General features: G+C 38.4%; 1 protein-coding gene across 1 annotated transcript; it reads right to left on the minus strand.

Annotated features, from left to right (window-relative positions):
- Positions 1–18,069: 18,069 nt before the first annotated feature.
- SLC35B3 (solute carrier family 35 member B3) lies at positions 18,070–44,218 on the minus strand. Its single transcript, XM_063298878.1, has 10 exons — positions 44,066–44,218; positions 38,391–38,647; positions 35,175–35,296; positions 33,091–33,245; positions 31,254–31,361; positions 25,271–25,368; positions 24,057–24,149; positions 23,456–23,567; positions 21,316–21,385; positions 18,070–19,573 (listed from the first exon to the last, which is right to left on the minus strand). The coding sequence occupies exons 2-10, from the start codon at positions 38,589–38,591 to the stop codon at positions 19,423–19,425; spliced, it is 1,110 nt and encodes a 369-aa protein (XP_063154948.1). The 5' UTR covers positions 38,592–38,647; positions 44,066–44,218; the 3' UTR covers positions 18,070–19,422.
- Positions 44,219–72,089: the final 27,871 nt, after the last annotated feature.

Here is a 72,089-nt window from a genome sequence, read left to right on the forward strand (position 1 = left end):
TGTGATAGGGGAAAATATTAGAGGACTTTTCTGAGAATTAATAATATCCAAATGGAATTTTCATCCAGAGTTATTAGATTTTAGTGCCCATACTTCCAAGTAAGTACAGCTTCTACTCTGGTGGTTACTGATCTCACTTCATGAACTACCTTACTTTATGAAAATAAGGAGAACTTTATCATTTTTTGTCAGTTTCCTTCTGGACAGATTCTGAAAACTCCCAAAATTTCTAGCCAGCATGGCCGTTTGATTACAGACTGAGAATTGGGGGAATTGAAGTTTGACAACATCTGGGTGAAGGAAGTTTATGTAGTTGATACAAGAAGCTAAAGAAATACTGTAGAAGAAAAAAAAGATTTGGACTAAGCAGACTAAGTGGTAGGGAGATGTAATCCATTCCTAAGGTTGTCAGAAATAAGTTCCACCAAGTTCCAAACACATAAATAAAATCCACCAAAGGAAAGTGAGCAAAACTTCAGATGAGATATGTGCTTTGTTTCACCATTATACTTTGTTCCAGGAAAAAATCTGAACCCTCAGCAGATTCCTTTTATGTTAAGCTTTCCATCAGTTCAGTGTGAATGACAGACGGGAATGAGAGTACACAACTCAGCACCCCAAATTGTGTTTAATTGCCTGTTTTTTTATCCTGAATCATCATAACCATTTAAGAGCCTCCAGGCAACCTAATTATTATGTCACAGGGGATTGCCTATATTAATGTTGCTGAATTTCTTCACTGCCCTGGAAACCAAATGGTGAGTTTTGTTGCTATTTTCATGAAGGTGGGGGCTAGAAAGCGTGCAGATGTTCAAGGGGTTGGAAGCTCAGATTTAATTCTGGCTGCCTGATACAGATCTTTGTTGGTTGAATGTTTAATCACTTCTGCCTTTTTCCTCCAGCTCCAATAAAAGCACCAATAAAATATGTGATGTCACACTTATTTGGCATCAACAGAGTCACAACCAAATGATTTGGGATGGTGCGTAAGGGGAGGCCTGTAGCTTCCCGAAACAGGAGACCTGTTTTGTTTGAAGAAGATTCTAGTTGATACCAGAAATCTCCAGGCAGAGCTGAAAAAAAATCCATCAAAGAAAGCAGTTACAATAAAATCAGTAAAACAAAAAAATAAAGAATTGACCATAATATAAGCCTGGTAAATGAATGTTAGTGAGCACACATACTAAGGATTCATAAGCTTATCCATCTTTTTTATTTTTTATTTTGGCAAGGATACTTTTACCATGTATCCATAACAGATCATGAATTTCAGAATACCAGAATTTTCCTCATTTCACTGACAGACTTTAAAGTAGACTGTTTATACAGTTGCACAGCCATTGCCAAATGTTGTCCCACAATAACTTACTTCCCACATTTGCCCAGTTTCAGAAGTCTGTGTCTCCCAGTTACGTTTTACATATGACAAGAGTTTTACCACTTCCTTGTTTCCCTATTCCTGATTTAAATCACACTGGATGGTTTTCTGTTGCAAATCACAATCAATAAAAATCTACTCCTGAAAGGCAGTGACGGCGAAGATAAAAATTCCACAATATGTATTTATGAAGTTGATTGAGCATGGCAATCTCAGTTTAATAACCATATATGAATTGGTTTTGAGCTGTAGGGGATTATGTCAGTAGTTAAGTGTAAAGTATCCAAGGCTATGTTCTGGTTAGGGAGATCAAAATGGCCCGTGATACTGATCACAAAATGATACTGGCACTAATTAAGGGGGAAGAAAAAAACCAATAAAAAATCCCGTGATTGGATATGCTCTCCACCCCACCCAGTGAACCTTGTCACATTATGAATAGAATCTCTGTCGTCTGATTTACTATTAAAAATTTATTTGCTGAAGGATCACGGCCTTTACCACAGAATAATGACTGTGACCCACTTTCTCAATATATATTTAAAATGGTTGAAATGGTTCTACAGGGCCTGGGGAAAACTTGCAACAGGGTGAAGTGATAGCATTCTGAGGTGGTGAAATGGACTGAATCACTTCAAGTTTATTAATAAAATACAGTTCAGTACAGCTAGTAAAGTGGGGAGAAAGATTTTAACTTGGACTCTTTTGTAATGTTAGCCCCACCCCCACCCCCACAAGCAAGGATCGGTTTAGTCACCAAACACTTTTTTAAGGCAACTTCTATATAAAGTCTGAAGTGGTAAATTCCATTATATTACTGTGGAATATTTTGTTTTTTAAAGTGCTATATTAAGTTCTTTTATTATTATTTAACCAAGTGAGAGGGCCCAAATTTAAATCTTTTCTCTATATTCCAATTTTATCCACATGACTTTCAAGACTGTTGAGTTTGATTCATGTAGGGCATTTTTCACTGAGGAAAGAAAAGAAAGAGATTAACCTTCCTAAGTATTTATCTAGAACAGGCAAGTGCATAAAGGTGTCCTTTTAGTGGAATAGGCGGGAAAGAATATTCACAGTTACTGACCTATATTAGTACTTCTATATTGTACGTACTATTTTAAAGAACTTCCTCCTCCTGTCTCAATTAATCAGAGAACACATATCTAACACAGTACAAAATATACTGTTGCCACATCAATATTTTGAAAACAATGGACTATATTTTCCTCTACACATCATTCCAAATAATGGATAATGTCTGTTGCATTCAAAATAGGCTGGGATGATTCACATAATTTATGTCATTTGCATCAATTTATATCATGTGAGTAATGACATAAATGTATGCAAAATCATATACATTTACAAGAAAGTTATTTATGGATTTAATGGATATATGGATTTAACATATACTCCTTTCCCTGAAATCGTCCGTTAAATTGAGTTGCCCTTTAATGTTGAATAAAACCAGTTGCTAGTTGCCATCACATTGATCTCAACCTAGCAGTTTCTGGATCTGCTTTCAAGCTAACCAGGAAAATGCTTCTCTGCCTCCTCAAGCCTGGGGTTCTCTCGTTATGAGTCTTTTGCAAACATTGTGTTTCCTTTTTGAAAGTATTCTTGAAAAAGCAACCTATTTTAGATCATGCTAAAAACACTCACTAGTTTTAGCCCAATCAAAAGTATGATGCAAAACATCTTCCCATTTTGGACTTCTCCCTGAAAGGAAAGTATATAGCTCAACAGTGTAACAAAGAGGAAAACTGAGCGTAAAAAATTGCCTTCAACACGGTGTTCCCCAGATCATTTAGCAATTAATTCTGAATCAAAAAAGTCTCTTTTCATTATTTTTAATCTTGAAACTAGAAGCAATCAGTTGCCAGGTGCAATTCAAGGTGCTGGTTACCTGTGGGACTGCCTTAGTTTCTGCCTGTCCTGTAACACCAAGCAGAGCTGGTGTGTTCCAGGTCCCTTCCATCAAACAATGCCACCTACTGGGACTTAGGAAGGGGACCTTCTCTTTTGTGGTAGATGCCCTCTGGAACAGTGTCCACCCAGACAGCCACATGGCTCCCACCCTGATGATGTTCAGAAAGGTATTGAAAAGTTGGCTGTTCCACCAGGGCTGGGGATACAATGGTGTATCTGTAGAATTTTATCTGATTAAATGTCTTCCAGATGCACATGATCATTGTGTTTCCATTGGTTTTGTGCTTTTAATATTTTAAGTGGTCTGCAGTCTTGTGGAGCTGGGCAGCCTCTTAACTGAATAAAGTAAGTAAGTAAGTAAGTAAGTAAGTAAGTAAGTAAGTAAGTAAGTAAGTAAAGTCTCATTTGAGTTGTGCTTTGCTTCTAGTGATTGCATGAGCATGTTCATATGCTTTCCTTGGCAACAACAGAAGCTGTTTGCCATTTCCCTCTTCTAGGAAGTTTTTTCACCTTCTCTGCCTACACCCCTAGGATTTCCTAGTGAATGTCCATCTTAAGTATTTGCCAGGTTTAGCCATGCTTGCTTTTCTGAGTTTAGCCAAGGTCTTAAAACTTTCAGGTCCACTTAAAAATCTACAGGGGATGATTCCTTGATTGCACAACCTCCTAACCTGGTAGATTCAACTAGGTGTGTTTGATTACAGCTCCATTCTCTCCAACCATCACTGCAGACTTCTAGTTCTGTACAACTAAAAGTCACCAGGTTAAGAAAATCTACTTTATATTTTTTTTATCGTATGGCATAGCACTTATAACGTACTTTATAAGATGCATGCACTAACAATTCTCACTGCTCAAAAGATCTGAACATCATTGTACAGTTACATGTGGTTTCTTATGATTGTTTGCCAGAAGGTTGACAGAACAATAGAATGATATAACAGGGGATGTCCATTAATCTTTTAACTAATGAGAGCAGACTAGTTAAGATGTGAAGATTCACAGGCAAAGCACCACCAGAAATCTCTCCAGGTGATTTATCAGAGCACTGCAAGGTACTATAATCAGTTAGAAATTCTGATGAACAAAAATCAGGATTTGCATCTTAAAAGTGTCACGAAAGAACATTACATGGCATGACATTTTGCCAGTAGCCACTTCAGCATTACTCACGTTGACACCACTCTGTATTATACAAAGGAACAAACCAAATCACAGCTGCACTTACTGCTTGGAATTGGGCTGGGGGGAGGAAAGAATCAAATACTTGTCATTATTTATTGGCTGCCTACTTGAAAACAGCCACTGCAATTTCAGCCAATTGTGACTAGAATCAGAATATTGGAATCTCAGGCTGTAATACTGCAAACTATCTCTCTATCATATATTATATGTATACAGTTAGGTACATTGAATTGAATACTATATAGTGGCAATAGCAGACCTGAGAACCTACAGAAATTAAATAATTCATAAAACATCATGCTAATCAGAAATATAGAATGCAATAGATTTCAGCAATGTTCAACAATTTTCTTGGCATGGTGTGTCCAGTATACAGTAAGTATACTGCTTGCATCTTGATTCATTTTATAGGTATGGAGCAGCTTCAAACATCATCCAAAGCCAAAAGGTGATTTGTTTGTATTTGCATTATTACAGTCCTGTGTAAATCTTGCTGCTGTTATGGTTATCCAACAAGCCATTGTTAAAACAAAGGATAGCTTAGAGTGGATGTCAGCCATAGAGGATACTCCGCTGTTTTAATCCTTTTCAAATGAGCAATAGATAAAAATATGGAGCCCAATTATGTGCTAAACCGTAAGCCACCATTCTTACAACACTAACCATATTCAAAGTCCATGTTGAGGCCATATGTTTATTAGGCCTTTTGAAGATGTACAGAATACAAGTCTCGAAGCAGACAACATTTGAAGAAGAGGAAGGGGAAGGAAAGTGTGGAGAAGAGAAAAAGAAACGGGTGTAGTTACTGGCTACTTTCCCCCCTTTTTCTTTTGGATTATTAACCATCTGGTCTGATAAGGTATTATGGAAACTCAAAGCTTTGCACACTGTAAACCAGAAAAATGGGCTGCATTCTTCAAATTTACACAGGGCATGCACAAAATAACTTGAATATAAAGTCATCTGGACTGTCTAAAAACTATTTAAATGGCAATTTAAAAAATCTATCCAATTAGCTTAAAATGTTTCCAGGAGGGTGACCCATTGGATACAATTTGCCTATAGCACTGTGCCTCTGCCTCCCTGCCAGCTTTAAAAGGGGTGGTTCCCAGGGCCGCAACTAGGGTCTGTGTCACCCAGGGCAAACATGGATTCTGCTCCCATTTTGGCGCCCCACCATGCTCATTTTGGCGCCCCACCAACACGGTGCCTGTGGCACATGCCCTGGTTGCCCCCCACCCCTAGTTGTGGCCCTGGTGGTTCCTTGCTGGTGGGGCAAAAATAATTGTGTGGCTGCCATAAACAGAGAGAGCTCTGAATATGTCAGACACAATAGCTCCTCATTGGCAGCGGCGGGCTCTCCAAATGGGATTGTTGTGGTTATGGTGCTACATTTATGGCAGCTCTAGAGTGCCGAGTGTATTTTCTTTCCAACTGGGGGCACTGGAAAGGATCTAATGGCCATTCTTCCCCAATTTTATCTTCGTGGGCATGATCCCAGCAGGACTTAGCCAGCTTGTTTAATATATTATGAATTTAAAGAAATTAGCCCATTAGGAATTAACTCTAATCATGTTGGAATTGTACTAAGTGGGATTAGAGTTATTAGAGCTATATCATTGTGAAAGAGTACTAGATTTTTGCTCTTTCACAATGACTTAAAATGCTTGCCAGGGAACTTTAAGGCCCTCCCCCTCCAAAAAAAGCATAGACTAAGCTCTCTGAGTCCCTTTGCCTTCACCACTATTTGTCTTGCTACTCTGTATATTTTGAATTGAAAGTAGTATGTGCCCAAGTGGGAGCCGTATGTATATTGCTCAGCAGCTAGAAGTTGGCCTACTTGCTCCCTGGTGGTGGTAAAATATATTCCACTGTTTCTTAGAATAGGCGCACAGACTAGATACGGATCCTACCAGTGAATAGGTTAAATGTGCCATAACTCTTTAGGTGCAAAAAGCAAAACAAAATAAATGGGTCAGTGCTTATGCATGTTTTAATTAGGGTTGATCTCCTTGTTGGGATGTCTGGCCCTGTTGGAAATTCCAGGGTTCCATGAACAGAAGAGATCTCACCACAGAGCCATCTTCTAATGCAGAAAGGATAGAAGTGTGCTCTATCGTCATGCATGTTTGGCAAGTGGTAAGCAGTGTCCCAGTCTAAATATTGCCAAGGGATTTGGCATTCTGGAGCCTGGTCTATAGGACTCTGCAGGCTGAACATCAAGTTTCATCCACTGACTAGGGGATCCTGAGACAGAAGATTTACTATTCAGATCTCTGTGAAGTGCAATGTCTCATGGCCCTGTGATATAGACATAAAGGGTCCTTAGACAACTACGGATTACAGGCCATCTAGTTGGTTTCAACTTTTATAATCACATAGAAATTCTTTCTCCTTGACGATCTGTCCCCAACATGGTCTTTCAGGTCTTCCAACAGTGTGCCCATTACCATTGTAACTGAGTCCATCTACTTTGCTGCTGGTTGTCCTGTTCTCTTTTCTTCTACTTTTCCCAGCATTAGAGCTTTCTCCAGAGAGCTAGGTCTTCACATAAGTAGGATCTTTTGAGCCTACAAGCTCTTATCATTTATGTTGTGCCTTAGGATGTGCCCATGTGGGTTTTTATTGTTGAAATGGTTTTATTAATTAGATTGCTACAATTTACCTCTTCCATATTAATGTTTACACTTTATGAAAGAGGCCTTGCAATTAGAAAAGGACTGTATGAATGTTGCTGGTTCGGTTTGCAGGCAGTACATGATAGTACCATCTTTTTGCCTTTAAATCCACCCTCCTAGACTCTTGTTTTGTTTTCTTTGAGTAATAGGCAACTGCTGCTGGTGCGTTAAATTGCTTTTTGGGTGACAAGGGGAAGATAACTGTGTGTAGTCCTTTCTCCTGTTGAAAACCTCCATTTGTTCAGGCAGAGAGCATGATCCAAAACATATATGCTTTTAGTGTGTGTTTTCAATTAAAGTAAGACTCAGTCCATAAAGGAGGGATTACAGAATTTTATTTCAGGAAGCCAGGGTTGCCTAAGGCTGAAACAATAGTGATAGATTCTTGTTTTAAATTGTATTTGTATTGTATTTTTATTCAATTGTATTTATATTCAATACAGTTTGTATGTCTTGGTATGTGCATGTACAATTTTAAGGGTCAAACACATGCACATACACACACAGACGGGGGAGTATTCAAGTTCCCTTCTCCTAGTAGTGTATCTTTTTTTGATCTACCTGGTGACATCTCTGAAAGATCTCAAAGTGGTTTCCAGATAGTAAAAATAAATATATTGATTTGGAAATACAGGACATTTCAGTAACATAGTTTCCTGTCCGAGTAGGACTAAGATTCACCTCCAGACCTATCTTCATATAAAGGAACAGATTCTTTCCCCAGATTCTGGCTGTTCCCTGGAAAGCTACTGTTCTCAAGCAGCTCCCCTTTTCCTACTCCGAGAAGCCCAAATTTGGGGCTGGATTTTGGATTTCACAATATTATGAGAATAAAGTTGCCAGATTTATGGTGCAAAATTTCAGGGAACCACTAGGGGGCAGCTAAGAATTAGATTTCTCTGTCTCTCTTTGCTACCATCTAGTGTTTTTCCAAATGTTTGCAGCCCAGAACTGGTAATCCCAATGAGGACTTCTTATCTGCAAAATTTTGACACAGAAAGGAGTAGTACATTCTTAAAGTAAAAAAAAGTAACCAACTGAGCATTTATAGTTTTTTTCTACATGCTCAGCTAGATGTCCTCAAAAAAAGATACTGTGGCTAACACTGTCAGCTCTGGCAGTTTGTGGATCGACTCCAGGATCATTTGCCATTGCTACCATCACCTGCCACTTTCTGATTAGTTATTTGATGCTATGGAAGGTCTAGATTTTAATTATTACCACCCACTGCCTTGACAGGCATGGGTTTTTAACTCATTTGCATTTTGTTCATACCTCATTCTTCATGTTATACATAACAGCTGAAACAGACCTGGCTAGGGGTTGCAGACATGGCTGATTGCAGATAGTTCTTTGTAAACCTTTATATTAAAGGTCTTTAGATGTACAGTAACACATAAATATTCTCCTGCCTAGGGCAGATGTCAACTCACATTGTCATCTGTACTGTACAAATGTGAACACCTTATTATAACCATATGCTATTAAAGATCAATGAATTATTGGCAACTTAATTGAAACCTTACAGCATTTCCATATGCACACTCCTAAATTTTACTTGATGACTTCAGAGAAGGAGAGAATAAAATAATAGATTCCCTTCTTCCTGCTTTGCTTGGTTTAGCTGGGACAACAACCCATTCCTGAACAATCTTCACTGGCGGCATTACATGTAGCTACATTAAGATAGTATTCATATGATTACAGAAAAGATCTCTCTCTTGGCAGGGCATTCTGTTGGGGATGCTCCTCTTTCCTTACCAAGCTGTTTATAAATATTGCTCCATGGTGGGGGTGGTAGTGGAGACTGAAGTGAAAAAGTAAGGATCAGGTTCCAAGAAATATCATATAATAATCATACAAATCATTAACCTTCATTAACTGGCAACAGTGATAAGATGAATTCATGTACATTTTCTTTTGACTCTATCCCTTGTGCCAGTATTGCTCTTGTATTTCAATCTATGACTTTTTCATTGGCACTTTCCTTCTCATTACATGCTATCCAAATTCTGTATTACTTCTGAGAACAAAAGGAGCCACTGGTGTGAATTTGTCATTAACATGCAAAAGAGTTCTGCTCTAATAACAATGTGATCTGCTTCTCTGTATGTTAATACAACTCACCCTAAGAATCTTGAATGCTGCCCAAACATAGGGGACAAGAAGTGTGGATGTGTCTAGGTGAGTAGAATTTTTGTGAATTAACTATGAGTGACTTGGTAACATATTTTCTCTAAAACCTTCTGCTTACTACTCTTGCAAATCAATTCTACATTCCATAAAAGAGATGGGGGGATTTTGCTTGCTGAAAATGGCAACTCGAAATGAGGTTCACTGCTCCTTGAGTAATATAGCTTTCTTTGTACTAATAGCATCTTAAAAGGGTCAGTGCTTTGGCTATAACAGTGCATCATGGAATTGCCTTGTCTCCATACCCCCATGCTATTTAGATGGTTCAGGGATCCACTTCAAGTATAATAAATGGGGAAAAAACAGGCAAATGATCTTCCAAATGCTTAAGTGGGGACAAATGGATTTTGGTGAACCTATGGCATTAGAAATGTGTGTTTTTTGTGATGCAATGATAATCACAAACAATATTCTTTTTGCCAAGAATGGAAAGGAGTACCTTGTGAATTCCAACAGGAGGGGTCTAACTGACTCTTACAACTGTGATGCTCTCAGTGATGGAGAACACATATAAGAACATATATTTATCTCTGCATAGTCCACATTGACTGGCAGTGTCCACAGCTATCTAGGAACAAGCTTTTCCAGTTCTGCCTGGAGAGGTCAGGGATGAAAAGTGGGGCCGTTTTCATGCAAAGCAGAGGCTACACAACTAGTGTTTATTTCCTTCCTAGAAACATCATAAAGTAATGCTAAATATTACTTTAACAACTTTTGCCACCATAAAGTAATGCTAAAGATTACTTTGATAACTCTTTCCTTTCTCTCTATTGCTTCTTACAGGGTAGGGTAGCATCTTACAATTGCAGCTGACAGTCCATAAATGCAAAAATAATTTGGCATATTCCACTGAATTCTAGATACATAAAGAACTAAACAGATGCAAAAAAATTCAGGTATTTTCTACTAGGGAACTGAAGGCCAGCTAGCTTTGATAGATGGAACCTAAATCGAGCCAGATTCTTAAAACTGCAAGCAGGACAAACAGCGAAGAGTATTACGACACCTTAAAAAAAAGTTATTATCAGATAGGTTTTTGTAGATCCTGATCTATTTCACTGAATGCATGAACTGTAGTTCTGAGGAAAAAGGCACCATCTACACACACACAGTGAAATAGTGAATGGAGAAGTGTGAATCAGAGAAAGACCATTAATAAAACGGTAAGTGTGACCTACATGGTCTTGCATTGATGCATTGCAGATTGGAGCTTGCAAGGGAGACTTCCCAACCTTTCTTCTTCCTATCTGCTGCCACCAGGAACCTTTCCAGGACCATCAGAGTCCATTGGAGTTGGGTGGGCATAACAAGTTTAAATCAATCAATCAATCAGTATTGTTATAACCTGTGGGCAGACCTCTGGCTGCTTCTCTGATCTCCTTCAGGAATGGACACAAAGTCATAAATACTCCTGAAAACAAATAAGCACAATTTTGTATACTTGTTTTATGGAAGACACACTGGTGAAGTGGAGGGATGAGAAGCACACCTGCGTATAATAGCTAGTAGATATGAGAATAATGCAAAACTAAGATTAGGAACAGGTATCAAATCAGCCAGAGTAGATAATTGTGAGAACAAACCGGGAGTTTCTGACATCAATGGTAAGGGAAAGGAAAATTCACCCACCCCTCCTTTTCTCCAGTTACCAATGGAAATATAAAAGAATTTTTCCCCTCTCCATTGGAAGGTAAGAGTCTATGATTAAAAAAAAAAAAAGGCTACCTGCAGCCAAGTTCAGAAAAGGTAAATCTTGTTTCTGGACTTTCAAATTGTTACTGTACGTATTCATTTTTGCAGAAATACAAATGCCCTTTTACATTATTTAAATGGCATGTAATTAAGTAGCGAGGTTCTTGGTTGCTACAGAGGGAAATCCAGCTTGCGCTATGATTCCAAGCCCAGAGGGCTACAAAGAAGCACAAGAAGACTAAGGGGGAGAGGGAAAAAAAAGGGGGGGGGGAAGGAGCGAGGAGAGAGAACAGAAGTGTTTAACATTCAGAATTTGTCCACAGCCGATAATTTATTGGAACTCATCTGTAACAAGGCCTGGCACTGATTTATAAGTTGATTTGAAAAATAAATAAAAGTGATAGAAACCTGCATTCGGTTTTAATGATAGACTGTTGCAGCGTGAAAAGTAAGGATATGAGACATTGCAAGGAAATTAGATATTATGCCCTCAAGACAACTACAGCTACCAGCCCATTAATTGTTAGATATTTATTATTAAAAATTTCTTTTCATGACTGACTGCAGAATATTTGTGCTGTTAAAGTTGTTGAGTACTGATATGAATGGAGTGCATGGAAGTCATTCTCTCTTCCTCCCCTCCTCCTCCTTTTGTCTGCGTGCCTGTGGTGTGTGCCTGACAAGGAGAATGACCTGAGAGAGATGGCGAATCTCTACTGTGCAAGCATGAAAAACACCCCGTGTGGCTTCCAGACCACTTGCTAATCCATGAAATCTAAGGGCACAAGCCACCTAGAAATTATTTTGCGTAGTTTCAAATTATTCTCAGTGGGGTGGGTGATTAATGTCTACAGTGTGTGTATACTGCTTGTACACTTGGAAGCATGTTTTAGCAAACACCCACATTTAAAATACAGTCCCTTTTGTAGTTGGCAGGAAAATGTAACACTAGCTGTTCTGTCAAAATGTCTTGATGATTCCATCAGATGTTAAACAAAAGGAAGAACAATTGAGCTGTGCAGACATGCACACCTGTATATCTACCAAAGCAGGAAGAGGAGATGGAGAATTTTACAACTGTATTTCTAAAAATTGCCTGGGTCTGTGGTTGAAATACATAAAATTCACATTCTGTTTTATTTGCTTGAGACATTGTAGGACAGCCATGTTAGTCTATGGTGGCCAAAAATCAATGCACTCTATGCATCTGATGAAGTGAGCTGCAGCTCACAAAAGCTTACTGTATGCCTTTTAATAAAATGTGTTAGTTCAGAAAAGATGCTACCAGACTTCTGATTTAGTTGCCTGAGTAATTTTACTGTGCATTTTGCATTTCCTTGTTTTAGAATCTGTTAAGTGCAAGAGCTGCTGTAATGCTGTGGCATGCAGCAGAGCCTCAGGTTGGCAGAAGCCACCTGGAGCTCATGTTTCATTACCAAGTTTATCGCCAGTCAGTCAGTTCTGATTTCTGTTAGAAGGTAAATGATACCAGTGTTCTAATCTGTTTCATGTCTAAGATCCCCAATTAAAAAAAGGGAAATTATTCCAGAAATAGTTCATATATTTGGAATGTCTATTTTGTGATTATTTGTAATGTAGTGCAAATTATTTGTAAGCTGCCCAGTCACTTTTATAGAGAGATGGGCAGTGTATAAATTTAATAATAAATAAAAATAAATAGACATTCATTATATGGAACTATATGATACAAGACCTTCAGCAAAGGATCGTTACCTTGTCGTGGTGCTGGAGCTTGAGCACCTCAATGATGCCATGAGCTAAACCGTGAAGGGCCACCCAAGACGGGAAGGTCATGACAGAGAGGTCAGACTAAATGCGATCCCTGGGGAAGGTAATGGCAACCCACCCCAGTATTCTTGCCGTGAAAACTAAATGGATCAGTACAACCAGAGATATGTCGGTATACCATCGGAAGATGAGACCCCCAGGTCGGAAGGTGGTCAAAATGCTACTGGGGAGGAACAGAGGATGAGTTCAACTAGCCCCAGATGTGATGACGCAGCTAGCTCAAAGCCGAAAGGATGGCTAGTGGCCGATGGTGCTGGTGGTGAACGGCGAATCCGATGTTCTAAGGATCAACACACCATTGGAACCTGGAATGTAAGATCTATGAGCCAGGGCAAATTGGATGTGGTTATTGGTGAGATGTCAAGATTAAAGATAGACATTTTGGGCATCAGTGAACTGAAATGGACTGGAATGGGCCACTTCACATCAAATGACCACCAGATCTACTACTGTGGACAAGAGGACCACAGAAGAAATGGAGTAGCCTTCATAATTAATAGTAAAGTGGCTAAAGCAGTGCTTGGATACAATCCAAAAAACAATAGAATGATCTCAATTCAAATTCAGGGCAAGCCATCTAACATCACAGTGATCCAAATATATGGCCCAACCACAGATGCTGAAGATGCTGAAGTAGAGCAGTTCTATGAGAATCTGCAGCACCTACTGGACAACATGCCTAAAAGAGATGTTATTTTCATCATGGGAGACTGGAATGCTAAGGTGGGCAGTCAAATGACACCTGGAATTACAGGTAAGCATGGCCTGGGAGAACAAAATGAAGCAGGACATAGGCTGATAGAATTTTGCCAAGACAACTCACTCTGCATAACAAACACTCTCTTCCAACAACCTAAGAGACGGCTTTATACATGGACTTCACCAGATGGACAACACCGAAATCAGATTGACTACATCTTTTGCAGCCAAAGGTGGCAGACATCTATACAGTCAGTAAAAACAAGACCTGGAGCTGACTGTAGTTCAGATCACGAACTTCTTATTGCACAATTTAGGATCAGACTAAAGAGATTAGGGAAGACCCACAGATCAGCTAGATATGAGCTCACTAATATTCCTAAGGAATATGCAGTGGAGGTGAAGAATAGATTTAAGGGACTGGACTTAGTAGATAGAGTCCCGGAAGAACTATGGACAGAAGTTCGCAACATTGTTCAGGAGGCGGCAACAAAATACATCCCAAAGAAAGAGAAAACCAAGAAGGCAAAATGGCTGTCTGCTGAGACACTAGAAGTAGTCCAAGAAAGAAGGAAAGCAAAAGGCAACAGTGATAGGGGGAGATATGCCCAATTAAATGCAAAATTCCAGAGGTTAGCCAGAAGAGATAAGGAATTATTTTTAAACAAGCAATGCACGGAAGTGGAAGACGACAATAGAATAGGAAGGACAAGAGACCTCTTCCAGAAAAGATGATGCTGTCAAGGTAATGCATACTATATGCCAGCAAATTTGGAAAACACAAGAATGGCCATCAGACTGGAAAAAATCAACTTATATCCCCATACCAAAAAAGGGAAACACTAAAGAATGTTCAAACTATCGAACAGTAGCACTCATTTCACATGCCAGTAAGGTAATGCTCAAGATCCTGCAAGGTAGACTTCAGCAATTCATGGAGCGAGAATTGCCATATGTACAAGCTGGGTTTAAAAAAGGCAGAGGAACTAGGCACAAAATTGCCAATATCTGCTGGATAATGGAAAAAGCCAGGGAGTTTCAGAAAAACTTCCATTTCTGTTTGACTATTCTAAAGCCTTTGTCTGTGTGGACCATAACAAATTGTGGCAAGTTCTTAGTGGTATGGGGATACCAAGTCATGTTGTATGCCTCCTGAAGACTCTGTATAACGACCAAGTAGCAACAGTAAGAACAGACCATGGAACAACGGACTGGTTTACGATTGGGAAAGGAGTACGGCAGGGCTGTATACTCTCACCCTACCTATTCAACTTGTACACAGAATGCATCATGCAACATGCTGGGCTTGAGGAATCCAAGGCTGGAGTTAAAATTACTGGAAGAAACATTAACAATCTCAGTTATGCAGATGATACCACTTTGATGGCTGAAAGCGAAGAGGAACTGAGGAGCCTTACGATGAAGGTGAAAGAAGAAAGTGCAAAAGCTGGCTTGCAGCTAAACCTCAAAAAAACCAAGATTATTGTCCTAACTACCAGGAAACACACTGAGACAATGAACTGGTCTCTAATATTTATTACTAGTACTTAACAAGAATCCTAACAAACTGAAGAAGCGTGGGAAAAACCCAGACATATAACCCCCAAGGGTTAAGGCGGTCCCGATCTGTGTCTCTTTGAATGGCTGAACAGTTCCTCAGTGCTACGCATGCGCTTGACAGTCTGGGTGGGAGCCCCCTGCTCGCCATCCTTACTCATGACAATTATGGCAACCAGCCTGATTGATAACTGGCAAATAGAGGGAGAAAATGTAGAAGCAGTGAAAGACTTTGTATTTCTAGGTGTGAAGATTACTGCAGATGCTGACTGCAGTCAGGAAATCAGAAGACGCTTAATCCTTGGGAGAAGAGCAATGGCAAATCTCGATAAAATAGTGAAGAGCAGAGACATCACACTGACAACAAAGGCCCGCATAGTTAAAGCAATGGTGTTCCCTGTAGTAACATATGGCTGCGAGAGCTGGACCATAAGGAAGGCTGAGAGAAGGAAGATCGATGCTTTTGAACTGTGGTGTTGGAGGAGAATTCTGAGAGTGCCTTGGACTGCAAGAAGATCAAACCAGTCCATCCTCCAGGAAATAAAGCCAGAGTGCTCACTTGAGGGAATGATATTAAAGGCAAAACTGAAATACTTTGGCCACATAATGAGAAGACAGGATACCCTGGAGAAGATGCTGATGCTAGGGAGAGTGGAAGGCAAAAGGAAGAGGGGCCGACCAAGGGCAAGGTGGATGGATGATATTCTAGAGGTGAGGGACTCGTCCCTGGGGGAGCTGGGGGTGTTGACGACCGACAGGAAGCTCTGGCGTGGGCTGGTCCATGAAGTCACGAAGAGTCGGAAGCGACTAAACGAATAAATAAGAACATGATACAAGATTGCAGATTAGGATGATATGCGCTTTCCCAAATTTTGAATTTGCTCTGGGTTTAAAAAATGTGGCCAGATTTTCAATTTTGGGGCTCTGTTCTATTCAAGTACATGTTGTTCAACTGCGTACACATGCCTTCTTTAGACTGACATTGGTCTACAACTCGGTTGTGACTGACAGAACAAATAGTCTAACAAATATCAGGGGGCACTATGTTGGGGAAAGCTGGCCTTGATGAGGATGCTTAGGCTTTTTGTCATGACAGAGCAATTAAGCCAGTAGCAACTTGGGTAGGATCCTGACGTTTGGGGGAATTACAGAAAATTTTCATAAACTGCTAGTAATTCACCAGTGAAAATAGCAACACAGTAATAATATTTGTGTTGTTACACATGTCCAGGAAGCATATTCTTCTATTTCACATTGCTGAATTATAACAGTTTATGTATTATTTATGATTTTAAGAATGATTTAAAAGCATTTTAGCTGTAATAGAAATTGTAACATTTGCTATTTGGGCTCAGCAATTACAAGAGTGATGGATATAAAGGAAGCAGTGCACCTAGTTATAGGAGAAGCATTAGAACATGGACCTGTGTGATAGATATCCACTATCTATGCACAGATAAAATACCTTGAGGTCAATGGAGACGAAGGGATGAAAGCTGAAAAATTTTATTTTACAAGATACCCTAAACGTAGAGTCTACAGAAGAACAAATCAAGACAAATATTTAGAGAGAACAGTTGGAACATATTTCAAAAGGAGAACAGAAACACTAGTCCTGTCCTTGGTTTTGCTCTGAAGGGAATTCACACACAGGCATTTGGAAAGTGAAACAGCAAGGAAATCATGGGCAGACCTCTTTGCCTCTAACCCGTTCCCTTCTACAGGACTTCTCATTATATAGGACTTAAACCTGTGGTCATGGCTGCCGTTCTCTAATTGGCCTTTTGTGAAAATATAACAAAGCAACGCCTGCATTTCTGACTGGTATATTCCAGACTTGGGAGTACGAATGGGGAAGGCAGACATCTGGGAATGGCTGCAGTCCCTGGCACAAGCATATATAGTGGCAAATTATGGTCTATGCATTGCATATAAAAGACTGTTTTGCTCTTTGGGGGGGAAAACCCTATAAAATACAAGTAAGACTAAGGCTTTGTCAAGCATCTCTGCCTTACGATGGCCAAGGACAAATAGGGAAGGCTTGTGTTGGAGTAATGGACATAATGGATGAGCTGCCAACTATTCCTGCTGTGGCAATTTTGAGAGGATGATGGTTCTACACCACCCTATTTGCGGTTGTGATGAGCTTTAGACATCTCCCATTATTTATTGCACAAGGCTCAGGAAATAGCAGAGGCCAGCCAAATCAGATGGGCTGGGCAAAGGGAGTGAGAGGCACAGAAAACCTTTTCCTTAAAAATAGATTAAAGAGAAGAGAAAAAAAAGAAAATGTTTTTTAATTGATACTTTTTGACTCAGTGTTTTTTCTAATCTCTTCTTGAGCTCTGAGGGTAGGACAGCTGAGAAGTTTAAATAAACCAATGTCACGCTATAGATTTAATTTTCCCAAAGAAGCTCTTTTGTCATGATTTCAGCCAAGAAACTGGGAAATTAAGTTTGATGCCAATATTGGTTATTTTTTTCTTTAATGAAAGAGTAGAAAATTTAAGTTGCCTTCATTCCACTTTTGAAATGTAAAACAGATACAGAGCAGGTTGCCAACCAAACATTGGTAAACATTTGCTATATATGAAATGCGTAAGAACTAGTTGGCTAAATCAAGAAAAAGATTTCAACTTATCTATTTTGCGTCTGTGTAAAATAAAACAACTCTTTGACAAATTATGATGAAATACTACAAGCCACTTGTCTCCTGCAAAACCAAAGAACAACTGATAGGAAGTACAATATTATGATTTTCAGAATGTATGCTTCATTCCTTAAATGGAATGTTTAGTCACTAAAGACAGAAAATTCTGCTTGAGATGCTTGCTGGTCTCTCCGAAGGGACCGATTCCATTGGCAACAGGGTGGATTTTACTACCCTGCACTATCCTGCACAAATGTCTTACATCCTCATGATTTATAAAAGCAAAATAATGTATGTAAGGTATGCAAATATACACTCATGTGCATTATTTATTTAGCTATAAAATTATTGTGGCACAGAATTTTAGCATTTGCTTTTTAAAAAACACACTACAGAAAACTCCACAGAATGATCAAATTTATAACTTAATTACGGTATCAAAAAATATACAAAATAATTCATCTGCTATTCCCTAGCTATTTTCTCTGTTTTCTCTTCTTTCATTTCAATATGCAAAAGTTGCAAGAAACTCTATTTTGAGGAATGAAGTTGGCTGGCTAATCAAGCCTTTCTGAATACTTATTTATAAGTGGGTATGTGCACAAAATGAGAAATGTATTTTTTCAAGCTCAGAACCAAATGATTCTCCTTAAAACATTTCATCAGAATGCTCGATCAGAACAAAACAGAAACATCTACATTTTGCTTTGAGCTCAGAACATTTGAAATCGTCTATTTTGAAGTCAGAACGATTTGTTTTAAGTTTGCAATGGTTTGTTCATGGTTGTATTTTATGATTAAAATACTATCATATGACAATTCAAAATAGCCGAGTTTTTGTTTTGAGGCTGAACCAATTTTGTTTTGCCTGATCTTGAAACAGAATTCTCAGCATGCTTGAGTTTTATTTCGAGCTTGGAACACTCAGATGGTCGTTTTGAGCTCAAAACATTTGCACAGCCCTACTTACAACGTTAGTTGAAAGACAATTTCTTAAAAGAATCAGTTATGTGATAGGAAATGCATAGACAGAAGACAGCTCTCTTCTCTAAAAGCCCTTAAGTTTTAGGAGATCTAGTTTTTCTCAGAGGAAAATTGCAGTGCTAAAACAATGAGAACAAAAGTAAAAAAAAAACTGGGAGAGATTTTATTATTTAAAAAGAAAGAAATGGCATAATGATCTCAACCTTGGAGGTTTAAACTTTCTCTTTTATCAATCAAGTTCTGATTTGTTTCAAGTTTCAATACAACATTACATTTAAATAAACATATTCCAACAATAAAACAAGATCCACTGATTTCAGCCACTGCACGTTTTATACAATTAAAATGCCCTAATTAATCACATTACCCACTCTCCCAATCGTTCCATTTATAGAGACAATCTCAATAGCAGCTTTCCCAAGAATTACTATCCTTCCAAGTCCCTTGTCCAATGGCATCATTCAACCAATCCCCTCTGAGAAGGGGACCCAAGTACTCAAGCAAGAAAGTTTTGCAGAGAAGCTGACATCAACCATCTGCTAGTAGACAAAATGCCTTCAATTCCTTTGGTTTTAACGTCATTCCCTTTGGAAAATGATTCAGCTGGAGACTATTGCAATGAAAGAACAGAAACAGTTTAGTGTAACACATGGCACGAGCCAGTTCTATACTGTTTGGGACAACGTCCTTGTCTTTCTATCTTCCAGAGATTTATTCCAGAGGTGGCGCAGTGAAGGCAATCTGATTTTATCCATATTCTTGCTGTAAACATTGAGAAATATGCCAAGGACAACTAATAAACCCGACCACACATACCTAAAAAGGGGTGGGCGGAGAGAAAAAAAAATCGAATTAGTAACTGCAAGGGTGCCACTAAGATTCATACAGAAGACAAAACAACTGCCTTAGAAGTGAAGCAAGTTATAGAGCTAAAAAAAAAGGTTATACGCACTCGTATCTTTTTCCCCCATTTCTGTATAACAAACTGAATTTGTACTGTTTCAACTTACCATATAAGGTAATCTTTATTATGAAACCAAGGCTTCTCAAACTTACTTTTCTTCCCAAATTACAAGTGAGATCACATTTGATTCTGATGTTTATTTTTAAAGTGAATGGGAAAACTCTGTTATCACAATAGCTTGAATGCTATGCTTATGCATGAGTTCCAACAGAAGGAGGGCATCACAGAGAGGTCTCAGCCCCAACCTGGTACTCACCAATTTTTGCATCTCCTATCTGTTCATATGGCCACTTGTCAGATATAATTGCAGCTGTGGCCCAAAACGTCTGGATAAATCCAGGTTAGCAAAGCCCATACTCTCACAAAACATAACTTTTTAAGGCAGGTTGTTCTACATCTCTATATTGAGAGTGCAGACTGAATCCCGAACTTCACCAGTTGAAGATGCAGGACAAATTTACTTCCTGCTCATTGAGACTGATTAGGAGCTAAAGAAGCAGGTAGGTTCCCCCTGGGCTTTTGACAGCCTTTGTCACATTATTTCGATGATGATGATGATGATGATACAGTATTAGACATTTGTTGTTAGTCACAGTCTGAGAATAACTACCAGAAGATCTAACCAAGTTTAACTGTACTGTTCTGTTAAATAATTCTAACATCACCATGGTAAAGGACTCCAGTCTAACAATGGCTATGTACCCATGGATGAACTCACAAGTGCATCTGCAAGTGAAGAAAAGGAAGACACATGGCATTCACCTCAAGGAAGACAACCCTGAATTGGCTGTAGCCATCCAACCATGAGGTAAAATCAGACAGGGGAAAAAAAATAGACCAACACAAAACACCTGTGCAATGACCACCTTCCCCACCTGATCTATCAAGGCTTGCCAATTCTAGCCAAAACCAATCCTGGAGATTCCTTTCACCTAACCAATGCATGACTCTACATAGAGTCCAAAAAAGGAAAAGGCCAAGACAAGAAAATAAATTAGCATTAAATGAATCAATAAATACTGATTTAATTAAACATGTCTCATTTGGAAAGTTAATTAATCCTTAATCAAATATTTGTTCTCTCTCTCACACGCACCCATCTCACATGCATAAACTAAGGTACATGCATACCTTCCCCTCCTTTGTTTCACCAGAAACAGCAATAAAGAAGGAAAAACAAGCCTGGAATGTTGGTGGGATAAGAGGAATGGGAGAGGAACAGAACTAAATGGAGAAAGAGAAAGAAAAGAAAGAGAAGCCTTGTTTAGGTGTTCTAAAAGGGGTTAACATTCATCAGACAAGGAGCCCCTTCCAGGCTAATCTTTGATTAAACTAATCTTCAAGTCTGTGCTTTTCAGCAGCAATGTCTACAGCCATTTGTGCAGTTACCTCTCTGTTTTCCACAGTGTTTTCTATTCTGCTTAGCAAACATCTGAAGATAGGTAAAAGTGCACGCACAAATGTGTGCAGGAGGGTCTAGTGCAGATTTCTCAGTTACGTTATTTAACTGTATGGTTTTTGTGAATATGTTTTAATAAAACATATTAGACTATAATACATCTTCACAAAAATGTGATATAAGAGTAATACTTACTGGAATGTGAATGGCTTTGCAAAAAACAAAAAAGAAAGGACAATTGTCATTGCTTTTCTTCCTGTTGTAACTGAAGGAAAGAAAAACACAGGACATTATAGATTCATTCCAACCCAACTAAAATACAACTTCTTAAAGAGCACTGTAGAAAATACAAATATGAAGCTTCTTCAATCTTGTATCGCTAGATTTCAATTGCCATATGCCCTAGCCAGTCTGTCCAACAAGCATTCCTACTGAAAATTGCTGTAGTGTTCAAGTCTGATACAGTTAGAAGGCACTAGATCAAGGAAGGGTGAATGTGAAGTAATTAAAAATATTGAAAGGTAGCGTGCTTAAGAGTAAGTTGTAATAACTGGTTATTAAAGTGAAAGCTTTCATCTCAGAATGAAACTTATCTACTGGTGACAAACAATTTCATTAATTGGCAGAAGATAGGTGATTAAGGCTATCTAACACATATTGCGATATGCTAGTTGGCTATTAGCTTGTAGCAACCTCCTTTTCTCGATTCTTTAGGCATCAGAAGAGTCAAATATCACAGGGCATTTATGGTGGAATTCCCCTGCAGACACAATATCAGCAAGTTAAGTTGCTAAGATACCTTGTCAGTTGTCTGATTCAGCACAAGATTTTTGTAGTTGTGGGATCTCTTATCAGCCTTTTACCACACTGTGGTCTTATTCTGCCATAATCCCTTGCTACGAAATAATAACGCAGCAGTAACAGAAATTCCCTGTCCCCCACCCCACCCCCACGGATAGCCAAAGGACTTCTTTATGATCATGGCAAATATTTAATCCCATTTTAAGAGAGAAAAATGGAGGTACAAGAAGGCAAAAGGATTTGTCCAAGGCCTTTGGTTTTTGGTCCCAGAATAAAAACTGGAATATAGACTATAAATATGAATGATAAAGTTGCTTATTATTCAGTGTTTTTAATGGTCTGGAGAGGCAACAGTTTAATTACATTTGCCTAATGGAAAATCTGGTTGACAACTGGTCAGCCTTATCTTGGGGTGCCATTTCAGTGGCTGTTACCAGTCAGACTGAGACTTGTAGTTGAGACACCCTATTGAGACACCCTATGCTAACCAAATGAAGCAGTAACATGTGGCATTGCCTTGTTTGTTACTTAGATCCTAATACTGGAGCATTAGGGTTGAAATTAGTCAAAGCCTTTGGACAAGACTTCACAATAAATCAAGCACATGTCTTTCCTTCTTGACCATGTTGACATCTTTCTGTCTAAGGCTCAGAAATAAAGCCCAGTGCATGCGGATGTTCTTTCCATCCTACAACTGTAGAAAAATGGCAATTTTAGAAAAAATATATTTAGTATGTTTTTACTGGGCTATATGGCAGAAAGCTGAATGACTATCTCTAAACTAATGCAATGCTACTCAACATATCCTTATTCCTTTATGTGTTATAAGGAAGACTGTTAAAAACCAACTAATCCACTTTTCCTGAAAAAACACTTATGGGCTGATCAAACATCAGATGTAATTTCAATATGTAAAAAGTAGTCCAGAACATCTGTCTCACAGATGTACCCAAGATCCTTCTAGAGCTTTCTGTTCTCTTATGAATTTTAATGACTGTTTGGTTTTTAATCTGAATTATTTTACAACTGATTCTGAGAATATTGTTGTGGTGAATACCATCTGTTTTAATTCTATCAGAAGATTTCTAGATCAACTATCATTGTAATTCTGTTAAAGATATAAATAAATAAATGCCAAATAAAAAGGGATTTCTAAAGAACTAAATGTACAATTAAGGAGCTTGGAATTTGTTTATATATATGAATGATATTCTTTTCCACAGCTCATTATGGAATGTCATAAATCTCTTACATGAATTTGAATTTACATGGATTTCTTTCCAATAATATCTGTATTAAAATAAAAAAACATTACATGCTTCTAATGTGCATTATCTCTCCCCACCTGAATCCAAAAAAACATTTCCAGAACAAAGGAACAGGCATCAGAGCAAAAGTAGAGAGCTTTGGTATCTTTAGGGGAAGAGCTTTATCAACCTACTTTAAGCCAATAAACAAATTACATAGTTTACAAGTTTTATCTAAACATGAAATCTGATTGAATTTTTCTGTTAATGTATAAATGCACTAATACCTGTTACAGCTAAAAGAGCCCCAAAGATTTTAATCAAAGCCAGGACAAAAGAGATTCCAAAATAGCCAGTCAAGGAAAATAAGAATGCATAGCCGTATGTTTGAACTGGGCGCTGCAAGTACAATGACAACATTATTAGTAAAATGCTAAACAAACCCTGAGGTATTGCAAAATGAAATAAATGACTTTAATACGCAGCTTGAACTAAAGTAAAATTGCTTAAAGCTTTCAAAGTTTGTATTTAATTTTTGATGAATAATGGATAAAGTAATAATTAAATTATAAACATCATTCCTTGACATTTCAAAGAATAAAAAGTAATTCTGATGAGGATGATTACATATAAGTTTTCAGGCTTAGTTGTATTACTGTACAGTGCTAAACATATCTACTGAGAAATAATTCCCAGTGAGTTGAAGAGGATTATCTTTCAGCCTTAATAAATAATACAATTTATTTATTTTATATATATATATGCAATGTTCAAACAGTGCAAGTAGAAAATTATTAAACAGGTCAGCCAACAAGTACTCAAACAGCACAAGAATGCAAAGTTTACATTTAAAAATAACGAAAATTGTAATAGAATCAACACATTTACCTTTGAACAAAATGTTACTGCAGGAGTTAAGCCAGCAGTGCATGTCAGCCCCAATAAAATGTACAGGAAACCTATTGAATAGGAATACAAAACCTGGAATAATTACAAAAACAAATTATTTAAACTTCTGTTGTTTTAAAAATGCCACAAATTTGCTCTGTGGATCTGCAAACATCCCCTTTTGGTAACATAGTATTTTATACACATTTTTCAAACCAAACGAAAGCAAATTCTGACATAACTAGGCTGGATTTTCTGAATAATTCTAACCAGACTCACAATTCGCACACACGGTGGTTTTTAGCATAAGTGACCTGTTTCACATAACTAAGCTATATTTTGGCAGTTAGCTAATGAGATAAACAACTAAGAAAATCGGTGCTGGGAAAATTATCCAATGGATGACATGCATTGCATTAATTCTCAAAAATGAAAATGTTTTGATACTGGGGCAAATTGTCCTGTTTGGTTCTGAAAAATACTGAACCATTGCTTTGAACTGACTTACATTTTATCCCAAGATTTTCGTAACAACAGAAGACATGCTGCATCACAATATGCTATTTTGATGCAAAAAGTAGCATTGAGGCACTTCATCCTCCGTTATTATATTATCCTCCTGTGCATAGGCTGCCATTTTTCTCATGAGACAGCTAAGCTGTGAACGTGTGCTACTTTAATCAGACAAAAAGTTCAGGAGCAAAAGCTTAAACTATAGATCTTCTATGGATAATACAATTTGGCCCCCACTACAGTATGTTGGTGAAGAACTCTGATCTGTAAACCTTGCTATATACAGTATATTATGGGAAATCAATCAAAGTTGGATATGTTTAAGATCCACCGATTTCAGTGAAAGAGAGAAACACATTCTTAAATATCCATCAAAATCAATGGGTCATTATATCTCTACAATTGCCTTAATCAATGCCTACTGTTTTCAGTATTACATTGATAAGATAAAACACTTCTCTCCTTCTATTCAAAATTAGCTGAATTTTTGAAAACGTTGCTTGATGTATATATTTTAAAAAAGATTTATTTTCTTTTATCATTCTCTTAGATCAGAGCAACAAATTATAAACCATATAACCAGTAAGATTTCTCCTAATATTTTTCACCTGAATTTTCAAAGCATGATTTCAAACAGAAGACACAGAATTCAATCCTGTAACTCTCAATTAATTGACATTTAAAAAAAAATGAGGATTTACCATTTCAGAATTTGAGCCACTGTGCAACTTCATTGCTTTTTCCTGCACATTTCCTATAACTGCATCTGCACAGAGGGCAAGGGATATAAGGACCACTCCTTCAAATAATCAGAAAAATAAAAAGACATATTTCAAAAAATGGAATATATTTAAAAAGTATACATATATACCCAACAATTGCAATTTTAATAGATATACATACTTATGAAAATGTCTAGAATATACCAACTGTGTAATAGTAAGCAAGTCTGGCAATCCAATCACAGAGATTAACATTCACTTGTCAGAAAAAATACAGCACTACTCTCTGTGCTCAGTTGTGGGGGAAGAAGGAAATCCTAGATCAAAGCTAAAACTTAAAGATTTCTTTGTACAGAACAAAAAACAAAACAAGGAACAGTTAGTAGGGAAACAGATAAATGCTAGAGTTTAAATAGCATTTTTGCGATGCCAACAGGATTTCTGATATTTTACCCATGAATAGCACCCCTTTCTTGATGCCATATCACAAACTACTATGGATTCCTCCCCCTTTACCAGAAGATCTTGTTGCACATTGTATGAGAGAGAGCTGTTGGGCTGGGGGGAGAAGAAAGCTGCAATAGACATGCAGAAAAAAAATAATCTAATCCTTTTGATTTGGAACTACTGGTAATTTAAAAAATTACCCAGTCATTCTTTCCTTGTAAACTGTTAATCATATAATAAATGAATTAACTTCACCAGCAGAAACAAAGATTTACTTTAGATACAGTAATCACATCATTTGATGATCTATTTTCATATACTACTTTTCTACTGTTGATGAGAGGGATAGAATGGAAGGCCCAAATGTTAGAATATGTTAACCATATATAACCACATTAATGAAATTTGTATCAGTATATTAATACCAGTATATTGTCATGAGCATATCATGCTAATCACTGTACTGCATAACATGATGGTATGGTTCCACTCAGTTTTAAGCCATGTAGTTGTGCAAATGGACATGTTAAAAGATTAATGGAGACCCAAAGGTGCCAAAAAGGTTCAGGAAGATTTCAGCTTAAGCAGCTTGTCAAAAAATATCAGAATGAAGAGTTTCAAGAAGACACCCAAAAAGAGCATCCAGAACAACAGATAATTACTATGTGAGCTGGATAAAGCAATAGTATTCTGGTGAAAAAGTACCAGGAACTGTGAGAAAAGTGCCAAGGTATGACTAACCAAGCTTTGATGGACTGGTCCAGTCTTCCTGAAAGATATAAAGATATCTGGAACTGTCCTCTGGAGCCATCACACAAAACAAGGTGCCATGCATGGTAGGCATCCTGCCTCAGTTCCTCTGGAACTCACATCTAGCCTAGCCAGCTGGAATTTGAATGGGGAAGGTATGCATGGATGTATAAGTAAGTAGCACTTTTAATTCAGAATGTGAACAGTAAAAGTTGTAAACCTGCATTACTTTTTATGTATCAGAGTCTTTGGATAAAAAGAACAAGGAACAAAAATAACGAAGAATGATTTCTGGCCTTCAAAGGGAAATATGCTCTTTATTTTGAAAATATACAAACACATACTTTTAAGTCCAAATAGTTGTCAGGGCTTTTGCTGGCATTTTTAATCCATTCACAAAATTCTTATTGCTATATATTTGTTTAGGTTTACCCCCCCCCCTTTGGCAAAACACTGCATCTCATGTTACTGAATACTATTAAAAGAGCCTTAAATCTAATTTTCCAAAGCTCAATGGACAAAATATTGGCAACAAGATGCATTGACTCGATTGCAACAGCAATTAAAGGACCACTGAGAGACTAAAAGGCCAGGCCGCCGACAGATCATCTTGGAAAAAGTTTGTTTATGTGATTGCTAAAAGGTGACACCAACTTTATAGCACTTAATCTATCAATCAATTAATTACAGAACTCTGCTGTTTCTGCTGTTCAGTGACACATATTTCTTCAGAGATGAAAGTGCTGATGCTCTCAGTAGAAAAGAGCATGGGACTCAGTGTCACTGCTATCACACTGCTTGATAACAGAAAAAGCTTGTAAAGCTATCTTTTAAAAATAAATAATAGCATTTAAAATCCTTAATTTTGCTTTTAAAAATCTCAGTTTGAATTTTTGACTTTGTTATATAAGGGAATGTTAGCTGCAGAAATATGCATACTGTTTATATCATATCTCAGTAAACTCTTATCAGTAAAATAAAAAGGTGGTTATAACACTCCTTATATAGAAGAGAAATAACATTATTCACCAGATAAATCTATGAATTAATACAATTTATCACCAAATGGACTTTCCACAGATCTGAAGTGGGAGTATGGAGTTGGCTCTGCTACTCACTGCCCCCAAACTGTGTGATCTCCTGCTTCATTAAGTGTGCATTTTGCAAAGGTCATGGAGTTCTACTGCTGTTCAGCAAACAGTTCTACTATGTACTTTTTTTTTTAGTTGCTAAACAGAAAACTAGACGCAAAAATATATTCCAGGACTCATCCTAGATTCATTACATAGCTATGGCAAATGTATATAAGCTTAAATATTTAAATTCAAATACCAAGTTAATGAAACAGGGTGTAATATAATATTATCCAATATTTGCTATCTGAATTGTGTGTAGTTCAGGCTTTTTAACCAAGCTCTCAACTTTAGGGTTTGATCTTTAGGAAAATAGGCATACAGACAGACAAGGAGTTGCAAATACATATGCACAATCTGTAGGATTTATTTGCACATTAATGTGCAGTTAACTGAAATACAAAGGGGAATCCAGACTATTCATAATTTTACTCTGGCAGAGACCTACCTTTAGACTGTTACCACAGCACTGTTCTACATGCTTTATGGATGACCATGCATGATCAAAACTTAAGTTTCACAGTGGATTTTGGCTAAGCTTTCTATGTTTCTTCCTAAATGTACAATGGATCAGAGAATGCTGGGTCACAGAAGATGTCTATTTATACAGAGCGTAATTTATAAACACTAAAATGAAACGTTTGGATGTTTATCATAATGTACGCTTCATTTCTGAAAACAAATTTTCCCCTAATAACCAGTTTTGTTAGTTAGATTCTAATTTGCTACAATCCTATTTGTTTCAGTTATATTAACCTGTGATATTTAAACAAAACAGGTAGTCCTCACTTACTGACCACAATTGGACTGGCAACTCTACTGCTAAGTGACATGGTCATAAACTGAAAAATCACATGACTGCCCCTGGCTTGCAACGGCAATTTGTCGGTTCCAGCTGCAATCATTAAGCGAATCACCGTATGATATCATGACTGCGATTTGTGACTTCCTGCTAGCTTCTCCAATGACTTTGCTTGTTGGAAGATGGCTGTGAAGGTCACAAATGGAGATCACACGACTGTGGGATGCTGTGACTGTCGTAAATGTGTGCCGGTTGCAAAGTGCCTGGATTGCTATCACATGACTGCAGGGATGCTGCGACGTCTGCAACTTCCTAAGTCTCCTTGTTCAGTGCTGTCGTAACTTTGAACAGCAGCTGAACAAATGGTTGGTAAGCAAGGACTACCTGTACTGTACAGCAATGGTCTAATGATTCTGGTCCACATAATAGTAGATTGTTTAGAGAAAATATTCTTGAAAGTTCTGCACAAAGTACTTGGAAACCCTCTAAATGGGTTAATGGACAATACTCAGCTCCTTTCAGTCTTTTTTTTAAATAAGATTTTTATTAAGTTTCAAGCAAAGATAAAAGCTACAGAAAAACAAAACACTACAAAGAAAAAACAAAAAAAGTGTGGAAACACAAGATAATTTTTTTTTAAATTACAAAAAGAGGTGACTTCTGACTTTTAACAGCAAGGATATACAACAATTTTCCATAATCAATCCCTTACTCTATATTAAACCAAAATCACATTATTTCTATAAATCATTCCATTGGCACATTATAAAAATCACTAAATACGGGTTGCTCCCTCCCTTTATATTAAAAGAAAAAAATATATAAACCACCTAATCAACTCCCCCCGCCAAGATAATATTTGTTTAATTATTTCCTTCCCACTACTATTCTATACATTCCTGTCTACTATAATAAAGATCAAACTAAAAACATAAAAATTGTCTGCTGATAATACAATTTTAATAATCTTAATCTTATTAAACCCAAAACCAGACATTTATTATTATTTTTATTATATCTTAATAATCTTAATCCAAATCGTTAAAGATAAATGAAGTCAGCCAAACCCTAAAAGCAATCCAGATAAACATTCTTTAACCCTTATCCCACTTCAAAATAAACCAGAGCATTTACATAACCCCACAATGCGCACAGTTTTCTTTAAAAAATTGAACAGCCCAACTGCCCCCCTCAAAAACTCAGACTTTTTTTCAGAAGACCTCCCATACATAATAACCTCTACTTTCCATGGCGTTCCATTTCACTTATGGCTTGCAACTCGATCTCTCCTTTTAATTTCTTGAACTCAACTATCTGATCTTCATCCAGCATTTCAACAGAAGTCGAAGAGACATTTCTGTCACTGTTAAATTCCTCAGTTTCATCCCCAACATCCCCAACCAGATGACACATTTTAAACCTCATAATTTCCACGATGTCCTGAATGCCTTGCATAAAAACTTGGTCAGAATCAGAAAGAATCTGTTTAAAATCTCGTTGGAAGTCAGAGAAAGTCTGTTTAAAATCCTCCATGTCTCACGCAGTAGATTATGGTGCCCTCTAGGAGCTTAACCAGCGAAAGTCAAAGATATGAAACAATTGCAGAATGTGTTTACATAAGCGAAAATGAAATATGCAGTTTCCCAGGGAAAATAGAAGCAGAAAATTAAAAGTTCAAAACAGCAATTCAACATGTAGGAAAATGCTAGTATCTTCAAATTTAGTACAAAAATAGTAACAGGGAGACAGTTATTTACTCTCAATCGTGATTAATATTTGGATGGAAAACAAAATCCAAAACTTAAAAAGATTTTTTTAAAAAAAAATTGGTCCCAAAAATAACAATAAGCACCAAGAGAACCCACTTCTCCTTGCTGTAGAAAGTCTCTCTTAGAGTACGTGTACTTAAAAGAAATATAAATTGGGTGATTTAGAAATGGGGTGGCTGGTCTTTAAGGCTACAGTGCAGCTTGGAAAATGGTGACATTCCAGCCTCCTGGCTGCTCTTACCAGTTGAGCGCGAACACTGTTTGCAATCTTCTGGTTGAAAGCAGACATCTGGAGAACAGATGGGGTCATTCAAGGCGTTTTCGTTTTTCCGGGAAAACACTCCTGGGCTTCAGGAAAAACCTGCCTGAGCCCCCAAAAACTGCTGCATTGTCAGCTCTGCCCGCTGAGCCCACGAGCACAGCTGTTCAGTCTGCCATGTCCCCCCTGGAAGTCCCGGCTCCTTTTATACTTAACGCAGCCTTCTCCAGTCAAGTGTCTTCCAGATGAGTTGGGGCTGTAGGTCTCAGAATTCCTGGTCAAGGATTTGTGCCCTACTCTGCTAAGTTATACAGGCTGAGAGGAACTTATGTTACATTAATAAATGCTTACGAGGTGCTTCGTGGTTTGTTAAAACAGTCTAGTTTTGGCAAAGAACAAATTATCTTGGCTATTTTATTTTACCTCTTTACTTTGTTAAGTTCAGTGTTGTTTTGATGAGTTTTGTTTTTGTCATTTCATGCTAATAAAGAAAACACAATCTTATCCATATAAAGAAGTACACATCCCCTCATCCCAATTCAACTGGATTTGCATAAGAAGTGATAGAGAACTTGCAGCTTTCCATGTGTTGCAGAAATATATATTAGTATTTCTTGGACCAGGAACAAATAACTAAGAGTCCCTGTGTTATGTAACTTTTCATGTCCCTGTAGGGATACAAGCAGAGGAGTTGGAATTCTACCAGTTAATAGTTTCACTTTATCTATATGCTCACTTATATAAACAAATTTCCAACATTCAAAACAAACAAATAAATAAAATTCTAAAACATAAAAATTACCTGTCAAGTTGAAATTTGGTGCAACTGTGCTATCAGCTAGAGTAAACCATATTAAGCCCAAGCTCATACATACTGCAGCAGAAACATCTGCGATATTGTAGCGTTTTCCTGTATTGTTAAAAAAAGAGGGGGGAAGGGGGAAGAAGCAGCAATGCTGATATCATTCACATGATGCTACATAATCAATGTTCTTGTTTTTATGTGGGCTATTTCTACACTGCAACTATATATGTATGTATGTATGTACTGTATAGTTATCAGTAAGATAGCCTTATCTATCTATCTATCTATCTATCTATCTATCTATCTATCTATCTATCTATCTATCTATCTATCTAGTCATTCATTCATACATACATACATACGTACATACTTTTACAGTAAAAGGAACAATGAATTTTGTGGCATTTTAAAACTCATTTGTTATCATATACATTTTCAAAATCTTTTGCAGTAACGTGGTACTACAAGACTGTTATTTATATATATTGACAAGAACAGATGAAACACTTCTTTGCACACTGGTGCCCTTTTCTGGGAGTTCATTATCTTTTCTTTCTACACTGTTTTGTTATTATATACGTTTACTATACTGATGTGAGAAGGAACAAATCTGAAGCCCTCACTATGCCATTAAAGGATCACATCAACCTGTCCTTTCGTGTCAACATCCTGACATAGTATCACCACAGAGGGATTATGTGCATTCTCTGCATGGTTTATACTGCCATTTGCACACCCTCTAAATCCTTCTATCATAAGCATGTTTAAATGGTACACTTCATCATGTTTTGAGCTGTTTTAGGTATTTGAAAAAGAAATTAAGTCTGAAATTTGCAATTTAAATGGTAAAGAGGATTTCAGCCTTGAAATCATTTTAACCTTTGACTTCAAATTTAACTGTTATCACTTAATCCACCTATTACTGTGATTCTTTGGTTAATCCTGCTAAATAACTTCATTGCAGTCAAATTTCAGAAGCAGAACTAGCGGCTTAAAAAAATACTAAGGATTCAGTTCAAAAGGCTGTTTCTGTAGTTTTCCACAGAGTAAAATTAAGTAATACACCAGTATTCTCTCTATGGGTTATTCTGGTGAAGCAAAAAGAAGAAACATTGCGCCTGGTGAATTTTATTAATAGGGGATATTGTACATCTGCGTTTGTCTCCCCTGTGCAAGCTTTTTCAAATGACTCACAACAAGCATGCTATTTTGTCCTCCCCATAGTTATGATGAGTCAATTAACTATGCACTGTCACTGAAATGGCTCATAAGTAGCATGGTCGACAAGTACACAGAAAGTGCTAGGAACATACTGATGTGCCCTGAGATTTCTGAGGAAGAGAACGAACAGGCTTTCTTTCCCTATATTTCGCAACATACTTTGAATGTTCATATGACTACTGAGTGATTGAGCTGAAATATATCCAACACACTTAACAAGTAACTTGTACTTTATAGCCTCTCTACATTTTAGGCAGGCTAAACCAAAAGCCGGCAAAATGTTCTTACAATAAGGCAGCTTTAAATGTTTTGCCAGTCATATCTTAAACTTACCTCAACAGCCTAAGATAGCAGAAACGATCTATCTTAGTTTGCAATTCTTGCTAGCAACATTTTACAAGATATATAAAAGTTCCTTGGAGAGCATCGGTGGATTTGAGGCCTTGTTTTTTATTTTGTTTTTATGCACATTTTATGCACATTTGCTATTGACTGACATTAAATCTCTAGAGGTTTTCTAGAGGTTGGGAAGGGGGGAGGAGAAACCAATGCTGGTTCTTGACAAGGTTATTTTCTGAAACGAATAGCAATCAATAGCAAGAATAAGCCATACCTTGTATAAAGACTCCTCCTATCATAACTGGGATCAGTTTGCAGCACTTGAAGATTACTTGTGTAGGATAATTCAGATATCCTAAGGAGGTATTTGACAAACCCATAGTCCCCACTGTTAGAAAAGCTATCATCATGTAGGTTTTTCCTGGGATCCTGGAAAATATAAATGAAGCTCTAGTATTGGGAGCAAATGGCAACAACTATAGAGAGGTTTAATTATTTTGGTATGTAAGATTATTAATAAAGTTGGTGACTTTTCCTGCAAAACATGGTATATATAAATGCTGAATTTTATTAAACGTAAGTCAGAATATTTTTAGCTACTCCAGGTAAAGCCTCAGTAATAGCCTGTTTTACTATTACAATTTGGGTCACTTTTTCTTTTGGTAAAAGAACTTGTGCAGCCTTCATGCATTGTTCCACATTAACATAGTGAAAGAAAAGAATGTAGTCTCAATAGCAATTATTGTCTCATTCCTACATTAATCAATAGGATAATTCTAAAATAGCTGTGTTGAGAATTTCACCCTTGACCTCACATAAAGATGCCTGATATAAAATCTGTCCCACGAATTCCATAGCAGCTTTGAGTGCATTTCTTTGACAGAAAGTTGGGATAAAAGTCCAAGGCAGAACTGAAATGTTCCTCTTGCAGTCCCTTCACATTTAGGACAGGCAGAATGAATAAGCTACCATATAGAAAGAGGTTGCTCTAATAGTCTACTTTATGCATGGAAGCCACACAGTCCATTGGATTCCAGATTTTAAGAAATGTTTTCACTGTATGCTAAACCAACTAAAATACTTTCAAAAGTTTTAAATATTTATTTCACGTATTTTGTGGGTAGAAGTGCTCTGTAAAAGCCAACAAAATATAGGTTTCATTTTAATTACAAGTAGTCCTTGATTAACGACCACAATTGGGACCAGAATCTCAGTTGTTGAGCGAATTTGTTGTTAAGTGAGACGCCATGACTATTTCGCTCAATGATTGCAATCCCACCACTCCCAGTTGTGGTCATTAAGTGATCTCTTGGGTTGTCAAGCAGGCAGAGTGAAAGAGCTGCCTGCCCAAGGATATCCCCTCCCCTCGGTGCATGGAAGGGGGCTGGAGGAACGAAGCAGAAATCTTCAAGATTTGAGCTTCATTCTTGAGGCTCCACGAAGGGTTTCCCCTCCCCTCTGTTTGCAACCTTCCCTGTCATGAGTAAGGATGGCGAGCAGGGGGCTCCCACCCAGACTGTCAAGCGCATGCGTAGCACTGAGGAACTGTTCAGCCATTCAGAGACACAGATCGGGACCGCCTTAACCTTTGGGGTTTATATGGCTGGGTTTTCCCACGCTTCCTCAGTTTGTTAGGATTCTTGTTAAGTACTACTAATAAATATTAGAGACCAAGTCATTGTCTCAGTGTGTTTCCTGGTAATCAGGACATTCCCTGCCAGCTTCCCCATTGACTTTCTGGGGAAGCCGGCAGACAAGATTGCAAACGGCAATCACTTGATCGCAGGGTGCTTGGCAACCAGTCGTAAATGTGAGCCAGTTGCCAAGTGCCCAAAATGTAGTCACGTGACTGTGGGGGTGGCACAACATTTCACAATGGCTGGAAGTGCTTTACAAGCCATGAAGCAGCCTTTCCAAGGCTGTTGTTACTTTGAATGGTCATTAAGCCACTGGTCGTTAAGCGAGAACTACCTGTATAGGCTAAATGGGAAAGTTATGTACCTGCTGCTGAAAAATATTTTATGAATTGTAGCTTTTGTATGACCTGATATGGGGATCCAAAAATTACATTTATATATAACTACTTCCCATTTTTAAAATGGTGTGGGGGAAGGAGGAAAAGTTATATTTAAAAGTCACGCATGTTCTGAAAACCCATCAGTTGGAGACATTTTCATAAGTTAACAACATGTGGGTTTTCTGAAGAATATTTGTCCTGACTGGTCTATTTTTCTTTCTTATTTTACAAACCAGAACTAGATTTTTGTTTAAATAATAGCCATTTAATAAAACTATATATAAGAATCAAGCTTTGAACAATACTTCAAAATTTTAAGACTATAAAAATAAATATCATACCGTCTCCTCTTGTCCTGAATAAGCTGTAGTTCTATAAGTCCAAAAATGGAATAAAACCCAAATTGTACTAATGTAAGATACCAGCCAAAGGATTTAAAACCTTCTACTGAAAATATCAGTTCCTAGAAAGGGAGTAGACAGAAACCTATTACAAAATGTGTTATGTAGTCATATCATATGATTTGTAATATTAATTTTCAGTTTAATTTTGGATGATTTTTTTAATATTGTTTGTTGACTTTATCAGATACAGTATAATCAATGGCATTAGCAATAGCTATATAGATCTGATTAACATTCAAGTTACTTTGGGATTAATTAATGTAGTTAATAATTGAACATCACCAATATATATAATGCAAGCACCAATGTTAGTATTAGACAGAACTAGGAGACAGTATGGAAAAACATTTTCTGCCTCCTGCCCCTAACACTGAATATGTCCCATTTAGTATTATATATCAACCAATTCCCTTTTGAAGCCGTCTAAGTCAGTACCTGGCTTTACACATTATAGTAAAGTGGTTTGTTTATCTCTGATTGAGGATGTTGTACAAATGGAATTAGTGAACGGTTAATTAGTGAATGGTTAATTTTAGGGAAATGAACCTATGCTTTGTCAGTCAATACTGATTGCATATCATGCTTAGTCACAACTGTAAACTGCATAGTTCATAGTTGCTTGACTTGCTCTCCATACAAGCCCTGAGCCAGCTACTGGTACAAGGCACAAACAGTTCCAGAAGTAAGCAAACCATGGAAATGTTGCTTATATGAAAGGTTGATTGTAGCTGGGTTTGTACACTATGCAAAGCTATTTTGTTCAGTGTGATATACAAACCCAATCATTATGGTTTAGCACAGTGTGTAAAGCAAGCCATTGGGGTGCATCCAACAAAAAGTAGTCTAAAAATCCTGCTTTAGTATTATTTGGAACAGCTGCATTTTATTGCTATTTTATTTTCAAACTTTTGCGTAATATTTGCTAATTTTACTGCAGCTGCATATTCATTTCTTGTTTTTACTGAGCTGCTCACATCTAGTTCAAGCTCCATCAATGACTATATGAAACTGGTACAAAATGCTCCAATGTGTACTATATAACTTTCATAAAATGCTCAACTTGCATTTTGTTGCTGGTTCATCCAGTTCCAAAAGATATTTCTACTGAAATTTAAATTCCAATTGATGCTATTGTTTTAGTGCAGAAGATGGAAATTAATCTACTGAATGAAGATTTAAGGCCTTCGCTTACATTGATACTGCTGCTGGCAAATATGGAACTTACTCATTATCGTGTTCATCAGGACTGAAGCCTTAAAATTATCTGTCTTCTTTGAGTAATATGCTTCTGAGTAGGAAAAATCAAATGCCTAGGTACAGTATTGGGAAGACCTGGCTTGGCAGCAGTGCATGTGGGAAGGATCTAGGGACCTTACTGGACTGTCACCTAACTAACTTACTAATTGGTGTTAGTTACCACTCCAGTTCAGGGGGACTCTATGGTTACTCTGAATGAGCAAGCAGGGTTCTGCAGCAGCTAAATAGACCAATGGAGTCTTGGATTATATTACCAAAATACTACATTCAGATCACAGGAGACAAACTTCCATTGCACTCTGCAATAGTTAGACTGCACTTGGAAAACTGCCTCCGGTTCTAGAGAGGGACATGGAAAAGCTAGGTTGCATTCAAAGGAAAACTACCAGAACAAGGAGTCTGGAAACCAAGCCTTAAAAAGAATGATTAAAGATTCTGGGCATACTTAGTTTATAAAAGTTAAGGCTGATGGTAGATATCACAGTGAGCTACAAAACTCGAAAATGATGTCTTGGGCATGAGGTGGCAGACCTGTTCTCTGTTGAGGGCAGGATGAAGATTAATGGCTTGAAATTAAAAGAAAAGCTATTTGGGATGAAGCTTAGAAGGAATTTCCTGACAGGAAGATGTGTTAACCAACAGAACAACCTTCTCAGAATAGCGGTGGACCCCTTGGAGGTTTTCAAATGGGAGCTGAATGGTTACCAGTCGGGGATCATTTAGTCACTCAGTAGAGTTCTTGAATTGTATCTTCTTTCATTGATCTCTTTATAGGGAATCCCAGACTACTTTTATCCATTCATCCTAAAGAATTTCCATGGCAGAAAGCACAACTTATATTTGTTGCTTCTCCTATCTGTCCATTATTCAGATATATTTTTCTGGGTTGCCCTATTCTGCACCTGTGCATGCACTGTTTTTCCTCATATCTGAAAAACTGTAACAATGGGACTACTGACCAAAAGATCCCATTCAACACATACATTATGATTCTATAAAAAGATTGCATGATCACTTCATGCTGAATTGATAGATACTCATCTGGACTTACCACTTCAGAGTCCAGATGACAATTCACTTGAATACAATTCCATAAAAAAAAAATCCCAGCAAGACAGGGAGAAAACTTAGAGCCCTTTTCCTTGACATCTAGATTTCTATTTGTAGGAAATTTCTCCCACTGCATGTTTATAGGATCCATAACTGCATAGCCCAAAGTTTCAACTCAGAGCAAATTATGCCTAAAATTGCTTTCACTAAATCTTAATATTAGCTTTATTTATTTATCAATTTTTTTATCACCGCCCATCTCCCCACACAAGGAGGGACTCTGGGTGGTTATGATAACTATTGATGATAACTATTAGTTATTTTATTTATATTCCATTCTTCTCAACAATTTTCAAAGAGCTAGATGGATAATATAATAAATTATATATCAGAAAATAATAAAAGCTAATGAGAAATTATTATACATATTTGCGAAACATGTATTTTTCAGGTTCATACTATACATATTCAAGTATATTATTAAGGATGTAAACTATTCTTTAGATCACCACAAAAATTTACTAAAAATTCATTGCTAATTCCCTAAGGTAGTAATTTAATTAGCTTGATACTTGGCTGGGTAAAACTTTCTAATATTAATGTCTATTTGAAATCTTTCAATGGGATCTGAACCCTGCAAAACTTTAAAGAAATCTCATTAATGAGTGGGCACTCCTACTTTCTTCAAAGGTGTAAGTCAGCTAAATGCCAGTTTATCTTGATGAGAATAGAACTTCCTCTTATTTTAAAAATCTTGCAGCTGCATCAAAATTACTATAAGCCATGAGAATTTTTGTGACAATTTTTCTACAGAAGAAATCATACACAAAGAATGATAGTGCTTACCTGCAAATATCCATAAATAAGATAAAACAGAAATACTCCTAAAACACAAATAAAAAACTGTGTAGGTTTGTTAAATTTGCTGAGATTAATTCCAAGGACGATCACATCATCTACTGATTTGATGTGTGGTGACATAGCTTGGGATTTTGATGGTATGGTGATAGAAACGTATTTCCGAGAGGAACTGAATTTCATATCCATGATTCCTAGTCTTCTGCATTCGGTAATTAAAAGTCCTTTGTCTGTTTGGTTGCCAGCTGAAACAAATAAGATTATTTAATCATAGCAACAGTTAGGCGAATACCTTATCTATTATGTCATTTAGTTGTAAATTGATTCACTCAGAGGCTGCAAGGGGATTTTAAAAATTTCAATACTTGTTATGATCATGATCAGACAAATATGAAGTGTTCATTATTTTTTCTATACAAGAACATATGGATTGATTCAACAAAAATAAATCAACATTAGTTAGTTAACTTTAATGTAATCCAGCTTTTGAAGACTCACTCAAAACCATGGAAAGAGACTTGAGTTTTAGAACACTTCTGCTTTTTACCTTACTACAACAGTCATACAGACATACAAAGAGAAGACAAAGAAATATTTCAGATTAGTACTTATAGATTTGCCTGCATAAACTATAGTCCTAGCTGTACAATATAGGGCATGTCAACTTCTCTAGCAACATATTAGTTGTCTTTGCACATTGTATTAGGCCATGATGGAATTTGCTTGTTATGTATTGAGCAAAACAGATTTGTAAAACATTTTTTATTGCTTGCTGTGTTGTATGGAAGCAGCCAATTATATTTTATTCATATAAAATAGGCAACCTTTTGGTGACCAGGGAAATGTATATTATTTGGAGGGGGAGGGGAAGAGTGCTACAGATGGCAGAGCAGTACAAAGTAGGTGAATCATGGGATTTTTGATGGGGTTTGGGCAGGATAATTTTAAAACAGATTAAGTTTATTTCAGGTCTTACGCTGCGGGCCAGCAACACAGCACTTCTAGCATATCTAGTCAAAAATCTGTGAGATATGGGACAAAAACAAGAGATTTTGGATAAAATTGCTGAAAACGTATGAGATGTGGTGATCCTGTGAAATTTTAGTCACTTTTCATGATCCCTATTTTATACTACACTTTTTACATTATAGTTTAGTATTGTTTTTATGTATTTCCTATCTAATCTCAATAGTAGCCAGAGGGAGTTTGAGGGATTACAAGAAAGTTGCTCAGGAACTGCAGGTTGTCCACCCCAATTTAGAATGTGTGAACAAGGTCTCCATATGCTGTGCAAAAAATTACCTCCACTTAATCACAATATCCTCATCTTTAAAATCTAAAATTAAATACATAATTCAGTCTAATTTACCAAAGAGATATTTAACCATTATTGCATTTCATGCATCTGGAAAACTGATTTGCAAGTGCTTGACTACTCACAAGGCAGAATAGATAAATAGGGTATACAAGAGGAAGAACAAACAAAAATTACTAGAATGCCTAACTACATGTCAATTAAACTTAGTTTCAAACACTTAATATATAATTGCTAACCTAACTCCACCCCCATCCCCCTCCTATTTCTCTCACTTATTCCTTCAGGCAAAATATACTTTTTAGCCAAAAGCTCCCTAAAAGTTTCCACTAGTAATTTATTTAATAGGTAGTTAGTAAATAATTTGTATTTGCCTGGATGTAACAGCAAATATCATATTTGTTTAGTCTGTAAGCAATTTGCTACTATGGTATCAACTTCTGTTAACTGAGCTTTATTTGTTAGCATACCTAAGGAAACTTTTATTTAATAAATAGTAATTCTTCCAAAATAGTTTAGCTATAATCAGTTGGTTGCTATTGCCAATTTAAAAAGGAACATTATACTGCGACTGTACAAACATTGTGTTGTAACAGATTCATATTCAACAAAATGTTATAAATGGAACTGTTACCAACTGTTTTTTTTTCTGTGCTTTCCCCTTTTATATTTTTTAAGAAGTTCCTGAGCAAGTCACCAGTCAAATACCTTCTGTTCAGATTTTTGTTGAACATATTGTTTTCTAATGTTCCATACTGAACACTATTCTTAGAAAGCTATGCAATAATTAATGTCTAGAAATTAATGCAATTTAATGAAAGATCATGTGTTTTAGCTAGTGTTTTCTTTTCAAAAACGTATTTTCTTTAAAAACCTGGCTTCAAAAAAAGAGCACAAGCCAAACTGAGCAGAACTCTACAGATAATTTCCAGATGCTCCTGAACTACAATTCTGATCAGCCCCAACCAGTGTGTCCAGTGATGCAAGGAACCTGAGAGCATCCTTGTCCACAGAAAGAGGGGAAGTGACAAGTACAAAAGGGTGGCGCTAGTATCATGAAGTTGTGACATGATTCATCATTTTGGCATCATGGGGACTAACCATGAATGCCTCGGGCTGGAAGCTGCAGTTCAGCAATAGCTGGAAGGCTACAGCTTCCCTGATACAAGGAAACTCAAATAATTGTCTTGTTTTTAATTTATTTATTTATAGAGCCACCCATCATAGCAATGACTCTACAAACATATTCCCGCATATATAACTCTACATATTCCTGCACATACACATACACATATAAATTAAAATTTGAATTTTCTCTACATCTTGTAATTCTATAGAAAGAGGATCATTGCTACTGATGCCATCTCCACACATCTGTTATCTTGGGTAACTAGTTTATAGTATAGAAAAAATGCTTGTCACAACCTTTTAACCTGTAAAACCTGACCACAATCCACTACCTCACCCTGTGGCAGAACTTTTACAGAAACTTCCACACCTTTGCACCGCACATAACTCTTGAGAAACCCCCCCCCCGATGTTACATAAATGCATAATATGCCATGTGAAATACATCTGGTTTAATACAGATTAGTTTGTGCCCTCAATTGTTCTGCCAGCAAAAGCAATTTTAATCAGGCCTGAGTTGAAATCACAAAATGTTGACAAACATATAAACAAAAAATTAAATAGAAAATGAAAATATGACTTCTCCTATATTTTATGTTTCCTAGCTCAGAGGTGGAATTTCCTGAGATGGTTCACCAAAATAACTGATTCTGTAGCAATACAGGAAACTTGCTAAATCTAGAAAAGCAAGCCATTCATAGATTTAGATCCAGACTTGCCACTGGACAGAGAGACCCAAATTCAGTAGAGGATCCTCTAGTAGGGGAGGGGCCATAATTGTGATGATTTCTTTTTCTTCCTACATATATCTTTCCCCATAATGACAACTTAGAGGCTTCTAAGCCCTGGGAATAACATGATGGTAAATACACAACCAACCCTTTCTTAGTGTGAAAGATGTGATGTAAAAATCTTGTCACCAGCTTTATCTCTGCTGAATTTTCAGTGAATTCAAAGATGCAAACATTCTAAAACAAAAAACAAAACAAAACAAAAACAGATGCATTTAACCTAACTGCAATTTAAAATTTATTAATTCAACTTTCTTTATTCTCTGTCCATAAACGTACACTTGTCTTTAATAAAAGTATAATGAGCACCTACAGCTGAAAGTGCATTAAATATTTTTTAAAAATCAACAAATTGTTAGGTATGTTTGTCACCTTGAGTTATTTATAAAAATAATAAAGGTGGGATAAAAAATAAAAACAAACAAACAAATACAATTGCAATCCTAAATTTAATGTCTTGAGAAAACGTCTTACATAACTCAGTGAAGGTTACTTCCTAATAAAAGCAGCAAGGGTTGAACCGAATATGTACCCAGCTTACCAGTGAAAGGAGTTAGAACTGTTTTTCAAAATATTGTTTCCATCATTTTTTTTTGTACATACAATGTATGGATTTCTTGTCTTTAAAAACCATATGACAACCAGGAACTGAAGAGATGAGTCAGCAGCATCCATAACAAGGAACTTGATGTAACAATGATGACATGTGTCATGGTGTCATCACACAAATGTCAATTATGTAACTGCACCATATTTGACCCAAGTATGCAAGTCATTTATGTGATGATATTATTTGACACCCTGCTCCTCAACATTTAGGAAGTGAGCTTTTGCTCCACAATGGTATGTAAAATAGGAATGTTTCTTTGGGCCATAAGATTAAAAGACACATGAAAATCCTAGACTAGCCTATTTTATTCATTAGTTTTATTTCCCACCTTTCTCCTACAAAAGCTTAAGACAGCCAAAACTAAAATGCAAACTAAATTAATGAAAACAAATTAATATTTATTGACTACATTTAAATTTGTTGGATATATTCAAATCTATTAATTTGTAGGTTGTTTTGGAGAGAATATATATTGTTTGTAATTGCCCTAAAGTTTACCAATATATTCTAGAAAAGACACAAACTTTTGATAGATGAGATCACACTTAACATTTGTTGGGTGGTTATATGTCTGCAACAGGTAGGGTGATGATGCAGCATGGGACATTTCTTTGAAGATTAAGCACCTACAGAAAGAACTGCACTAAAATGGAAACATGGTTTTGTTACTGTTTATGGTTTTATTTTTTAACATTATTGCTCTTCTAACCCTAACTTACTTTGTACACTGCATAGAGTTTTTGGAGTAAGGCTGTTTATAAATCTTATAAACAAATAAAGAACATGTTAAGGCTGTTTTAGGACCTTCCTTACAATTTCTGAATGTTTCTCATATCAAAAGGGCAGGAAATCTCTATGGTCCATGCTGTTTTGAGAGCTCCTAAAAGGAGATGGGGGGCTGATGTGCCCCTCCTTCTTCAGTCTAGGAAACTAGCTGTGAAAAACTGAAATAGGAAAATGTAAGTGGAGCACAAACAGTAATATTTAATCAGCTTCTGAAAGATCATGTATTATGTCAGCAAAGTACAGCACCAAGTGCTCATGAGCACACCAGGGCAGTTATGTCTGTTGATGGAGAGAGGAACAGGCTACTATTCACTTCTCTCTGCTAATTTGGGGGTAATTTTGGAGGAGAGGCCCATGTCACTTCCCTCCCCAACTAACATCTGATGGCCTATCTTGACTCTCCCACCTTACAAGTTATTTAGGAGTTCAGCTGTAAGAGCTGCCAATGAGCAACCCTTAGCACTGATTTCTCTGCCATCCACCCTGCCACAGGTGGCCTAAAGCAGCTCCTAAGGGTGAGCACTCTTCTTCCTTCCCTAGCTTTCCAGATGCAGCGATTTTGAAAAATATTCTTGAGCTGCCCCACCAGATAAGCATCATCAGCTGTGAAAAGCGACAAGGGGAGGTCACCGGGCTGCATGCTTACTCAGTGTGAAGCTGCACTTGCTCTTTTCCTCGCCGGACACCCCTTCATCCTTTGAAATGGGTTGCTGCAATGGGATGCAGGATTTGGGGTGCATGCCTCAGAAAGAAAATGAGGAGTAATGAAGAGTGGTGGTGATGGTGCAGAATATTACCGTTTCATTCAGCTTGAACGGGTAAAGCCGGAAGGAGAATGAAAATGCACCCTGCCAAAGTGAAGGACCTGCCATCACGGACCGGGTAGGGCGAGGCGGCAAGAAGACCCCTTGCCGGGCATAGCCCAGCCCAGCCTCGCCTTTCTTCGCCCGGCTGCCGGGGATATCCGCCCGCAAGAAACTGCACCGCGACTATCCCTCCCTGTGATCAAGCCGGGGAGGAGAGGCGTCAGTACCTGAGTCCGGAGAGACGGTTTGGCCACAACCAGGAAAGGGGGAGGAGGAAGCGGAGGAGGAGGAGGAGGAGGAGGAGGAGGCAGCCGGCCCGAGCTGGACTGCTCCAGCAGCCGCCACAGCTGCACTCCCCCTCAAGCTCCCAAAATGGCGGGGAGCGCAGAGCTCATCGAACTAGCCACCTCTGACATCTGTGGCTCGGCGCTTGCTCGGCTGGGCCTGAAAAATCGGGCACGGTGCGCCGTTCGCTGGTTCGCTTCCTTCTGGACGACCGCGGTGGATCCATCTTGCGGTTGCCGCAGCCGGCGGTTCTATCTTTCAGGAAAGTGGGGAGAGAATGGCAGCGGTCGCACCCGGCACTACACGCTTCCAGTGATTCACCCATACATTCACAATATCTGTATAACTTGTCTTCAGTATCTGTATATAGACAACATCTGTGGAGTTGAACTGGATATACTGCATGCTTTGCTGCCTTGATCTACCCTGATAAATATACGGGAAACTCAAGAGAAGATGTGTTTAATGCTCTTCTGCCTATCTTCGCATCGTATACTTATTTTTTTTCTTGGATATCTTTCAGATCGCTGATATTTCTTGGATAAGGAAGAGGACTTAGCTTTCCAGTAATGTATGTAGGACTACCCATTTGTAGTCGATAAATTAGTTCGATTAATCCAGTGTTTCAGCTGTTGAACAACTTTCCTCTGATGAATATGTTATCACTGAAAAGATAATTAGCTTTAAAACTATTGCAAAAGCAAAACGCTTAAAGCAAGGATTTTGTCCTGTGAATAAGATCTTTCCCCTGTGCTGTTACATATTCATGCATTGTCACAAATCTTTAAATAGAATTAATTTTTTTTCTATAAGTGTATGCTGATCTGTGTCACCACAAATGGTAGCACCTGGCCAAACTTATTTATTTAAAAGATTTATATAGCAGCCCAACTTGTGTAATTGTGACTCCAGACAGTGTACATCAAATTAAAAAAAACAAAACATGACAATTCTTTAAAAAATAAAAACATAAAATCAAAAGAAATGAAATCCATAACCTCAACTAAGTAGTTTTTGACCTGGACAGTATATGGATGGGAGAAAATGAGGAAATCCCATAGATTAGAGTAGGTTACACTGGGAAGTAAATCAAAATCAACAAGAGTGCAGCTTGACTCGGGAGATGATACTTAATGCTGACTTAATGATTTGATTGATTTAACTGTACACGATCAATTGACTAAGATTTAATTGGGCATCCCTAGTTATTTCTTTACAACGTTGCCATGATGTTCTCCAGGTAATGTAGAAACAGTTCATCTATCTAATTTATTTTCATTCTTTCATCCAGAGATTGTAAGTTTCTAATTTTTAACAGTTTACCTATTAAGGCTGCCAACTTATTTTTTGGCTGCTGCATGCAAGAAAAAGGGTTTCTTGCATGCAGAACTAGTTTATATATGCCTTTCCCTAAGATTCCAGTATAAGACTAGATTGGTTCTGTATTCAGAGTGATACAGGTGACTCTACCCCACCTGGAACAGATCCCTCCACAAATGTTTAGTAACCACCTACTCTAGAGCTCTCAGATGGTGGCAGTGCTCCAATAGCCGTATCAAAAGAAAATATACCACTGCTTGTATAAAAATACCATGGTAGGAAGTACAGGAAGATTTTTTTTTTTGTTAAAAATTTATCACATTCTGACTCCAGACAAAAAATTACAGGTACACTTTTTAAAAAAGCTGATTTGGAAACTAAAGCTATTGCCACATGGAAGACTTCTTGCATCACTTTTCCAAAAGCACTGCCTAAATGTAAATTTTATCCTTAACAAATTTGTGATACAGGTAGTCATCGACCTATGACCATTCAAAGTTTTGACGGCACTAAACAAATGGTGATTACAACTGGCCCTTGGAGTTCCAGCTGTCCCAGCACTTCTGCAGTCATGCAATCACAGTCTGGGTGCTTGGCAATTGCTTCACACTTGCAATGGGTTGCAGCACCCATGATCACATGATTGCTATTTGCAACCTTCCCTGCTAGCTTCCCCAGAAAGTCAGTGGGGAAGCTGGCAGGGAAGGTTGCAAGTTGCTGGGGTAAGTCTCCCCTACCCATGCACCCTCCCCCAGCCCCTCTGTGCTCATGCTGGCCCTCCCTGACCCTCGCCGTGCCTTCCTTGCACCCGCCCTGTGCTTCTCATGCACCCCCTCACACTCTTGTGCACCCTCCTGACCCATGCCACACCTCACGTACTCCATCATGCACCCTCCCTAACCTGTGCAATGCCCCCTCACACTTGTGCATTCTCACTCACCCTCCCCAACCCTTACTTTCTCCAACATGTGCTGTACCACCCTTGCACCCTCCCTGGCATCATACCTCTTGTGCACACCCTTCCCAACCTGTGCCTCTTGTGCACCCTCTTGCACTCACCCCTATACCCCATGCATCCCATTGCTCCCTCACCCCTCTGGCGGCAGCCACTTACCTGCCTGCTCTCCTGGGACTTGCAACTTCCTGCCAGCTTTCCCACTGCCTTTGGTTGTGGGAAGCTGGCAGAAAGTTGCTTCACCTAACTACTGTGGGATTCAGTTAATGATGACTACTGGAAGTGCAGGGATTGCCATCACTAAGTGATGTGATTGTGCTTTATGACTGCATCACTTAGCGATAGAAATTCTGGTTCCAATTCCTGTTGTAATTCAAGGTCTACCTGTACAACAAAATAGGAAATTCTTATCGGGAAAGCATGAGGTATTTCAGAATGGAAGTACAGGTAGTCCTCGTTTAGCGACCATGTTTGGGACTGGCAACTCAGTCATTAAGCAAAGCAGTAAGTGAAACCGCGATTGCTTAGGATCTTACTTCAGCTTTCCTTTGCTTTACAGACCTGCAAAGGTTGTAAATGCAAGGAGTGATTGTAAAGTTACTGTTTCATTGTAATTGTGTCGCTAAACAAGGAGTGCCTGTAAATTATGTCCAGATAAACACAGAGTACTTATACAACACAAGCCTGACATGGAAGTGTCCTAAAAATGATGCAAATTGTTAGGTTATTGTGGGAGGTAATTTTCTGTAGGGAGGTCTTCAAAGGAGGTGGAATGTTGAATACATAAAACTGGAGGGGGAATGAATGAAAGTCGTTGGTGGATGAAATATAGAAAAAGGAAGAAGAGAAAAGGTGATAGCATATAGTAGACTGGCAAAGAAGAATATATAAGCAAGACCCCTATCTTGATTTGTGAGAAGTTTTTGAGTGTGTGTGAAGATGATTTTAAAATTGCTTGTAAAGGACATGGTTTCTAGATTTTTAAAACTCACCTCCTTCCTTTACTTTGTCTTAAAGAAATATTGATGCTGTTTTTACATTTCAGTGGTTCCTCCTTGCTGAATTAGTTAATATTTGGGGTCAACGCATTCTATTCACCTTGCTTTATGTTGGAAAGCAGGTTTTACTGGTGGGAATTAAGTCAATCAAAAGTGCATTCAAAAGCAATATATTATATTTATGATTAAACAAGCAAAAATAATGTCTGTTTACAGTACTTACACAGTATTTGTGTTTAGCTAGAAGAAATATGGTGCAGTAAATAACAAGCTTTATAAGCTTGCTAATATTTTGTGACAGAAAAACATAATATGAAACTAATAAAATATAGAGAGACTCTTGACTCCTGGTGATTACATGGCTACATCTGTGCAGTTTTCTTGGCAAATATACATAATTAGCTTGCTACTTCTTTCTTCTGAGATTTTTTAAAAACTTCCCTGTTAGCTACAATCCTGGAATTCCCCAGTAGTTTTCTATCCAAGTACTAATCAGATCTGTTCCTGCATAGCAGATTAGGTCAGCCAGATACTGTCACCTGCAGAGGCCTTAGAACTATTACAATATCTTTTAAGTTACTTATACGTAGCTTGACCATGGCTTATCTCAAAAACCTATACAGAGTTTTCTCTGTTAGCATCTTCCCCCTGGCAGATGGCAATGCCAAACTCCTTCCATATTTATAAAGGTCTTGCTTACCACTCCACTGTGTCTTCTCCAGACAATCACTGATTGTTTTTGCTAGTATTCACTGCCATCACCTCCTCTTCCCATCACCCCTGGATTATAAGTATAAGGCCAAAAGGAAAAAAAAATGCGTTCACTTTTCTATTAGAAAGCATAGGGGGACTTTAAGGCCAGCTATTCATAGTCAATCTGCAGAGCAGGAGTATCCATGGGGGATCAAAAAAGTCAAGATGGTGGTAATGACTTGTTGTGAGTTCTTTTTTTGGACCATCAATAACCAGATTGACTCAGACTCAATAGACAAAGCCCTGGAAGCTTGGAGAGTTGGTTGCTGTTTTGTTTTGTTTTTAATCTCCCTTCAGGGCCGGGGTGGGGAGGAGACTTCACTTTATAAATAAGGAATTGTAAATCATAATTGCCTTCAACTAGTACAGAAATTAATAATAAAACTATTTTATGTTTAATGGTCTTTTAAGCTCTTTATCTACACTATATTCTTTAAAATCCAATTTCACTGTGTGTTCATACCTTTCTATTCTATACCTCCAATATATTTGTATATTGCTGACATCTATATTTCTGCTGTCTTAATCCCTGTTTATATCTATTAACACTCTCTATAGAGCTATACTCCTTTTTCTACAAAGTTTGATCTGTCTTTTTATCTTTTTTTTTTTTTAGTTTCTGGTTTTTTCATTTTTTCTGCTTGTTTGTTCCTGGCTGGGTTTTTTGATTCTTCTCCTCTTCCAAATCTCAACTCTCTCTGAGGGAAACGGCTTTTTCCGTACCCCAGTCTGAGGGAAGGACATAAATGCCTCTCTCTCCCAGTTCTCTCAGCTGCTGCCTCTTTTCTGGTGGCCTCTTCTCATCAAGGCAGTTTATCTTTTATTTTGCCTCTTTATTTGTCTCCTGGGCTTTGGCTGTCTTTATTTAGCCTCCTTGTCATAAGGCCTGTGGTGGTAGAGCTCCCAGGCAGCCATCTTGCTTCCCTTCCTCCCCTGCCTGCTCAAAGCTGTTCTTTGATTGGCAGCTGGGTCATCCTAGTGATGGGGGAGGCCCAAGAAGGGAGGGGGAGGAAGGAGATTTTAATCTGCCCAATCACTGTCCTTCCACATGACTGTACAATCACAGTCTCACCCCTTTTGTACAGGTGCCAACTTCCTACATTATGTACATATAAAGGGATAGGATTTTCACCATACAGATGTAGCTGCCATCTTGACTTTCTTTACCCCCGCCCACAACATTGGCTGTTGAAATATACTAGATTACAACATCAAGATACAAACTGGCACCCAAAATTGTGTGTTTAAAATGGTATTTGTATGATTAGAAAACACACAACGGTAAAACAGCTTCACCATGTTCATATGCACAAATGTTGGGCTCTGAGAAAAAATAGTAAATGGAAATAACGGGACGATGTGTGGGTACATAAAAATTGAGGTCGATCCTTAAGAAAATAGGTATGAAAGGAATCGGGCAAGGATTTCAAGCATACCCAAAATAAAACAACACATTCAGTCTTAGTTCTGCGCCTAGAAATTTGTAAATGATTGATCCTTTCCAGAGTCTTGGAAAATTTACATTGCACAGTCCTCCCCCTTTCACCTTGAAGATTCAAAAACAATCCACTAGCAAGTTCCTTTCTAGTATTTAACTTGGGGGCGGGGGTAGGAGAGAGAACTATTCACTCAGGAATTTAGCCAAATGTCCTTTCTGTCCTTAACAGAGGTAGAAGATTCAAGATTACGTAGTAAGATGTGTGCATTTTGATCAGCAGAGCTAGAGGTGCTCAAATAAAAAATCATGGTGAAAGTTTCCACCTTTGTATTGAGACAGGACCCTAAACAAGTCATTACGCGTACTGAAGCAAACAACTTTAAGAATACATACACAACAGACAGAATATAGATAACTGGCTTTCTTCCTTCCCCCAGTGTCACTCAGGTGACAGAATAGAGTCTCCTTAGAAAAGACCACTGGATATGGCATCTACCTGCTCTTAGGTTGGCAATGTAGAGGGGCATTTCATGCTTCCACTATTCTACTGTATCTCCAGAATACATGTTTTCTTGACTAGGGGCATGTAGCTCTTTCATCCAAAGATGAAAAGGTGCTTTTGAGTGGGTGTGGTTGCACAGCCTGTCCTCTTTCCTCAAATATGTATCTTTTCCAGAATTGTATCTGTGAGCCCAGGAAAGGCACAACTTCTTTAAGGAGGTGCTGGCAGGTGCAACGTTGATGCCCATGCCCACAAAGCACATTGGATCTTAAGCACTGTACATCCCTAACTTCTACACCTACTCAGTGACACATGATAACATCAAGGCCCCTTGGGGATCCTATGGCCTGATCCTGTGTGGGCTGCTCTAGAGGTAGTCTTCTCTGACTCAATGACAGGACCTGGGGTGAGAATTTTAAAAAGGGAGTTCTTTCCCTTTTTAAAATTTTCCTTGGATAGCATGAAAAAAGCACAAATAGCTGTAAGTTTTTGTTTTTCTGAAGAATGGTCTATTTGCAGAGCTTTCTAATGGGAGAAAACACACCGTTTCACAGAAATCAGTATAAGTTTTTTGAGTTATGCTGTTTTAAATTATTTGTGTGTGGGTGTAGGTGTGTTTTAAAGTTTGTAACTTGTCTCTTTTGGGACAGAATGGGATAACTGCCCTGGGAGTGTGGCATAAGGAAGAGGGTGAACCTCTTGGTCTTTTTTCCATTATCCACTGCAAAATAAGAGCTGTGAAAATGATGGATATTGCTCCTAGTCTTGTTGAATTAAACTAGGATCTAAAGCTAAATCTCTAAGCCAGGTGAGCTATGTAGCTCAGAAAACAGTAACACAACTGCTAAGATGACATGACAATGAAACAGAGCCACATGGAATAAATGATTTTTTTAAAATAATAACAACAACAACAAAGGATCTCTCAAGATCTCTTTGCCTCTCAAGGCTTGAGTAGGTTGAACAATAATAGGATGATTTTTAGAATCTCCTTGATTTGAGAGGGGTCCTGCCTATCTGAAAGTTCTTACAGGGTCAGATAACCTGATATCAGGTCAGTTCATTATGAAAACAATAGACGGATGGAAGTTAGGTTTCCCTCCCATATGAAAATATTAGAGGGACATTTGAGGGATAGCATCTCCGCAGTTCCATCTACCCATCCTATCAGGTCCAGCAGGAGAGGCATGTTATGGGTCCCCTCTATGAAAGAATGTCATTTGATTGGACCCAGGAAGAGAACCTTTTCTGCTGCAGTGCCCACCCTTTGGAACATCATCATCCTGAAGCTTAGATCAGCCCTGAGCCTACTGGCCTTTAGGAAGGCCCTGAAGACATGCTATTGTGATTGCACTTGGGTGTCAAGTGGTAGTGGAAAGCTTCTTTAATAGTTTTATTGAATGTGATGCAGTGACTGATTCTGCCACTGATTATGGTTTTTGTTTTTAAGGTGATTTTTATTGATGGTTTTGTATGTCTATATGTTTGTTTTGATTTGCTTTCTGTTTCTTGGATGCTGTTTATAATTGCTGTGAGCTGCCCAGAGTCATTTAGGTGAGATGGGCAGATATACAAATTGGATGGATGGATGGATGGATGGATGGATAAATAAATAAGAAGTCCATCCAACCCCTTGCATAGCTTGGGCAAGATAAAGATTTTCTTATAAATAGGGCTCACATTTATTATACAGCAGTTGATGATTTTTTTTTTGTAATAGCTTCCTAGCTTTTCTACAATAAAACTAGTTAGAAATTCCTGGATTCTCATGTGCCTCTTTAATTAGTCACAGTCCAACCTGCCAGGGAGAAACTTGACAAAATCACTGAAATCCAGCACCCATCCTTTCTCCTGCTAGCTATGGGCTATCTAAATATAGAATCAGTTCAATCATTTTATGCTAATGGTATGCTGAGTGTTCATTCCTCTTTAAATTTATCTCAAATTAAATGGGAAAAAAAGAAAGTCTGAATTCCTTTTGGAATTGTTGGGTAAAAGATGAATTCATCTTATGCTGTTGTTGACCATTCTCAGGGAGTAACAATTCCTATGACTACCAAAGCCCTAATTTAGTCTAACACTGCTATGGTTATTTCCTCACTAGCAACTCATGCTGTAGGGAAAATGAGCTTCTGGTATGAGGACAGCCCACAAATCATTTCCAAAGGACAGATGCCACTGCCTTTATCTCATTATCCACTCACAGCTGAGGTAGCTCAAGAATGGATTTAGATGTTCTCTTCATGAAGTGGTGTTTTCCCTCTTATCCCAACTCTAGATACTGTGTAATGTAGTATGCATGGGAGAGACAGTATGTTTGCTGATGTGTTCCATTTCAGCAAACATCTGGCTTCAATTGGTTCTGCTGGTTTTATGTGATATGGACCCTTTCCGTCCCAATTTGTTCTCCTGCCTTTAAATTCTCTTCTGGCTGCTACGGAGGCCAGAATCCTGGCTGCAGTAGCCACTGTTTTTTTTTTTTTAATGGGTTGTTTGACAAGTCAACTGCTCAAGCTAGACAGTGCAAATCTTTGAAATTGACCACTTATCTGGTGGCTGCACAAACACATCTAACCACGAAGAGAGAAAGACATACAAACAATGCTGCTATCTAGTGGTGGACCAGTCAAACAGTTCACTGGTTGATCCATAGTTTTAAGGAATGTGTGGAGCGAGAGCGAGAGAGAAACAGTACCAAAAAAAAAAGGAAAAAAATGCAGTGCATACCAATTAGAAGAGGCTTTCTACATGATGGAAGATATTACACAGACCTGGAATTTCTGCTGAGAGAACCACCAATCATGGACCTTGGATTGTTGCCCATAAAAGCTATATGGACATCCGCACAACATGGACCTGTTCTGGGTGCATAGAAAAGATGCACTGTGGGGACAGCAAGACTTAGGGAAGTATAAGTTCCTGCTGGCTCTAGGATGGGATGGGAGCACAGTAAAGCAGCTGTGTGGGTGTGGATATCCAATCATTATGGTGCCAAAGGAATAGTAATGAGGCCAGGTTTTGTATCACATTATTTATCTGGGAGCAGCTTTGAGGACTTTATAAATTTCTAGTGGGGAAATGGCCTATGATGTTCCATTGTGTCATTTTTTTCCCCTTTATTATATTGCTTACAAGTGGGACCTTCATCCTTGTGTCTACATCTTTCTTTTACTTTCACAATAGTCAGTATATATTTCCCTTGACCTTCTTTTTAGCATTTCTAGAAACCCTGGACTTTGCTATGCGTGCTCTCTCTTGTTATGGGTTAAGCAACATAAACATCAGTGCTTACACAGGAACTTCAGAAATGAAAGGAATGAGGATGAAACCAAGGTTAGTTTCTCATATAAAATATGACCATGTTCTCTACAAGCAACCAACGGTGTTGGAGACACACTTTTTTGGAATCCCTACTATATAGAGGATTGCAAGTTACAATGGCATTCACAAGTAAGGGGAGTATGTTCCCTTAAACATAGATTTATTTCTAAGCAAATATGCATAGGATTGCTCTTTATTTAGACTATATCACAATGGAAATTAATGAATTAACTTTTTATTAGTATAATTTGTTTAATAATATAATGACTTCATTATGGTTATTTTACAGAAGCATCCAGATGGAAGCTACTTCATGAGGTTGAAGATGAACATCTATTGCATTGTTCCAACTCACATACAAATTTATCAAAGTAATCATAACCATGACCCTTTAGGTTTTATTGGTACTAGTGTACATGAGCCAGAAGTGATAAAGAATGAAGACCAGAACAGTGGATTAAAACTGCGGTGTGATGGGCTAATGAATTCACCATTTGGAGTTGACACATAATTCTTTCATTCATCATAGAATATTAATTGCCACGCATAGAATGCCTCCTACAATCTTTCATGGGCTTTGAAGACAAACCGTTCGTGGAAATTAATCTGTTATTGGTGTACAACAGCAGGATCCCCTAAGCATTTTATAAAGCATAAATGAATGGATGCCAATTGTCCCCTGATGTAGGTAATGGTTTTATGGTACTTAGAGGACTGGATCTCTTCTCTGACAGCCTACAGACATTAGAAGCCCCTCATGACCAGCTTGCAATGTCGATGTTATGGAGTGATTTTTACTTTAGTGCCTTTTCCATCAGATCATCCCCCTTTCTTTCCACACACAAGGTTAATTCACTTCTTGATCACATTATTTTTTCGCTGCTCTTTGACAATATAAAAATTCTGAGTGGACAGCTCAATCCCTCTTCCATCTCATATTTGATTGTTATGGTATTGCTGGGTATCCCTCTGAGGCCTCCAGCAGCCTTTGCTGCACTTTATGACACTTAAATGGCTGGGCTACAATTTCTCCATCTATTCACAAAATGCTGTTAATAACTCATTTCCAAAAAGGCCCTTCTTTATGTTGTGGCATTAAAGGATTTTTTATTAGGTGCCAGGATAGGTGACACACAGCCCCAGTAACCAAAGAGTTAATTAATCTGTTGAAATTTATAGCCTTTTATACTGCACTCAGTGTGACAGTCCCTAAGAGAAACAGATACTATATTTACAACCCAGCTGAAATATTCAGTAATATAGTCTGCATACTGGCCCACTCCATCAGCGTATGCCTGTTGCTAAAGGAACCATTAATCAACCAAGATGGATTTGTGTAATCTGTCTTCTTTCTTATTCTGGGATTCCAATAAATATTGAAATAATAATTTATTGATTACCCTGCAATATAAATGTGTAGTAAAGGGACCCAAGATATTTGCATGGTAATGCATTTTTTGAAAGCTCTTGGCATTCTGTGGGTAGGAGAAAGGAGAGCTGTAATACTTAACAGAGCAAGAGAGTATTTCACAGGACATTCCAGTCATTGTTGTCAGTCATGGAAGCCTTTTGGAGGAATTTTTGGATATAGTGACGCATATAAACTTTATCAGCAGCCTTGCTACCCTCACCTAAAGCAGAATGTTAGCAATAAACAGCATGGTTGGCCAATCCTTTATCTACTGCACAAAATCAAAAAAGTAGAATTCTTTGGCAGTTCAGCAGCACAGATGCTACTATGTCCTGCTCACTTCAAATATTGCAAATGTACTGGGTTTACTGGAGTGCTTGGTGATTATGCTGTTTTGAAATCTGTCCTTTCAGAGTGGCCACTTTCCATTTCACGTCTTCCACTCTCACATGGCCTGACGGTCAGCTGGATGTCTATAAAAACATAGCTTGTCTCTCCACTTCCCAGCCTACTGAAACAGGTTTATTTTGCCCCAGACTGAGCCTGGCAGTCCTTTCCAGCAAAAGCTAGAACTGTCCTTGGGCCTGGAATGACTTGACAGTTCTTTGCTGCACTCACAAATATTTATTTATTTATTTATCTATCTAATTTGTCCCCACCCATCTCCTCCCATCAGGGGAATCTGGGCGGTTTACAACAATCAATTGAAAACAACAACCATAAAATACACAGTCTAAAATACAATGATAAATAATCTAAATTAAGGTAAAAATAAAAAATCCAAGTGGCGAAGAATCTAAAACAGTCCACGTGTGGGAGGAGTGGTCTATAGCAACCATCCCCATGTAGACCTACTCCATCCCAAGCGAGGCAGCAGAACCAGGTCTTCAGACTCCTCCAAAAGGCCAGGAGCGATGTATGGTGGTGCAATGTGCTTGACCAGCCGGTGGATTCTCATTCAGATTTGCAACTTTCACAGCCAAGTCCAATCTTATGTATCAATTCATTTAAAGTAATTACCTATAGCTGTTACCCTAAAACTATGTACAATTAAAAAACAAAAAACAGTAAAGCAAAAAAATCATACATAAAAAGGCAAAATCAAAACATCTTTCAAAATTATCTTGAGCAGCATTTAAAATGGTTGAAGATCAGCATTTGATAAAACCACCAATGACAGGAAGCAACCTGAATATCAGCATGTAGAATAGGAAGGACAAGAGACCTCTTCCAGAAAATTAGAAACATCGGAGGTAAATTCCAGGCAAAAATGGGTATGATCAAAAACAAAGATGGCAAGGACCTAACAGAAGAAGAAGAGATCAAGAAAAGGTGGCAAGAATATACAGAAGACCTGTATAGGAAGGATAACAATATCGGGGATAGCTTTGACGGTGTGGTCAGTGAGCTACAGCCAGACATCCTGAAGAGTGAGGTTGAATGGGCCTTAAGAAGCATTGCTAATAACAAGGCAGCAGGAGACGACGGCATCCCAGCTGAACTGTTCCAAATCTTGCAAGATGATGCTGTCAAGGTAATGTATGCTATATGCCAGCAAATTTGGAAAAAACAAGAATGGCCATCAGACTGGAAAAAATCAACTTATATCCCCATACCAAAAAAGGGAAACACTATCGAACAGTGGCACTCATTTCACATGCCAGTAAGGTAATGCTCAAGATCCTGCAAGGTAGACTTCAGCAATTCATGGAGCGAGAATTGCCAGATGTACAAGCTGGGTTTAGAAAAGGCAGAGGAACTAGGGACCAAATTGCCAATATCCGCTGGATAATGGAAAAAGCCAGGGAGTTTCAGAAAAACATCTATTTCTGTTTTATTGACTATTCTAAAGCCTTTGACTGTGTGGACCATAACAAATTGTTGCAAGTTCTTAGTGGTATGGGGATACCAAGTCATCTTGTATGTCTCCTGAAGAATCTGTATAACGACCAAGTAGCAACAGTAAGAACAGACCACGGAACAACAGACTGGTTTAAGATTGGGAAAGGAGTACGGCAGGGCTGTATACTCTCACCCTACCTATTCAACTTGTATGCAGAACACATCATGCGACGTGCTGGGCTTGAGGAATCCAAGGCTGGAGTTAAAATCTCTGGAAGAAACATTAACCATCTCAGATATGCAGATGATACCACTTTGATGGCTGAAAGCAAAGAGGGACTGAGGAGCCTTATGATGAAGGTGAAAGAAGAAAGTGCAAAAGCTGGCTTGCAGCTAAACCTCAAAAAAACCAAGATTATGGCAACCAGCCTGATTGATAACTGGCAAATAGAGGGAGAAAATGTAGAAGCAATGAAAGACTTTGTATTTTTAGGTGCAAAGATTACTGCAGATGCTGACTGCAGTCAGGAAATCAGAAGACGCTTAATCCTTGGGAGAAGAGCAATGACACATCTCGATAAAATAGTGAAGAGCAGAGACATCACACTGACAACAAAGGTCCGCATAGTTAAAACAATGGTGTTCCCTGTGGTAACATATGGCTGCGAGAGCTGGACCATAAAGAAGGCTGAGAGAAGGTAGATAGATGCTTTTGAACTGTGGTGTTGGAGGAAAATTCTGAGAGTGCCTTGGACTGCAAGAAGATCAAACCAGTCCATCCTCCAGGAAATAAAGCCAGACTGCTCACTTGAGGGAATGATATTAAAAGCAAAACTGAAATACTTTGGCCACATAATGAGAAGACAGGACACCCTGGAGAAGATGCTGATGCTGGGGAGAGTGGAGGACAAAAGGAAGAGGGGCCGACCAAGGGCAAAGTGGATGGATGATATTCTAGAGGTGACGGACTCGTCCCTGGGGGAGCTGGGGGTGGCAACGACCGACAGGAAGCTCTGGCATGGGCTGGTCCATGAAGTCACGAAGAGTCGGAAGCGACTAAACGAATAAACAACAACAAAGGTTGATATTCAGGTTGCTTCCTGTCATTGGTGGTTTTATAATTTCACATTCTCCAGGTACTTTTGTGGTCAGTATTATGCAGATAAAGAAATGATGGCTTTTAGACTACAAGCCCCATAACGCTTAGTGACCCAAACTGAAATAAGCCCTCAGAGCAATTTATAATACAGTGCAATTGCCAGCAAAAACATGTGCAAGGAAATAACAATGTAATTATATACTGTAGCTTAACTAACAAAGCCCTCAGATATTAAGAAGACACAACTAGACTATCAATCTTTTGGGGTGAGAAGGTACCTAGCATTCTCTTATAAGATCTGCTCTCTTAAAGCAGTCACTTGATTTGTCTACTACTATTTATACCTTGATGGGACGCGGTGGCGCTGTGGGTTAAACCGCTGAGCTGTCGATCGGAAGGTCGGCGGTTCGAAACCGCGCGGTGGGGTGAGCTCCCATTGCTCGTCCCAGCTCCTGCTCACCTAGCAGTTTGAAAACATGCAAATGTGAGTAGATCAATAGGTACCGCTTCGGCGGGAAGGTAACGGCATTCCGAGTCGTCATGCTGGCCACATGACCTGGAAGTGTCTATGACAACGCCGGCTCCAAGGCTTAGAAACGGAGATGAGCACCGCCCCCTAGAGTCGGATTCGACTGGACTTTACGTCAAGGGAAACCTTTACCTTTATTTATACCTTACATCACCATTTTTTGCATGTGCAATGGCCCTAATTCTGTAGAATCACAAATCATTGATGCAGTAGATTTTGAAGGTCCATAACAGTACAATGCAGTTTTCAGTAAATGCCTCTGATCTAGATAAATCTGAACATTGATGTGGTATATAGAGGAAATTGCTCTGCATATATCTCTTAGCATCTTCTGATAAAGTTAAAAAAAAGGATGGAGTACAATCTTCTAGGAAATATGATAATGTTAGAATGATTCTGGAGGATATGGAGGATGCTGTTTTAATTAGCTTTTTTCTGATCCAGAAGCTGAGAAGCCAGACATTTGTTTTATTTATAAGATGTACTTCAAAACTCCATAGAAATTGTTGTCTATTGTGATGGTTGTCTGTTGATAGGCTGCTTTCATGTTTCTTAAAAAAGGTTTAGTTGTCTCTTTGTCTGTCTGTTTAGTTCTCTGCTTTGTTAAAGAAAAGGAAAAGCACCATAAAATATGAGGACAAATTCTTATTAAAAGATATAGATTTAAATTTAGAAATCATTGCTATAGTTCAGATTGCTATACAACATATTGCTCCATGGGGTGAAGACTATGATTTGTGGCCTTCCTAAATTTCTTATCTTATTATCTTATCAAGAGCCTATCTCTTGATTGGCTGCATCAAAGCCACTGATCTCCCTTCTGAGAGATATGCTCAAGATCGTATCATGGAAACTGGCTGGTTTTCTTCTGCTGCTTTAGTTTAACTTGGAACTTGCACATTGAGTTGTTCATGATCTGTTCCACAGTCAACCCTTGGCCATGTCTTTGCTGTTATAACTGAGTTCTTCCATCTTCTTGTATTAGTAATATATCCATGCATATAGATGTTGTATTGGTTATTTGAATACTGTGTAAACAATGAAGAAATTATTGGATTGGCAGAAACTGATGAGTCATTCTCCAGCTTCATTTTGGTTTCCTAGTCTATACTGACCTTGGGCCAGTCACTCTCTCTCAGCCCAACTCACCTCACAGGGTTATTGTTGTGGGGAAAATAGGAGGAGGAAGGAGTAATAGGTATGTTCCCCACCTTGAGTTATTTATAAAAATAATAAAGGCAGGATAGAAAATAAATAAATAAATAAAACTATATTTTCCTCCTTAATAAAAGCTTTGACATTTTAGTTTCAAACAAATGAGAACATCTTGTTTGCTGCATCAGTGTTGGAGCATAAACTTGAATAGCAATCGTATTAAACGGTTATCTCCAAAATCTCATTGATATTACTTACTGCATTGTACCAAGTTCTGTCTTTGCTGTATTTTTCCTGACTATGAAAGCAATACCATTCCTTCTTTGTTTTTCCTGTCCTGAGTAGTAAACAGTATGCTCTTCTGACAGAAAGTGTCCAATTCCAATCCATTTCAATTCACTGATGCCTAAGATGTGAATTTGTACTTGTTTCATTTCATCTTTCACTGTGTTGAGTTTTCCTGTGTTCATGCTTCTTACATTCCATATTTCTACTGTAATTCTATCTTTGCAGCTTCGGATTTTCTTTTCCTGCATGGCAACATCAGCAACTAGACATCCCAAGGGCTTTAATCTAGCCACATCATAAACACTGGTAGTGGTCTGAAATATCCTCAGCAGTTCCTGAGTAGCCATCTGTTGAATGCCATCTGACTTGAGGGGCCCATCCTCTGGCACTATATTTTCAGTCGCCTTGTATTGTCTATCCATGTGGTTTTCTTGGTAAAATACAGGAGTAGTTTACCATTGTCTTTTCCTGTACAGTATGAAATGACACTTTGCTGTTGTCATTAAAGTGATTGCTGGACTCCAGTGTCTTGCTGTGTCACTGCTGTCTAATATGGGTCCCTGTTTGCTTTAGCTCAGTAGCTAAGATGACCCTTATATCTTAGGTGACTTGCTGGGATTGTATTCTCTTGGCATACACTCCCTGTGTTTTTTGCTCATCCCTCCCAGGAACGCCCCCCTCCCACTGCTGCGATGACGCAGCACAGCAAGACTTGGGTCAGGGAGGTGGAGGTTACTGATCCCTCTTGATTATATGTGGACAGTCTCCTTTCTGTAAGGAGTAAGTTGGAACTTAGAAAATGGAGGGAAGAATCAGGAAAGCCCTGATTTGTAACAAAATTGACTAAAATTTCTATAGCACCATTAATGCTGACTAAAGTGTAAATCTTATCTGATTTATACCTTAAGTTTACTGTTTGGTAGTGCAGCAGTAGTATCTAGGTGACAACTACGTTGAGCCATGTGAGATTGAGGTCCCATCTGCTAGTGAAAATAGATTATTCAGTATAAACCTAGACTTATTTGTGATAGATGCTGTTTGTGTAGTCTGTTGGCTGTGTAAAAAAAGGGATCCATGAATTCTGCAAGAGGAACCTTGTTTTGGCCTTGAATATTATTTGCAGAAGAGAGCAGAGAAAAAAAAACAAAACCAACCAAGTACTTGCTTCTACACTTTGAACTTACATATGAAGAGGCCTGTAAGGTTTGGTCTGATATAACATATTTGGAGGAAATATTCTTTTCTACCTTTTCCCCAGTCTCCTACTCTGTTTGACAGTCTGAGTGGTGGTGAAGGATGGGCAAATGGGCTTCTGCAAAAGTTGAATTACTTTTTTTTTTCTTTTTTCTTTTTGGTAAACCTGCATTTTGGACTCAGTTCCCACTAACCTCAGCAAATATGTGCTTATTTCCATAATGAAAAAGGAACTGGCCAGATTTATTCTTGGATTTTAATTTCTCTTTTGCCTTAAGTCTTTCTCAGCTTTGTCCAGAAGAGGGAAGCATCTCCACTGTATCTCTGCAATTTCACAGCCTGCAAAAACCTGCATGCAAACTTTAGCTGGACACCTAGGAACCAAAATGAGAAACAGAAAGGGCACTGTAAATTGATTAGATAGAATACTGCCTTTAAAAGTATCATTCCCACATGGCAGGAATCTGCAGTATCTTTAGATATCAAGTTACTGGATGTACCTTACTTCCTACCCATTCCAAAGAGCTGCCTGGGCCATTTTTAAAAACGTCTTGTTGTATTATTCAGATTCCAGTTCCTTTGCCTGCCCACAACCTGTAATGGTATGTGAGCATGACCTTGGGAGACAGGAGGAAGAGCTTCAGACTGGACGAATGGCATGTAAAAGATATCTCAGCCCACAGAAGGAGAGAGGGCACGGGAAACATTTCAGAAGGGACCGTCCCTAGTTTTCCAGAGAGTAAAAGGAAAGGAGGGGAGAAATACTTTCAGTCTTGCAAGATTCTGTTAATGTAACCTTACAGTAAAGATAGAGCTAGTACTCCTGATTGTGCTTCTTGTCTGGAGTACGTCAAAGGGCTAACACAACCCTTCTTCACGCTCTTTCAGGAGTGGGCCGGCTCTAACTAGATGGCTGGGTATATTTAACACAGACTTTTGTAGTGATAGAAATATCTAGAACAAATGTGACAGGAGGCTGGATTTTTCATGAAGTTGTCTAACTTCAAATTTTGTGATAAAATTTATTTCTTTGTTACATTTATATGCCGCTGAAGCAAGTTGGGGCTCCCAGAATTTAATAGGAGTGCTAAAGCATCCAAGGTAAAGTTAAAATCATCCATCCAGTTACATTAAAACATCCACAGGCCACACACAAAATAAACAGTCTCAAATCTTATAATAACATCAATAATAATAATAATAACAGTAGTAAAACAATAAATTCTTCAATTATCAGTAAAATCAATATTTCCAAGCTCTCTGGAAGAGCTCCAGCTTAACTAACTTCCAGAAACTGATGCAGATGCGGCAAGGTGAACTTTCAAAGAGAAGCTGTTCCACAAAACTGGGCCGTGACAGAGAAGTGATGTCTTCTAGCCTCAGTTCTCCATATTTCATAAAAGTGGGAAACATAATACATTAGACAAAGGTAGTTGGCTAGCTGGCAAGAAGGTTGTGGGCAGATTGTCCTGGAGAAAATCGATCGATGAGGTTGCTAGTAGTCAACACCAACTTGATGGCACGCAATCAATAAGTTTGCAAGTAAGTGCGTCACGTGATCCCAAACACTGTTTCTGCAAATGAAATTGATAGGAACATGACATGGAGCTTTTTCTATCATGGCATTCTCTCAGTCAGTTGGGTTTCTTAAGCTTCAGGTGAGTTGTTGAGGTGTTATTTTTCCTAGCTTTTAGCTTAACTTAATCGATTGCCTTGCTATTGCAGTCTTATATAATAAAAATAATTTTCCCAGCTTGGGTTCTGAAATATTTGAAATATTTCATACATTTTTATTAAGTTGTACAGTGTGTTGTTGTTGTTATTTTGTATTTTTGTGGTTGCGGCTATTGTCACTTTTATGTGACATTTCCCAGTCATGACCCTTACATTTCTTATATGCTGCTGAAAGTATCCATTCTTCCTTGAGAACTAAAACAACAGCAACAACTGCATTCCTGTTCTTTCTGGCTTATTTTGTACTGCTTTTTTTTTTCTTTTTTGCAACTGTTCATCTACTGTACTGGGAAATGAGCAAGATACTCACTTTCTCACATAGCCCTCCATAACTGGTACTCTGTGGATATTGCAGGATTACATTTCTAGGATTCTAAGCCAACGTGGGAATGCACTACTCAGACATTTGGAGTGCAGAACTAGCCAGCATAACACTAAGTTGTTCAAGGAATACTTCCATATTCTATTGTAGAGATTTTTTAATTTTAAAAAATGCAAGAATCAGTCTGGATAAGAAGAAACTTTGGACTTATTACAGATGTTTTATTTATTTGTTTATTTTACATTAATATTTTGCCTTTCTTCTCAGAGCTCAAAGCAGTGTGTGTGTGTGTGTGTGTGTGTGATTATATCTTCACAGTTACAACCGTATGAGGTAAGCTAGGCTGAGATGCTGGGATGAACCGCAAGTCACCTTGTGAGCATCATAGTTGAGGAGTGAGCAACATCTGCATCTCCCTTCCCCCATTCCAGCATCTTAGCCACTACAGTGAATTGGCTTGGTATGCATATATATTATGAGCTTACAATCCTTACCAATTTCCTGCAAAATACAGTATATTAATATATTCACATGGGGAAGGCATCTGGGAATGGTGGCTGAGAGGTAATAACTTATCTAGGCCAGTTTTTGTATTAATGCAGAGCGTGGTTAGCAAGTTTAACATTCATCCATAGGGAGGTTGCTGAGGCCTGGCAGGACCCACCCTGACACCTGCTCTTAGCTGTTCTTGGAACAAGTTTTCCCTCTGGAGCTCCAAGCCTTGATCAGCATCAGGCAGTCTGCTGCATTTTAAATTCTTCACAATGCTATGTTGGAGACATTGTGGGAGATTAAAATGGTGAGTCAGCAACTGGTCCTGTTGGAGACATTTGTCTTCACTGCTGCCAGAGTCAAGGGACCATCAGACTTGGAATCAGCCTTGGTTCAAAGCAGAAACATTATGATTTATAGTTCACCTCCTTAAACACAACAGGTCAATGAACTTCTGTTGATCTTTATGGAATGCAAAGGTTCATAAACTCAGGGATTGCAATATTTCCAGAAGAAAATGGGAAGGATTATCCTCAGGAGTTTACCTCCCTTTCGTTTAGGGAAGGCTGCTGAATGGGTAGGAGAGTTGGGAATTTTTTCTATTACTTATGGAAGACAAACTTCTTGCAAATATGTATTCTGATTTTGCAAGGAGTGTTTACTATTTGTAAGGCAATCACCCCAGGTAAATTTGAGCTGGAGAAGACGAGCATTGTCCTAGAACATTCTTCTGAGATTCTTGGCCATGTGGAGATAGGACAGTGAATGGCACATGGTTCTTCCTGCTGCAGACTAGCCTGCAATGTGATGTAATAAGGGATACCATCCTGTCCCCAGAGTTGAAATTAAAATGAATGTGCAGGACAGTTAGCTTCTATAGGTGTGATATATGGCAAATGCCATTTCACTGTTTGACTCAGGCAGCAAAATATCATGGGCAAGCCTCTTTGCTTGGGGTTATCTGAAAAACATAATCTTTCCTGCTACATGTGGTATTCTGTGGGTTAGTTCTGCACATTAATGCATAGCTGAAAGAATAAATTGGGCAATATTCATGGAACAGGAGATTGTAATAACTATCTGCATACTGACTTTTAAAGTTATAAGGCGTGTTTATAGAATATATTTTTTATCAATTGCTATCAGCTATGGAACCTCTATGTTCAAAACAGAATACTTGTATTTATGAGATGCTGCAGATAAACAATAGAATACATCATTCACCATCTTGGTCTGCTTATGGGTTCCCTCAGGGTATCTGGCCAGCTGCTGTCAGAACCAGAGTGCTGGGCTTGAGTAATTTGGGTGAGTGTGTGGGTATGTGTGTGTGAGATCTAATATGAGAATACTGTTGTTTTAAAAAGTACTGAGCCAGAGTATGCAGCTTTCATTATGATTTTCTGCTTAATCAATCCAGCTTCAAAATATCTACTTTAAGTAATATATTACCTAAATACCAGGGTAATTTGCTAGGTAACGGAGAAGATAATGCTATTTCTTGAGTTCCTCATGTGCCTGAGATTATCCTAATGTATGTGTGCCCTTCTGGGACTTTAAAAAGGTGCTAGAACAAAAGTCAATAGATTGACCATAGGAAGAGAGGGCTGCATTTATTATATTCTTGATGATGCTAGCATGCTGATGTGAGTAATCACAACAGAAATGTTAAACGAGCTGCAACAATTGAATAGGATATTTGACTTACTTGACTTATTTTTGAGTAAACGTTATTGTAAAGGGTAAAGTAAAGCAAACTATCTAGCTAACCTTGGTGAATCATCTAAAAGGTTTAGCAGAATTAGATTCTGTTTAGAATTGAATGGGAGTTCACTAAAACATAGCATGGATGTAGCTTAGACTATGGAATGGAAACAAATAGGCAGACAGACAAATTGATAAAAGAGATGGCCTCATTCTGGCAGATTAAATGCCTTATGGAAAGGTGCAGGAATGCCTTGGAGTCCTGGTTTAAAACCAATACATAGCCTGAAAATCCCAGTGAACACTGAACTCAATTTACTTCTGCCCAATGTTTTTTCATGACATCTCTGATCAGGTTCTGGACAGGCCTCCAGGTAGGTGAGAAGCTATCCAGAATATCTAATTCCTGTTAAATGTAAATGGTCGTTGCTTTGCAAGCCATAACTTTTCCATGATACTTAGGCCTTTTTATATTTTTTTTGGACCAAATTCATGCTGTTATTTAGTTCCTGCCTTGTGTCTTGGGAACCTGAAACAATGAAACCCTACAAAACAATACAAAAAACTTTTCAATAAAAAACCAACTCCCATAACATAAATAAATTAAAGAATGGAAATGCAACAATTGAAAATGTAATTTATTTAAAAAGCAGTCTGGTCCTAAGGCACTTCTCACCCTGCAAATTCCTGGGGGAAGGAGCATTTCTTCTGCTGATGTTTAAAGCAAGACTAACAATTACTAGGAGAAAGCCCTGTAATTGGAGTTCTGGCACTTACAGTAAAAAACCCTACTAACACATTGTGAGCCAGACCTATCAGCGGAACCATTTGATGGCCTTCTCCAGATGTGGGGTGGTATAGGAAGAGGCATGGAAGAGGTATTATTTTAAATACCTTGGGGGATGCTGGGAATACTGTGGGACTTGGACTATCATTTTTAAAAAATGGAAGGACTGTGACCAAACATAAGAGCATCCATGTTTGAGCAAAATGTAACCTTTGTGAATATACTCAATGATTATCTACTAAATGACTAATGATCAGCTTAATGACCCATGCCAACCCATGCTAGAATGATCCATTCATTTGCAGACATCATTAATGAAAGAAGTTATGCCAGAATGAACAGGAAGACATTCCATTCCAGACTAACATTATTGTATCAAAAATCGTCATGGAATGACTGAAAGGACCTGAGAAATGAGAAAAGGAACTCAGTGATTGATAGCCAAACTGATCATTCTGATGGATGAAGTTGTGGTAGACTGGTCTCTGAAAATAATGTTCCTGCGACTAGAAGAAAACAGTTTGTCTTAACATCTCCCTTCAAACCAAGGAATGAAATTGTAATAATTTCCAGATCTGAATTAACTGGAAATTGTCAAAATCCACCATATTGTTCTGCCAAAAACTATGAGAAAAGGAAGGAGAAAGGGCTAGCTAACTCAGCTCTTTATTAGTTCTTCCCTCAGCTTTCTAGACAATTTAACTTTCTCTCCAACAACATACCCTAGATATAATATCTTTCCATCAACTTTCTTCTCAGAGTGGGGAGCTGGCTCACCACCAGCTCTCTGTACACATGCACCTGCTCCTAGGGGTAAATTACCTTACAGAGTCTGATACTTCACTATGTTAATCCTTCTCAAGTAGGAACAATCAGGAAAGAGATTCAGGACTAATAGTTTGATTTTTCCTTGTGGATGTAACCTTGTAACAGAACAGTCACTAAATAAACAAAGTGTTATAAGCTGTGTTTTGCTGGTGTGAACTATGCATATCATACATGAGTGAGAGCTGGAAAAGGGTGTGGAAATCTTACAATGAATGAGCCAGAGAGATTTATAATATTTAGACATTAGGATTCCAGCCCATACTGAACATAATAAACTGGGGTGCAGGAGAGACAAAGACATGCTTCATGACAGGATCTTTTGCAGTTCTGTTCAGGTATCAGTGGTTGCTTGCCCACTGTGGCTCTTTACTGCAGTGATCCAAAGTCAAGAATTGTGTTGTGGTACATCTCTCAAGCAGCAAATTATGTCCATTCAAGCACTATGGGAGAAGGAATATTGTGAGAATGAGTGCACAAATGGATGAAAATTGATGAGGGAGATGAAATAGTTCTTTTCCATTTGTCATTCTAAGTTGACATTTTCTTTTTACTTTCTCCCATAGTACCCTACATTAACTTGAGAACACAATATCCTTAGAACAGAAGGACTATAGGATCACTTCAATTGAAGCTAGTGGCTTCAGTTAGCACCATTTACGTATCAAGCAGTGTGATTGATCATTGATATCTCAGGCAGTTTATGCTGGATCTGAGGGGCACCTGGAATGGAGCTCTAAATCCATAAACCTATGCAATTGTTGTTGAAATACATTCTGTTGCCTTCTGTGGTTGATGTGCCCACTGGAGGCAAAGATCCTAAACTGGATTCAGGTTAGTCAGACCAACAAGTACCTTTTATAAGATGTCTTTGCCTGTATGCAGGTGTACCATAGTTTTCAGGTTTCATCACTCTCCTCAGATCTCCAGTAATTAAATTCTCAAGGGGATGTGGAATGAATATGGCCACATTCCCTCTGCTGTCCCAGTTATGGATGGTGTAGTAGACAAGAGTGTTTCATTATTTTTTCAGGAGGAATATAAAAAGAAGTGGAAAAGGTGATAGCTGTCAGCCATAATCTGCCAAGAACAATAAGGCCATTGCTATTTAATTGCCCCATGCCCAGACCTAATTTGAAGCGGGATGTTTAGAGATAATTCTGTCAGAAGCTTCTTCTAGAACTTCATGCCTACATTACCCGCATCTTTTTTTTTTAAAAAAAAGTCTCAAAATAACTTTAAGGTATGTTCAAAAAGAAATGAGTTACATTTTATCTTACTCAGCCCAAAGTTACTTTGATCTGGATTTTTTCCTAATAATGGGAGAAGAATCTGGCTAAAAGAATCTTTAAAGGATATTCACTTGAAAAAACAATGCACATAGTGTTATGATAACTTTCAAATGCCAAACTGAGCATATTTAATTATTTGAATTGTTTACTTTCCAGGCAAACAATTAATTGTAGTGGAATTGTTTAAATGTTCAATTGCTTGTAACTTCATAAAATTCCTTCTGGGCTCTGAAACAATATATTCTTAGTCATAGCCTAATGGAGCATTTTCTTGGAAAATTCAGCAGTTTTTGATATATCGATGAATTAAAGCATTTTTTAAAATGTCATAAAGCAAAAAATGTGTTTCATTATTAAATCGTGATAATCTGAAACAGTTTTAATTTTTCCAGATTAGCAAATCCAAGTCTTGGTATGGGCAAATCTGGACACAGCCATTTACTGTCTTCTGATTAGATGATCATGAGCATAATCCAGAAAAAAAAATGAAACATATCCTTGAAAGAAATTAATGGTCTCCTCTATCTTCTGAAAAGCACAATTGGTATATACAAATAAAATTCAAATGAACACCTGACTCTTTAGCAAGAACTTGAAGTAGTTTTAGAAGCAAACAGAAGGCCACTGTTGAATGTTGAAACTATATATAAAATGATTTTGACTGTGCTGCTTAGCAACCATATGGCAGCATTCTGCACCACTTCTGCATCATTCTGCACTGGCTAAACCCTCTGTACAGTCTTCAATGTCAACCCCATGTAAAATGCATCACAGTAGCTTAGACATAATTTCTAAGCAATAGACCATTGTGATCAGGAAGGGTTGTAGCTGATGAATCAGCCAGAACTAAATGTACATACTTCTGGACATTGCAACCCCTTGGGTTTAAAGCTAGATCCAGTATTACCCCCAGATAACACACCTGCTCACTTACAAGAACTGCAGTTTCATCCAGACCAGGTTGTTTTCCTACTTTCAGGACTCATCTTGATAGGATTAAGTTTTGCTTTATTGTTTTTATTGGCAGATTATTATTGCTTCCAGTGATCTAATTTGATTAAGGCAATGAATTGGTACTACAGGTAGTCCTTGAATTACAACGGTAACTGGGACCAGAATTTCTGTCACTAAGTGATGTGATCACAAAGCACAATGTTATGTGACCAATCCTGGCAATCCCCATTGCTGTCATTAACCAAATCCCACCGGTCATTAGGCAAGGACCCACTGCAATCCAAGCCATTCCCAGCTTGGTCCCTCCCAGCCCTGAGCTGGGACTGTAAGGTAAGGGACTGCCTCTGCACCTCCTCTTCAATTCCCCACACCTGCCTATCTCCCCACCCCATCTCTGCCTTTTTGGCCACCCTGCACAGCAGTCTCAGCCGGCTGCCACCATCCCTGGGCCTCTATTATGTGAAAGCTTCTGAGGCCTTCTGAAGCATCATGAGAACAGCCCCAAAGCCTCAGGAAGAAGGCCTGGCATGGCCAGCAGCTGCCTTGTATAGGGCCAGGCTGGGCAAGCCTTGTAAGCAGCAGGAGGAAGACAGTAAAGGACAGCTGGACATGGCAGGGCTTGTGGAGTGCCGGGCGGCAGGGGTGGCTGGGGCTTTGTGCTGTGGTGCTGGGGTAGCTGGCCCCAGAGTGTGGCTTGAGGTGGCACTTGACGGTGGCACTGGAGGGACTGGGGTTGAAGTAGAGGCCCAGGGGTGGTGGTGGCCAGCTGAGACTGCTGAAGGCCCCAGGCCTCTACTTTGGCCCCAGCACTGCCACCACCAAGGAGTGCCACTGTGCAGGGTGGCCAAAAGGGCAGAGATTGGGGGGAGATAGGCGGGTGAGGTAGTTGAAGTGCCTCTGCAGTTGTAAGTGTGGATGGGCTGCCAAGTGCCTGAATTTTGATCACATGACCACAGGGGCGCTGCAATGGCTGTAACTTTGGGGACTGGGTGTAAGTACCGTTTGTTCAGTGCCGCTATAACTTTGAATGGTCACTGAAGTGAAAGGTCATTATGTGAGGAATACCTATAGTTATATCTTGACTTGCCTTCCCAAATAAGCCTTCTCAATAGCTTCCTAAAGATGTCGAAGAGAGGTGCAAGATATAATTCCACTGTATCTTATAATTCAAATAAAAAGAGGCTGATTATATTCCCTAATACTATTCTACAGAATAATCATATATGCAGAAGCAGAGTAACCGCTGACATTGTGTTCACACACACCCCACCCCCACAAAAAAATCCCACCTCACAGAACTGGTGTAGGAATACACCATTGCTGAGAAAGCCGAAAGAATAAAAAATGATTACGTTTTCCCAATCTCTCTCCCTATATGTATCATTCACCAGGATAACCAAGGCAATTTTGAGATTATTTTAGAAAGTATATTTTATTTTAGCATATCTGAAATTGAGCAGCCACCACATGTTCTACTAGCATGATGCAAAAAAAGGAATAGGGCACAGAAATGGTAGTTACTCAAAAGTGCAGACCCAGGGAGGGATTCTTAAGGAGAAAGCATATTAGTGTCTCTTCCAGGGTCACTGGTACCACTCTGGTACGCCAAGGAGGATGTAGGATGGGACCAGCTAGATCTCTCTCTTTCCCAAATAGTTTGGTTGGATGGCAGCTTATGGATTCAGTGCTGATAAAGACACGTAACTTCATTACTATTCAATCCACATATACAGGTAAACCAGGCCAAGACCTGCCCCCCCCGCCCCAAATCCTCTTAGGCAAAGGCCAAAGAGAACAGAAAAATCTTCAGGACCTTTCTAAGAGTTTCATTTAGGGGGCCTGTGTCATGCTCCCTGATCAAATGTTCCCAGAACATCTTATTGTAGTCACATCCATTTTGGTGCACTGCATGTCAACCTGCGAGTTGACCAGCAGGGAGGAGGAGCATGGTTGGAGTGTAAATCATTTTGTTTGGACTGTCTTCCAGCATCAAGGTCATCCACAGAGAACCGTTACAGCCATCTGCTGGCACGAGAAGGAGGGGTGCATACCTAAGGGGGCAGTGGGAGGGGGGGAGAATTGGCTTTACTGGTCTTTTGAATTGTAGAAACATGCAGGAATTTTCATTCACAACTTTTTCTCTGTACGGAATGCTTTGCACCATTAAAATAGATTTCTAAGCAAAAGCTTATGCGTCGCAATTCAATGGGAAGTCGAGTGTTCCAGTCATCACAGCCTGATGAATCCCAGCTGAGTTTCCATTCTGAAGGTCTGGTGCCAATGAAGAAAAGGATCTCTTCTAGTAGAGATTTCCTACTGGAGAAAGAAGTAATGCTTATTTGCTCATTTCTTTCGCCTTTGTAGTTTCCAAAATCTTGCAGAACCACTTCTTAAGGGTATGTGGGTTGAAGCATGAAGGAGGAATATGGAAAAAAAACCCCTCTTTTTCCAAGGCACAAGTGAGATGTGATATTGCTTTTTACAAATCTCTCCATACTAAGCGATGAACATTTTCTCAAGTGCATGAGATTGTTAAATGTGAACAATCTATCAGAGAATACAGTGTGAAATGAATGTGGCACATGAAGTAATTTTGGCGTGATGCCCTGCAGGTTTATGATGTACAATAATAATAGAAATCCTCATTGTACTTTTTGTGTATGTAAGTGTGTATGTTTTAATATGTTTCTTTTGCAAACTTTGGGGTTCCCCAAGTACATGGATATTATTTTTTAGTGACACCTTTGGCTACCATTCTGTCAGCAGTCACAACCTAAATTTGAGAGAAGGTAACAAATAACGTGTCAATATGCATGCCTAACTGTTGTACTTTTTTTATTATCGTTCATTGGAGTTGCTCAGGATTATGTTGTGATGGTGGAGCTTCAACAGGAATTGTACAAGGCTTGAAAGAACACATGTTGATGTTGTTTAGAACGTACCCTTTCACACAGTGCTGATTTCTTTCGTGCCTCTACAAAAAGAATTGAAGAAAGTGAGTGTATGAGCATGAGGGAGCCAAAGGAAAGCTGTGTCTGATGAGGGAGCCCAAAA

This window comes from Candoia aspera, chromosome 3, assembly GCF_035149785.1.
Source record: "Candoia aspera isolate rCanAsp1 chromosome 3, rCanAsp1.hap2, whole genome shotgun sequence".
In the NCBI taxonomy this organism is placed as follows: domain Eukaryota; kingdom Metazoa; phylum Chordata; class Lepidosauria; order Squamata; family Boidae; genus Candoia; species Candoia aspera.

What these genes read in the sequence shown, in the direction of transcription:
- SLC35B3 (XM_063298878.1), bottom strand. Translation starts at nt 38,591, where the DNA reads ATGGATATGAAATTCAGTTCCTCTCGGAAATACGTTTCTATCACCATA. An exon ending in GGCTCTTTTAGCTGTAACAG is followed by an intron (nt 21,386 to 23,455) that starts GTATTAGTGCAT and finishes TCTTTCCTTCAG; the next exon opens with TTACAACAGGAAGAAAAGCA. An exon ending in GCAAAGCCATTCACATTCCA is followed by an intron (nt 19,574 to 21,315) that starts GTAAGTATTACT and finishes ACCCCTTTTTAG; the next exon opens with GTATGTGTGGTCGGGTTTAT.